At 34.3% G+C, this 72,089-nt stretch overlaps 1 protein-coding gene and 2 pseudogenes across 1 annotated transcript; 1 reads left to right on the top strand and 2 right to left on the bottom strand.

The window, feature by feature from the left end:
* Positions 1 to 26,410: 26,410 nt before the first annotated feature.
* LOC120120386 (cytochrome P450 78A9-like) lies at positions 26,411 to 28,489 on the bottom strand. Its single transcript, XM_039140048.1, has 2 exons — positions 27,442 to 28,489; positions 26,411 to 27,199 (listed from the first exon to the last, which is right to left on the bottom strand). Exons 1-2 carry the CDS (start codon positions 28,414 to 28,416, stop codon positions 26,576 to 26,578), a joined length of 1,599 nt encoding a protein of 532 aa, XP_038995979.1. The 5' UTR covers positions 28,417 to 28,489; the 3' UTR covers positions 26,411 to 26,575.
* Positions 28,490 to 55,318: 26,829 nt separating this feature from the next.
* On the top strand, positions 55,319 to 57,704 carry LOC120120398 (annotated as a pseudogene).
* A 343-nt stretch (positions 57,705 to 58,047) lies between these two features.
* On the bottom strand, positions 58,048 to 68,364 carry LOC120120377 (annotated as a pseudogene).
* Positions 68,365 to 72,089: the final 3,725 nt, after the last annotated feature.

Genomic DNA, 72,089 nt, shown 5'->3' on the forward strand with positions numbered 1-72,089 from the left:
AAGGCAATCATTTGACCATCGCAATGCGAAATGCAAATCGCAACGATAGAATCGCAATGCGAAATGAAAAAGGCAACGAGGATTAACATGCATAAACTTTTAACAATTATTATTGAATTCTAGGTACTTAACCAAACATTTTCAAACCAAAAGGAGTATATATGTTAACAAAACTTGCATTATGTGTATTTTATGTGTGCACTTTTAACATTTTCAGTTAGACATGTATTAGTAACTTGAGTTTGAACATTGCTATGATCTGTTCAGTTGTCATCACTTATTAGACATTCATTTGACTATCGCAACGCGAAAATGGCTATCGCAACGCGAAAATGGTTATCGCAACGAGAAAATCGCAATGCGAAATGAAAATCGCATTGCGATTTTCTCGTTGCGATTTTCATTTCGCATTGCGATTTTCTCGTTGCGATAGCCATTTCGCATTGCGATTTTCTCGTTGCGATAGCCATTTCGCGTTGCGATAGTCTGTTTTGCCTTCAACATAAAGCAGATTGAAAATCAACAAATCAACTATTACATTTCAACACAAATTATGTACACATCAATTAAACAAATCAGATTTACAAATCATCTTTTACAAATCAATTAAACAATCAAAAAATAATAATAATTCTTATTTCTTCATCAATTATTGAATCAATGAATCAACAACTTTGTGACCCCGTACATCCATTTCACGCAGCTCACTTAAGGATTAACCTGCAGAAACCAAACATTTGCTCAAACAAGACTTCCTACACATCTAAAACCTACAAACAGCAAATTATTGAATTCTAGGTACTAACCAAACATTTTCAAACCAAAAGGAGCATATATGTTAACAAAACTTGCATTTGACTTACCAATTAACAATGGACACTTTCATAACGCGGATGCAGGTAGGCAGCGTCTCGAATATATTGCTCTAGCCATATAATGCCGAAACCACAAGCCTACTGCAGCTCTATCTCTATCGGTGGGAGGTAAAAACTCTGTGCTTCCCGTCGTCAAACGCGCCAAGCAAAGGCATACGAGAGGACCACAATCCCCTCTGGCTCCCGGCGATTGCTGTGGCGCGGTCTCGTCTCTGACAACTGTGACATTGAACTTCTTTGGCTTCTTGTGTCCAGAATGACTCCAATACTTAATCCCATCCAAGAATTTAGCCAAATGAGAGCTCCATCCCTTGAAAATATCTCTCAAATCAGACAGTGATATGTAATTGATCATGCTGTCATACACTATTATCTTCAGGGATGGGAGCTGAAGTTGGACGAGAAGCCAGTGACGACGTTCCAAAATAGGGATAAACACCTGCGATCATAAGTAATAATTCATTTATTTGCGCACTTATTTATTAACACCTTTAAAAATTTAAAAAATTAACACTAACCTTATCGACCTCCCACCATGCAGGATAAAGTTTAGCTTGTCCATTGCCCAACAAAAATGATTCATCTCGTTGATTCTTCAAGTGAACTGCGTGAAAAGCCGTTGGCATTATTGTATATAGCGAATTTTTTTTATTTTTCCTAAGCTTCCTTATTATTAGTAGACGTGACACCCACGCATCGATATGCTGTTTTACAAAAAAATACATATATTAGTGAATTACATTAATTTTTAAACAAATTAATCAAAATCATATATAAGACAAATATAGTCTTACCTCCCCATCCAAATAGCCACTGTCTTCAACCCCTAATAGCACACCCCACCAAGACCGATCAAGCAACAAAAACATTTCATCGTTGAGTTTGCTGATGTCAGTGTAACACCCTTGGCTCCGCTCATGTAGATAAAAATCAACTGCGGTCTTAGCCCAAAGGGTATTATCCACAATTGTTTCCGGTAGTTGTCTCCTCTCCACTTCAGATACCGGAAGGGTACTAGCCGGTAACTCATACGAGAGCCAACTCTCATCCATCATGTCCGGAACCGGTGGGGGTTTCTCAATACTTCGATATATTACCCCATGTGAATCGGGCTCTGGAATGGTGGGAGGGACCTCTTCAACGATGACAGTGGCCTCTTGAACGGTGGGGGGGGAATCTTGAGGGAGAATAGGGGCCTCTTGAACGATTGGAGGGGACTCTTGAGGGATGACCGGTGAGTCGGGCTTCTTCTTGCGGAGTCTTCGTACCATTGGGGTGAACGAAGACGTAATAGCAAGTCCACGCCGTCTGATGCGTGAACTCTGTCGTGCAAGGAAAACCCGACGTAAAGCATCCACCTTATCGGGCCTCTAAAAAAAATTAATACATAAATCAGTAAATAAACAGACATGATATTAAACAAAGACAAATATGTTTCAAACTAGCATTGTATTCACCCAAATCATTATTCTATCATAGTTCACAAAATGCTCAGATAACATTCCAGAAGTAAGCACTTATATAAACATTTAAAAGGAAAACATATATAAAATTCCAGAAGAAGAATAGTTTACTTTCGCAACACGAAACTTAAAATCGCAAAGCGAAATGACTATCGCAACGCGGAAATGGCTATCGCAATGCGAAATGAAAATCGCAACGACAAAATCGCAACGCGAAATGAAATCGCAACGACAAAATCGCAACGCGAAACACAAATCGCATTGCGATTTTCATTTCGCGTTGCGATTTTGTCGTTGCGATTTCATTTCGCATTGCGATTTTGTCGTTGCGATTTTCATTTCGCATTGCGATAGCCATTTCCGCGTTGCGATAGTCATTTTCGTGTTGCGAAAGTAAACTATTATTCTTCTGCAAATTGAAACTTGAATGGATTGCATTACTTCAACCAAAAGACAAAAACAAAACCAAAAACAAATACTAACAAAAACAGATTGGCAGCAACCGAATGAATTACGAGTATGAAAAATCTTAAACTTACCTCGTTGCGTAGAGTATGAACCTCATTCTGCAACGATGCTACCATCTCACGTAGAGCGGCTACCTCACCGCGTAATGTAGACACCTCAACACGCCATGCACCATCGTCTTTGCGTAAAGTACCGACCTCCTCACGCAAGGCATTGACCTCATCACGTAACTCCCCTAACTCATCCCGTTGAGGTAGAAGTGGAGAACAGGGAGATAAACGTCGTGGCATCTTTGCCGGTCGCCTATCTTGCGGTGATGGTGGAGAAGAGGCTCGATGATGTGACAGAATAGGTGATGGCTGTCGTTGTGGAGGTGTATAGCCGGGTCGATCAGATGATGGCTCTGGGTGAGGTGATAGCTCTGGGCGAGGTGATGGCTCTCGAAGTGGAGGCTGCTCATCAACCGTTCCATCAAAAAAACGCTTACTAGCTTGCCACCAATCAGTGGCAAGCTCAGCTTCCGTGGGTGTCAGCCTCTGTAGAGGAGTGTTGGCCTCCTAACAATATAAAAGCTCAAACAAAGTTAAATGTGTACTAGTAATAACTTGTTTATAAACATATGGTAGTATTTATGTTAACTTACATTATTTATTGTCGTATACCGTAGTAAATCTTCCCATTGCAAGGTTCGTTTCCTCTTCCAGGAAATAGCCCTGGGAATATTATTTGAAGTTTTTATTGCATATGTCTTCATGGAGGGAAAGGCCTCAAATATCCAAATCTACAAACAATATAATAACAAACATTAGTAATTGTTAAATAATTACTTATAATTTTGGAAACATTATATAAAAATTTGTACCTTAAAGGCCCAAATAAAGCCTGTCAAAGTGTATTTGGAACCATCGCCATGCAAACTTTTTCGATCATCCAAGGCAGACGATAACTTATTCCATGTAGCTTTCCATAAATACGAGCCCCACGGAAACAGGTTCCACGCATTTAGGTCTTCTACCAATTTGATTAGATCATTTGGAATAGGTTGTCTGGCCTCTCTGCCTAAAAAGCCGGCATGCAAAAGAATTAGAAGGCATACTCGGACAACGTCGACGTCATCCATCCGAGTAAAACCATCTTTATTATTCAAAAATCTTGTCAGGTCTTCTACGTGTAGACTCGGCCTCTCCAGCTCAGGAAAAACCCGGGATAGCCATGATGGGCGGGTAATGTGTCTAGTGTACCGACCTACATCATCGTGTCCGAAGCGTAGACCGGTGATTAAGCAAAACTCCTCCCGCCCAAAACACGTATACGCCGGTGGAAAATCAAACCATATCTCTTCATCACGACGTTGTATAGTCTCTGGTAGATCTCTAGTCATGGTTTGAAGAAACAAGTGTGTCAACATCGCATCTCCACCGGGATGTTGTACTTTCAGCCATGGCCCGAATCATGTATCCTCAAACATTTTTCTTTGTGCAGGTGAAAGCTTCGACGCAATTGTTTTGGCCAGGCTGACTTTATTTCTCAAGGTCAATTGAGCCGAATAAAAGTTCTACAAAAACAATAAACATACTAAATTAGATATACCAAAAACTACACTGTGAAGATATACCAAAAACAATAATAAACATAAATAGTAGTAGTTTATTCTTCAAACTTAAATATGCAACACTGTGAATTTCGTATTTGTCTATGTTTTTTGGTTGAAGTAATGCAATTCATTCAAGTTTCAATTTGCAGAAGAAGAATAGTTTCTGAAAATGAAAATCGCAACACGAAAATAACTATCGCAACGAGAGAATCGCAACGCGAAACTAAAATCGCGTTGCGATTTGCATTTCGCGTTGCGATTCTTGGTTGATTTAATAAGCAATCTAAGTGAAATGGTTAATCTATTATTAAAATTACCAGTAAACTTATCATCAATTTCAATATGAAAAACCTAATAATAATGCAAAAATTTCAAAAAGAAAATAATTTAAAAAACTAACCCTCGTTGGTTGATTTGGTTGATTTTCCATTTCTGATTGTGAGGGTGGCTCTGAGAGATTTAGATAGACGGATTTCGCCGGAGATGGGGACGGATTTCGTCGGAGATTGGTGAGAGAGTGAGAGATGGAGATGGGACTGAGTTGTGATTTTAGGTTTTAGGTTATGAGTTGCGATTACGGGATATACTGTGGACATTTCAGTGTTCCAATATATTAATATTCATGTTTGGAATTTAAAAATAAAATACTTGGCCAGGATACTAATGGCGCTTTGAAAATCGCATTGCGATTATGTATTATCGCGTTGCGAAAGTCAGTATCGCGTTGCGAAAGTAAGTATCTCGTTGCGATTTTTTATTACCGCATTGCGATAGTCAGTATCGCATTGCGATTTCCCCAATTCGCGTTGCGATTTACTTATTCGCATTGCGATTTTCCCAATTCGCTTTGCGATTTACTTATTCGCATTGCGAATTGGGAAAATCGCAACGATACTGTAGACCATCGCAACGCGATTTTCAACTATCGCATTGCGAAAATGCAACGCGAATTTGCGATAATGGAGATCGCGTTGCGAATTAGCGATCGCATTGCGATTTTGTTGGTCATTTTGGCAAATCCGGAAAAAGTTGGTTAAAATCGTATATTATATGGGATTTTTGGTCACTGAGGTTATTTTCTCTATTTATAACTATGGCCATTAATTTTTTATATTCTATAATTTAATAATTAAATTTTATATAATTTTGACCATAAGTCTTATATATCTTATGATTTTATTCTATAATTGTAATTTCTTTTATATTTTAGTTATTTATCATTTTTTTATTATTACTTAATCATATATATATATATATAAATATTATTTTGTATAAATTTAATATAGAATACTTTTTATTATAAGCATGTTTTAATTTAATATTAAAGAAAATGACTGTCTTAAAGCACCTAGAAGTCCGTTTTCTGATTTTTTTACTCTATAAAATATATACTATTTTTTTATTAATATTTATTTAATATAGAAGAAAAGAGCTGTCTTAAGGCACCTAGAAGTCCTTTTCTGATATTTCTTAATAAATAAATATCTTATTTATAAATTAATAGATTTTATTAAAGATACTAATAAATTTGAAATAATAAGATTATAAATTAAATATATTTTTGAATTTTTAAAATTTCTAATAATAGAGACAATTTATAATTAATAAAGTACTAATTTTGGGCGTTATAGGGGTGCTAATCCTTCCCTAAACGTAATCGACCACGAATCCTGTTTTACTAAAATTTTTGGTTATACGCAGACCAATTTTATCTTTTAAATTATGTTTTACTCAAAACCATTTTAAAAGATTTTTTTAGGTATTTGACCTACCTAACCCCAAAAGGTCAATGGCGACTCCCAAAACATTTTTTAATCAAAATTATTTTTATCCCCGCCAAGTAAAAATTCGTGCCCGGACAAAAACCGGTTACGACAGCTTGGAGACTCCGCTGGGGACCTTGATCAAACTTTAAAATCAATTACAAATTGTCTCTATTAATTAGAAATTAAAAATTTATGTTTTTAATTTTTAATTATTTCTTTTCAAAAAAAATGAAAAAAATTTACTTATTATTTTCATAATATTTATATGTATTAATATTTCATTTTATTTTATTCCATTATTTATTTTTTCTGTCAGAGGTTTGAACATTTCTCCTCACACACAACACATGCATTGCAAAACATAAGCTTTTTAATTAAGCTTGTCCCTTTTAAGTGGGAGTGAAAGCGACGTCTTCGTGAGAATTTATTCTCCGTGTCAGACCTAGCAAGTAGCTTTTGGGGTTCATATGCTCTATGTCTTCGTGAGAATTTATTCTCCGTGTCAGGCATAAAGAAGTGTATCCCCTCGAATTGAACTCGATCCATTTTAGTCTGTGATGGACTAGGATTGAGGGTTAGCAACCCAAGGGGGTACTAACAAAGACAAAGGGGAGACAATCTGCAAGATGAATATGTATCTGAGTTAGCCAGTTATGCTCCAGTTTCTCTAAAAAGAAATGATATGCAAGATTTCCGAGGCATTTGGGAGAGTTGGGATTCAAACAAAAAATTGCAGTTTTATCAAACTTACGGGGACATTCCATATTTACTCTATGTAGAAGTTGATGATGACTTGCTTCGAGCCCTGATTCAATTCTGGAATCCTGGTTATAATTGTTTCACTTTCAATAAGGAGGACTTGGTTCCTACTATTGAAGAGTACATAACTTTGCTACATATAGAAGGGGCCTTGGAAAATCGAATTTATTCAAGGTCAGTTAAAACTCAACCTTTCCAAGTTAAATTAGCAAAGATTGTCGGAGTACGAGAGAAATGGGTGGTATCCAGTACAAAACAAAAGGGCGAAAGAGAAGGCATTGCTTGGACCAACATTAAAGAACTTATTCAGAGTCATCCAGATGATAAAGTACGATTCGATCTCTTTGCTCTGGGTATATATGGTATGGTCATCTTCCCAAAAGTATTGGGATATATTGAAGCTGCAGTAGTAGATTTGTTTGAGCACCTACTTCTGCAATTCTAGTAGAGACTTTCAGATCTTTAAATGCTTGCAGAAGGCTAGGAGGTGGACGATTCTCAGGATGTGCCCAATTATTATATGTCTGGATCCGTAGCCATTTTTGGAGGACAGAAAAGGTTTCATACCGGCGCTTTAGTACAGACTACTCACCATTGAAAGAATTTATGGAGCAAGAATGGCCGAAAGAAATTACGAAAGATATGTGGATCAATGCCTTTCGAAATCTGCAAAGCGATGACATTGTTTGGCGAGCCCCATGTCAAATCCAAAGAGAATTCTTTTACAAATGTGGTGATTACAACTGGGTGACGCTGCTCGGATTATGGGGAGGAATCGGATATGCACCACTTCTGGTCATAAGGCAGTATGAAGGTCGTCAATTTGTTCCCGTCACTACTGGATTATATTCGTCTGAGTTCGTATTCTGCAACAAAAATTATAAAAGAAGTATCATGGAGGCCTTTACAGCTTGGAAAACAACTTTTTGTATTCGAGCTAAAGCAGCAAAAGAAATGTTAACTCCCGATTATGAGGAATGGAGATCTATCAGGAAAAATGAAAATATCCCTCTACCAGACCAAAATGAGGATATCTCTATGGAAGATCGCATTAAGGTGGTTCCATCAGAGATTGAAATCCTGAGAGCTGAGTTTGAAGCAGAAAGAGAAGGTTGGTCGAGAGAATTAGAGCAAATGAGACGAGATAAAGCTATGTTGGGTGTTGACATTGACTTTCATTCATCACAATGTGCAATATTGAGAGAAAACAAAGAAAAAGTTTATGGTGAATTCAGAGCGTTAAAGAAAAATTACCAGGAGCTATACAAATCCCGGAGAGCATTAGGATCAAGCAAAGCAACATCACAGATGACCAAATAATTGAATATTGAGAAAGGCAGAGTTGAAGATTTGAAAGAAAAGAATAGATGTTTGCTTAAAAGCCTTGAGAAAGGAAAGCAGAAAATGGAAGATTTTGAAGTTGACAGAAGGGAGCGAATCATAAAGCACAAAGCTGAAAGCCGCAAGATCATGAATAAAATGCAGAAAGAAATGGATCGAGCCAAAGAACTAGAAGAGATGAAGAACGGCATGCTTAATAATTTTGAAGGTGAGAAAAATATCATGTTCAAGGGATTTGAATATGAAATGAACAATATGATCGCTGAACTTGAAGTTAGGGGCCAAAAGATTGAAGAGTTCGATATTGAAAAGGAAAAATGGGAGTTGGAGAAAAAGAATTTCAATACCAGACTCGAAATAGAACAAGAGGCAACCTACAATTGGGTGCAACGATGCAGAAACAAGAATATACAAATCCAGAAGCTTAATCAAAGGACACAAGAAGCACAAACAAAGCTTGAAGAGGATCTAGATCAGTCTAGAAACAAAAACTCAGAGTTTAATACTTATATCTTGCAACTTGAAGAATCATTATTCCAAGAGAAGGTTCGTCTAGGACCTAGTGATCTTAAAGAAAGTTATGAGGAGAACGCTTCACTACGAAGACGAATTCGAGATCTGGAAAAAACTCTACACAGTTGTCAAATCAGAATCACTGAATTAGACCAGACTCTCGAGGGAACTAATGAACAATGGAAAAAATCGACTGATTTCTATGTAAAAAGAAGTGAAGAAAGAAGCAATATGGTATTCGAGGCCATGGTAAAAAAGAGCGAAGTTGCCAGATATATTGGAGAGCTAGCTGTTGAAGCAAAGATTATTGAGCATCACATTGATCCAGTTTCCAAGTTTGGCAAGAAGATGACCTGGTTGATGAAAGAAATTATAGAGCTTAATAGGAAAGGTACGCCGTATATGTAGTTATGAACTATTATAAAGAAACTTTTGTATGCCGATGGAAGTTGTTCTATGACAGTTAACTTTTTGGGATCAATACATTTTGCATACATGCATTTTGCATACATTAATTATTCATTGCATTATTTTCTTTATGTATAATTTTTATTAAGATAACATTCATTAATTAAAATTTGAAAAAAAAAATATCAAAAGAATTTTCAATCGCAGTTATTCTGGCCAAACGAGAAATACAACATCACTACGGTACTAGACAAGCTACTAAGAAAATTATGGAGGATAAAATATAACGTATTGAGGAACAACATAACAAAGAACAAGCAGAGATGAGAATGAAGCTAGAAAAAATTGAAGCCAGTATTGCAAACTCACAAGACAGCATGATGTAGAAAATAGAAGACATGTTTAAAAAGCAGGCTACCATTGGGAAAATTCATGAAAATCCTGTATCTTTTGATCAAGAACCTATGTATCCTCTAGGTTTCCTATCGGAACCAATTTATCACTCTGGTACTACGCCTATACAAATCCATGCCCACACATCAGCACTTCAAGAGGCTAAACCATATGAAAATCAACAAGTGGATCCTGCATCTTCAAGCAAAAATCCACTTATATCAGATGTGAAAATAGGGGATTTTAATGCCGAGCATCTAATCCCAGATTTGAATGAGCTGAATGAGAAAGAAAAAGTAAATGAAGAATTGACCAAACAGATCAGGAGCTTAGAAGAACGAATGAAATCCGTAGAAATAACTGTGTCGTTCTATGGGTTTGACGCTAGTGAGTTGAGTTTGGTTCCAGACCTAATCCTCCCCATCAAGTTCAAAGTTCCTGAATTTGATAGATATGACGGTACCACATGCCCTTCATCCCACATTACTATGTTTTATCGTAGAATGGCAGGATATGTGAAAGACGAGAAATTGTTAATTCACTGCTTTCAAGATAGTTTGACAGGACCAGCCTTAAAATGGTATACTCAACTTACCAAAGCCAACATTAGATCTTGGAAGGATCTGGCAAAGGCATTCCTAGAGCAATACCGCCATGTGACAGATATGGTCCCTGATAGATGGACTCTTCAAAATTTGGAGAAAAAGAATAACGAAACATTCAGACAGTATGCTCAGAGATGGCATGACACAGCAACCCAAGTTTAGCCACCTCTATCATAAAAAGAGGCCACAGTAATGTTTGTCCATACGTTAAAAGCTCCTTATTTAAGTCATCTAATGGGGAATGCAATCATAATTTTTGCAGATTTGGTCATTTCTAGAGAACTCATTGAAAATATCTTGAAAAGTGGCAAAATTGAATCAAATGAGGGGTCTAGTTCCAAAAGACCTATGTACCAGAAAAAAGAGAACGAAGTCAACAATGCAAACTCTTCCAACAAGAATTCTTCGAAAAGTGTTACAATAACCCAGCCAAGGGTTAAGAAAGAAGAAACAAACACTAATCGAGTAGAGTCCAGAGGATCTCGAAGGGAAAGTGAAAGGTTGTCTTTTACACCTTTACCAGTACCCTATGCTGAAATCTATGATTCACTGTTAAAAGCAGATGTCATACGGCCCTATCCTTTGGTTCCAATGCAACCACCATTCCCTCCATGGTATGATATAAAAGCACAATGTGTTTACCATGAAGGAATTACGGGTCATTCTATCGAAAACTGTTTGGCATTCAAAGGGTGGTCCAAAATTTGATCAACACTGGAAAGTTAGAATTCAATTCACCAACTACATCAAATCATCCGCTGCCAAATCATGGAGATAAAAACATAAACGCAATCCAGGAAGAGAACAGAAAGAAAGCAAAAATTGACGTTTCTGAGATTAAATATCCTTTTGTTTGGATATTTCAACAACTCTCCTTATCCGGTATGATTCCACAAGAATTCAGGCCAAAGCATAATGAAGGCAAGAATTATTATGAATATCATCAAAAGAAAGGACATGAAATTCAACTATGTCCTGAATTTAGTGATTTGGTGCAAAAATTGATGAATAACAAAGAAATAGAATTCTTTGAAGAAGAACCAGGGAAAAGAGAAGATGATGTTTGCTCATCAGAAGATTCTAAACCTAATCAGAGAACAAGTGATCCCGTGATTATTAATGTGAAATCATTTATAGTGAATTCTGCACCAACAAAGCCGAAAGTGGTTATCACAACTCCTTTACCATTTCCATATAAGGATACCCGTAGGGTACCTTAGAATTATACTACCAATGTTTCAATGGTAGGATGATCTGTTTCTATGGAAAAAGCAGAAGAGAAAATACAGAGTGTGGATTCTACGTCTGAAGCAGTGAGTGAAGTCGGATTCTTTACAAGAAGTGGGAGATGTTACTCTCCCGAAACATCAAATGCATCAGAACAGGTGAAAGAAAAAAGAAAATCCATAGTAATACCCCAAAAGTTATTTGATGATGAATCCTCTCCAGCATTCAATGAGCCTATAACAGAAAAGCAAGCGCAAGAATTTTTGAAATTCCTGAAACATAGTGAATATAGTGTGGTTGAACAGCTACATAAACAGTAAGCGCGAATTTCTATTCTTGATCTATTGATGAATTCAGAAGCACACAGAAATGCCTTGATGAAAATTCTTAATCAAACCTTTATCCCTGAGGATATATCCCTCAACAAGCTTGACATAATTGTGGGACATATAGCCGCTGACAATTACATAACGTTCACGGATGATGAAATACCTGAAGGCAGAATGGGGTCAGTAAAAGCTTTGAATATTACCACGCATTGTCATGGTCATGTTTTGCCAGGAGTATTGATTGACAATGGATCCGCTCTTAACTTGATGCCTCTAGTCACACTTCAAAGAATGCCGGTGGATAAATCGCACATGAAAAGTTATCAGAATGTAGTGCGAGCTTTTGATGGCACTCAAAAAGAGGTGCTTGGGAAAATGGAAATACCGTTGTTGATCGGACCAGTCGTGTACAATATTGACTTTATGGTGATGGATATCCACCCTACATATAATTGTTTATTAGGGAGGCCATGGATTCATTCTGCAGGAGCTGTTCCTTCTTCATTACATCAGAAATTGAAATTCGTTGTTGATGGACAACTAATATGCGTAGCCGAGGAAGAAATCATTGCGTCTATAACAAGTGATGTTCCGTATATTGAAACCAATGATGATGCTCTCGAGTGCTCTTTCCGAGCTTTTGAATTTTTCAATGCAACCTTTATTGCAGAGGGAAGCAAAATTCCACATCCCAGATTGTCTGATTGCACCAAGATGACTGTACGACAGACTTTAGGCATCGGAGCTAAAATTGGGAAAGGTTTGGGAAAGAATCTTCAAGGGAGTTCAGTTCCTGTAAGTATGAATATGAAGAAAGATTGTTTTGGGTTGGGATTCAAACCCAATTTTCAGTAAAAGAACAAAGAGATGAAAAGAAGATGCGAAGATAGAAAGGCAAGGTTGAAATGAGAAGAAATCCCTTGGGAACACATGTTTTTCCCGCATTTAAAGACTACGTTCAGATCAGGAGGAACGGTTAATGTAGAACAACAACTTGTTGATGCCTTTAAAGAATAAAAATTGACAAAAGATCAAAGCATAGTTGAAGAAGCTATAGAAGGATTATTTATCAACATGATCATGAATGATAACAAGACTGGCAAATACTTGGCTAAAATTTGCCCTTGTTTTCCTGGAGAAACACTCAACAATTGGACTGCTGAAGACCTCCCTGTAGTTTTTAATATTAATACAGAGTAATATTCAGAACTAATCTTTATATTTAGCCCAATAATATGAAAACTTTTTGTTATCTTGTAAAGGAAATTATGTTAAGTTCACCTAATACAAATATAATAAATTTTCTTTAAAATTATCAAATGGCAATCATTCTTTATATTCTTTACATTTTTTACATTCATTATTTTTCATTTATTTCATAAATTTACTATATCCTTTCGGAAATATGTCCGACTTAAATTTGCAGGTGTCACAATGTTAATAGCATGCTTATTCCTAGATTTAATCGAGAGATAAATTTAGAGCAACCCATATGTCTGGAGGAAATCAATGAGTGTGAGGATGAACTAGAATGTGATGTTCCTACTGAATTATTAAGACTGGTAGAAAAAGAAGATAAACAAATTTTACCTCACAAAGAAGAGATCGAGACTGTAAATCTGGGAACAGATGAAGAAATGAAAGAGGTGAAAATTGGTACTACTTTGACAATCCAGATAAAACAAGAATTGATAAATCTCCTTCAAGAGTTCAAAGATATCTTCGCCTGGTCTTATCAAGATATGCCTGGTTTGAGTATAGATATAGTGATGCACAAACTTCCAATCAGTCCAGAATATAAATCGGTTCAACAAAAGCTCAGGCGAATGAGGCCAGAAATGTTGTTGCAGATCAAAGAGGAAGTGATGAAGAAGATTAATACAGGTTTCCTACAGACAGCCAAATACCCAGAATGGGTAGCTAACATTGTTCCAGTACCAAAGAAAAATGAGAAATTTTGAATGTGTGTGGATTACAGAGATCTCAACAAAGCTAGTCCGAAAGATAGCTTTTCTTTACCCCACATAGATACCTTGGTGGACAATACTGCAGGACATGCATGGTTTTCATTCATAGATGGCTTTTCAGGATATAATCAGATAAAAATGAACCCTGAAGACATGGAAAAAACAACATTTGTAACCATATGGGGCACATTCTGCTATAAAGTAATTCCATTTGGATTGAAAAATGCAGGAGCAACGTATCAAAGAGCCATGGTAACTCTGTTTCATGACATGATGCACAAAGAGATTGAAGTATATGTGGATGACATGATTGCCAAATCTCGAACCGAAGAAGAACATATTCAAAATTTGAGAAAGCTTTTCCAGAGATTGAGGAAGTATCAATTAAAGCTCAACCCTGCTAAATGCACTTTTGGGGTAACTTCCGGGAAGCTTTTGGGATTTGTGGTCAGCAAAAAAGGAATCGAGATTAATCCAGATAAAGTAAAAGCAATTCAAGATCTTCTACCACCCAATACAAAAAAAGAAGTTCGAGGCTTTTTGGGAAGATTAAATTATATATCTCGGTTCATTTCTCAATTAACTGACAAATGAGATCCAGTGTTCAAATTACTTCGAAAGAACAATCCTGAAGTTTGGAATGATGAATGTCAAGAAACTTTGGATATTATTAAGAAATATTTATCCAATGCCCCTATTTTAGTATCACCAATGCCTGATAGACCGTTAATTCTCTACTTGACAGTCTTTGAAAATTCGATGGGATGTGTACTGGGACAGCATGATGAATCTGGAAGAAAAGAAAAAACCATTTATTATCTGAGCAAGAAATTTACTGATTGTAAAATTCGATACCCATCAATACAAAAATTATGTTATGCATTGGTGTGGGCTACTCGAAGACTCAGACAATACATGTTATATCATACTACTTGGTTGATATCCAAACTTGATCCTTTGAAATTCCTAATGGAATCACCAGCTTTGACAGGCAGAATGACTAGATGGCAGATGTTATTATCCGAGTTTGATATTGTATATGTCAACCAAAAAGCGATAAAAGGAAGTGTCATAACTGATTTTCTACCCAGTTGTGTATCAGATGATTATCAGCCTTTGAGTTTTAATTTTCCAGATGAAAATTTGTTGTGCATATCCATGAATGAAGAAGTCAGAACAAATGATGAATCTTGGAAGCTTTACTTTGATGGAGCATCTAACGCCTTGGGACGAGGAATCGGGGAAGTGTTAATTTCTCCAGAAAATATTTATTATCCCTTTACAAGCAGACTGGAGTTCTTTTGCACCAATAACATGGCGGAATATGAAGCTTGTGTCATGGGATTGAAAGCAGCCATAGAAAGAAAAATTAAATATCTCAAGATATATGGAGATTCATCGTTAGTGGTGTATCAATTACCAGGTGAATGGGAAACAAAAGATCCCAAATTGTTGGAATGCCGAAATTTTACCCTCGAATTAGTGAAAGAATTTGAGAGAGTCATCTTCAATTATCTCCCTCGAGAGGAAAATCAAATGGCAGATGCTTTGGATACAATAGCTGCTATGTTTCAGGCAACTAAGAAAGTTGATATAATGCCAATCGAAATGCAAGTATATGAAATTCATGCACATTGCTACAGTGTGGAAGAAGAGGCAGATGACAAACCATGGTATTATGATATCTTGCAATATATCAAGTATCAAAGTTATCCACAAAATGCATCTGCAATTGATAACAGAACATTGAGAAGAATGGCTACTGGATACTTTCTTGATGGTGAGATTTTGTACAGAAGAAGCAATGATCAAATACTATTGAGATGTGTAAATAATAGCGAAGCCAGAAGTATCATTGAGGAAGTACACAGTGGAATATGTGGAACACATGCAAATGGTCTTTCCATGGCTAGGAAAATAATGAGATATAGATATTATTGGGCTACCATGCACACATATTGCATTGATTATGCAAGGAAATGTCATAAATGCCATATAAATGCAGATAAGATTCATGTACCCCCATCTCCTTTACATGTAATGACAGCACCCTGGCCATTTTCTATGTGGGGAATAGACGTCATTAGAACAATCACACCAAAAGCATCGAATGGACATTGTTTCATCCTTGTGGCAATTGACTATTTTACCAAGTGGGTTGAAGCTGCTTCATATGCCAAAATTAAGAGGTATACAGTATGCAAATTCATAAAGAAAGAAATAATTTGCAGGTATGGGCTACCAGAAAGGATCATTACAGATAATGCTCTGAACCTGAACAACAAAATGATGACCGAACTTTGTGCACAGTTTAAGATCAAACATGCAAACTCAGTGGCATATCGTCCAAAGATGAATGAGGCAGTTGAAGCGGCAAATAAGAACATCAAGAGAATCATTACAAAGACCACTGAAACTTACAAAGATTGGCACGAGAAGTTACCTTTTGCTTTATATGCATACCGAACTACTGTTCGAACATCTACTGGGGCAACGCCTTTTTCTTTAGTCTATGGGATGGAAGCAGTCTTACCGATTGAAGTTGAGATTCCATCACTTCGAATTTTGAGAGAAGTAAAATTGGATGAATCTAAATGGATCCAAGCTCAATTTGATCAATTGAACCTTATTGAGGAGAAAAGATTGAAATCTATTTGCCATGGACAGATGTATCAAAAACGGATGATGAAGTCTCATGACAAGAAAGTACATCCAAGAGAATTCCAAGAGGGTGATCTAGTACTAAAAAAGATCTTGCCTATACATAAAGATTTCCGTGGGAAATGGATGCCTAATTGGGAAGGGTCATACGTTGTAAAAAAGGCCTTTTCCGGAGGAGCGTTGATCTTGGCAGAAATGGATGGAAAAGTTCTGAGAAACCCAATAAACTCAGATTCTGTCAAGAAATATTATGCTTGAAAAAAATGAAATGAAAAAAGAAAGAAAAAAATAAAAAAAATAAAAAAGGAGGGTCAAGATGAAAACCCGCAAAGGGAGTCTTGCAACCAAAGGAATAATTTGAGCTGAAAACCTGGAAGGGCGGCTCAAATGCATGTTGATATTAGGCATCTGGCAATTGAACCCTCTTAAAAGTTGATATTTTGGGAGGAACTTTACATCTACAAGCATTCTGGCAACGTTTGAAATCTTACAGACATTAGCTTACATCAGTGCTCTAAATTGTATCAATTTGATTAATTTAGAAATAGTTATGTTAATAATTTGTTGAGTCATTTAAATTTTTATCATTCCTATGCTTGCCATAACTTTGAATATAATTCTATCTATTTATTAATAAATTCTAAGTTTATTTTCTCTAAATTCAATTTATTATTTTTGAAATTTAATTTATTTTTTTGAAATTCAATTTATTCTTTTGTAAATGGATTAACATTATTTTGAAATAAGCTAAAGATTTCTGAATATCACTTTATGTTAATACTTTTAGGTGCATAGAATTCAAAGTAAGTCTTACCAACGTTTGCAATCATTGTTGAAAAGCAAACAAATTATTACCATCATAGAGTTATTTGGAAGTGGAACAAGAGGAAATCTGTTCTCAATTGGCAGATTATGAATATAGCACCTTTTCCGTGCATCAGTACAAAAAGGCTTCGAATTTACAAATTCTGGCTCTACATCGTATAAGTACCATGACATTTCAGACCAAATATAACTGGAGCAAATACTATGTTATCATAGTAGAAATAAGGAGGCCCAATAGCATCTTCTAGAAATGTTCTTTGAGTTATCTGATATGTTTCAGTAGGAACTCCAAAACCAATCATTGGATTAGGAAGATGAACTGCATTATCGTCTTCATTAAGAAGTTTCTTTTCAAGCTACTTCTGCTTCTTCTTTTTCTAAACCATAGCCCAAGTTTTGCCTCTTCTTATAATTGAGATCATTGCATAATGGCTTCCTATCTTTTATCAGAATAAGTGCGTCAGCAGCCTTAACCATTTGAGTAGCACATATAAAATCTGTCAACTCTGCAATTGATGAATCAGGACCATATCTCTATGACTATTGAAGACTTAGCATTTGAGTATACCATTTTCATCAAGTATAACAGTTTACTCTCCTCATCAGAATCAGAATTCAGGATTTCCTCGGTATCAGAAGAACTATCAATATCTGTGAAATCATCTTGAAAGATCATTTCATAATCAGATAAGTAGTTATCAGAATCAACATGTTGCATGAGTGCGGGCTTTTCAAGAGCCTATACTATTGAGTTTTATTTTCAAGTGGTTTTGTGACATCATGCAAAAATTCAGGCATATCTACATCTACACTCTTCAAAGATGATAGATTCTCCATTCGAAGAGGAAAGATTTATTGGATTTCTACACAATTGAAGAAAGACCGAGTTCACCAATTTGAAATCAAATAAAAATGAACTTAATATTCATGCATCATATTTAGGCATTTGCAAAAATATGTGCATTTTCATTCATTTTATCCATGTTAAATGTTGATAGGAATTTCAAAGATTTTAGCAAAGATTCAAATCCATCACAATGGATCAACATTTCCAGAAAGAGTTCATAATGAGAAGAACTCATCTGAAGAAGGAAGAAGAAGTTCATATTGAGAAGAGCTTGTTCAACCTTTTGCTCAAATCCATCACTTGATGGACCAGCTTTTCCAGAGAAAGTTCATAATGAGAAGAACTCATCTGAAGAAGGAAGAATAAATTCATAATGAGAAGAATTTATTCAACTTTTTGTTTGAATTCATCATTTGATGGATCAGCATTACCAGAGAAAGTTCATAATGAGAAGAACTCATCTGAAGAGAAGAGTTTGTTCAACCTTCTGCATGACTCTATCACAGAAGAAGATAGATCAACATCAACATTTTCAGAAGGTTCATAATGAGAAGAACTTATCTGAAGAGGAAGAAGAAGTTCATAATGAGAAGAACTTGTTCAACTTTTTGTATGATTCTATCACAGAAAGAGATAGATCATCATCAACATTTCCAGAAGAAATTCATAATGAGAAGAACTCATCTGAAGAGAAAGAACTTGTTCAACCTTGCCTTGATTCATCTCCTATTGAGTTAAATGAAAGAAGAACCTTACTTGAGGATTAACATTTCCAGAAGTGTTCATAATGAGAAGAACTCATCTGAAGATGGAGAAGAAGATCGATCAATATCAGCATTTCCAGAAGAAGATCATAATAAGAAGAACTCATCTGAAGAAGGAGATAAATTATCATCCCCAGTGGAAAAGTTCATAATGAGAATAACTAATCCCAAAGAAAAACTTGTTCAACATTTCCGAATGAAGTCAAATAAAAATAAAAACTTATTGTCTTTTCGTCTTTGCTCTATTCTCGTTAACACAAGAATGAGCAAAGAGGGGCAGCTGAAGATACTAGTTTTTTTTCTTATTTGCTTATATTATTGTTGTTATTATTATTATTATGTTATATTATTATTATTAAATAATTAATTAATACATTACAGGCCCAGAGGCCCATTTACAGACCCAACAATAACCCGGCCCAGTTACAATAGCCCAATAGAAACCCTAAACCCAACTAGGGTTTCAATATCTTCATCCAGCCACCTCTCTCTTTCCACCGTTGGATCTGATTTGATCCAACGGCCCAGATGGCTCCAGACAAAACCCTAGGGTATCATCACCCTAGGGCCATGCGGCCGTCGTTGCTTTTGCCGCCACTTCACTCCGTTTCAGCTGCTGCCACGACACTTGAACGAAGGCTCCATAAACGTTGCCAGCCGCACAAGCATAGCCGTTCTTCAGTGAGTCACCACAAGTTCGGTGACTCACCAAACTACCACCATATTAACCGGTTCGAGGCCAGTACCAGAATGGCTATAAAGCCTCGGTTTACCTGCAAAAGAAAAAAAAAGGAGGAGACAGAGAGGAACGAACAACCCAGCAACCATAAAACACCAAAATAGCAAGGAAAATACGAGGGATACTTACCGACAAAGTCCCGCCGTCGCCGGAGTTCACACGAGCCTCCAAACATCACCGAAGGCCTTCGAAAACCCAAATGTATTTTCCTAGATTTGCTCCGATCGGGAGCTTTTTAAGAGAAACGTTCACCGGAACCGTCATTAGGACGGTCCGATCTATATTTTAGTGTAAAAAGTTTTTTTTCTGGCCACCGGGTGTGGTGGTCGGCGACAGGGACAACACCAGCAGACGGCTACCGGCCGGTGTCATGTCTCTCTGTTTTAGAGAGAAGCGAGAGATTTTTATAACTCTCTCAGTTAGAGAGAGAAGAAGAATGAGAGAAATGAGGATGATGGCCCTTCGGGCCAGCCGTTTGGGGAAATATATATCCCTTCCCAAACGACGTCGTTTTGGGAAGGGGTATATGCGTAATTTACACGCATGGACAAACCCTTTCCGCAGCCATCTTAGTTTTATAACATTCCATTTTAGTCACTGAAATCATTTTCTATATGTCGTGATTTAGTCCTTTAATTTTATTTTCTTATAATTTAGTCATGACCGAATATTTATATAAATAATTAAGGTAAAATATGTATTTAGTCCTTACTCTTTCAATAATATTTATTTTAATCCTGACTAGTAATTTAGGTACATATTATAATTAATCCCTTAAACTTTATTAAAATTTATTTTAGTCCCGTATTAATTTTTTAGGGTTAAATTACATTTTTAATGTATATACTACATAATATTTATAACTATGGCCATTATTTGTTTATATTCTATAATTTAATAATTAAATTTTATATAATTTTGACCATAAGTTTTATATATCTTGTGATTTAATTCTATAATTGTGATTTCTTTTATATTTTAGTTATTTATCATTTTTTTTATTATTACTTAATCATATAGATATACATATATATATAAATATTATTTATTCAAAATATTATTTATAAATTTAATATAGAATACTTTTTATTATAAGCATGTTTTAATTTAATATTAAAGAAAAAGACTGACTTAAAGCACCTAGAAGTCCGTTTTCTGATTTTTTTACTCTATAAAATATATACTAATTTTTTATTAATATTTATTTAATATAGAAGAAAATAGCTGTCTTAAGGCACCTAGAAGTCCTTTTCTGATATTTCTTAATAAATAAATATCTTATTTATAAATTAATAGATTTTATTAAAGATACTAATAAATTTGAAATAATAAGATTATAAATTAAATATATTTTTGAATTTTTAAAATTTCTAATAATAGAGACAATTTATAATTAATAAAGTACCAATTTTGGGCGTTATAGGGGTGCTAATTCTTACCTAAACGTAATCGACTACGAATCCTGTTTTACTAAAAAATTTTGTTATATGCAGACCAATTTTATCTTTTAAATTATGTTTTATTCAAAACTATTTTAAAAGATTTTTTTAGGTATTTGACCTACCTAACCCCAAAAGGTCAATGGCGACTCACAAAATATTTTTTTTAATCAAAATTATTTTTATCCCCGCCAAATAAAAATTCGTGCCCGGACAAAAACCGGTTACAACAACATTAATCACCGAAATGATTTACACACACATTTACATATTGAGGTTTCTCTAAAATACAAATAAGTGAACTTTATTCAATTAATCATACTTAGCATTCAAAGGAAGTAAAATCAATAGTCATGCTAAAATCAAACCTAAGATATGTTTAGTTTTTACTATAAATATTCACCACACCAAACATTCGTAAAAAAATGATAAAAATATAAATTTTCATAATCGATCTATTTAAAATCACATAAAATAGCACTATACAGAAGTTCGATTCAACCGGGATTCATAAACAACTTTGCAAAATAATGTGATTTTTATATTCCTACGTCATATGCCATAGTTAGGTTGTAATTATTCAACTTAATGGTTTTCAAGCTTGTAGTGATAATGGTATGTAACTTTAAATGAGTTATATATATTTTTTCGTTCGATAAATGTTTATATTAAGATAAAAAATTGAAAAGACCTATAAACTGATTAAACCAAAGCTTGGTTTATACTACGTTAATCCCTTTTCAAAGTTTGATGGTAATAAAGATTAAGTATTGAGAATGCGATCTAACAAAGTGAGGTAAGTCCAGCTGAACGATTGTTGAGTTTGATTAATTGGAGGGATGTATACCGAAGGAAATTTGTAAGCTGCATGATGTGTTATGATTTATGCTAATCTGCATGACTGGCTGACACATAGGATGTTAAGAAGTTTTGGAGATTTTTTTGCCCTCTTGATTTTTTAGAGTTTTGCTTTGATTAATCCGGACCGAACTGTATTCCACATTTGACTTTGATGGGTGAATCTCCCAACGAAAATTTTCTGCATATGATTTTCTAGTGAGGCATATGGTAATCTTATATAAACAATAAAAGTTAAATTTTGGTTAGCCAAAAAAAAAGTGTTAAACCAGTAAGAAAACATAGTGAAAGAACAAAAAAATGAATAACATCAAATACCAAAATGCCATAGAAGCGAAAATAAAATTCCTCTACAGAAATCTCTTAGAAGAAAGACAACCAGTTGCAGTAACGCTCACATAGCAATGATCCCAACATATCCTCCTTGGATAGAAAGAGTCAAGGAACGCACCAAACAAATGTTATACAATTCACAGCAAGACTTCAGAGCAATACATTACCGATTAAACAACAGGAATCAAATAAATCAATCGACTAAGGAAAATTCATGAAAATCCACCCCTTTTATATCCTACCATCGTCCAGCTCCAAAACAAAAGTTATTCTCTCAATCGACCAGAAAAATCCCACCCTTGAACAAAGCATCCGATAAATTAGAACATCACAAAAGCAAGCACAAAACACACTAGAAACACGATTCTATTTAATTCATTTGAGTAACTAAACAAGATAATCTCCTTGCACTGAAAAGGAACCTTTAGGAAAGATAACTGAATCTACGAAACTACTATCCCAGAAAACGCACAAATAAATGCAGCAAGCTTTTGATTTCTACTCGCACCCACCCTTCATTCGTAGCAGAATCCAAGAAATGGAACATCACCCTTCAACAGTTCAACCTCATCAATTCTCATCTACATACACCATAATCAAAGCATACATCATTATCAAGCCTTCTCTAATCCACCTAACTTAATCCTATGAGTTGTATATGTTTGGACTGAATTTCATGTTATGCTATTTTGTGCCATGACCAAGTAAATGGCATGGGAGATATTATGCATGATGTTTTAACTTGCAATGTGTATGGTGCGTTCAGGTAAGCTTTGCAAAAGATATAAAGTATGAATGCTTGCTTGAATTCAATGGAATAGTGAGAGAACCCCTTTTTTGCACCAAATATTCCTAGCATTCCAAAATTTGATCTAAAATGATTTGATATTGAAATTTTCTTTTACATGTGTAAATACTTGCATAAGATGGTCCCCAACTGTTTGGGGGCATGATGAGGAACAAGTTAGGCATATTTTGAATTAAGCTAAGTTGTTAAACTTTTGTATGCTGGTGCAGTCGTATCAATATCATAAAAAATGTATAGATACTATGTGTTAGATATTGATACTTACAATAAAGTATTGATATTAATATTCAAGTATAGATACTTAGTTTTATTTATTTTTTAAAAATTTTGAAGTTTAAAATAATAATGATATTAAGTTATGGGTATCAATACATCATGCCAGATATAGATATTTAATTATATTTTTTAAAAATTAGTTATTAAAATCCTAATGTCATGCCCTCAAAACCTTCCGCCCAAACTGTCACAATATCATAGTGAATGTCTGACGGGACGTGCGTCCTTAGATGCTTCTTGACACTTCTGGGTCTTCTCTCCGACTAAGTAAGTCTTACACAATCCTAATGAGCATGCAAACTCACTAAGGTTGGAACCAGTCCCTCAAGGCTTCTAGGATGCGGAAGCTTTAACACTAATATGGCAACTCCAAGCCACCAAGGTTGGACTATGATGTGGAAGTATAAACACAAGTGTGACTACTCCTAGCTACCAAGAGAGACAACAAGCGCAAAGAGAATAAAAAACAAAAAACACAAGAACTAGAGTAAATGCCTCAGAGTTTTATTCCTAGTTGAAGCTTGCTGTTGCCTTTTGTTTTTAGATAGGGAGGATGATGAGCTGATTGAGTCAAAGAGCATGGAAGGTGTTGTTGAACCAGGAGCAGGGTGGATGTTAAAGCTAGCTGAAGCAGTTGGAGTTAACTAAGACAGTTAGTGTGGTTATTTGGGTGTTGAGCTGTTATGGCAGCTGTTCTAACTGATTGGACACTGTCAATTTGGTTAGTTAGATGGTGGGCTATATAAAAAGGAGTATTGGCTGGCCCAGAAGTTAAGTTTTTTCTGATGGCCTACATTCTAAATATATACGCTTATATTTTTCTCACTTTCATCAGAGTTTTGTTGATTTTAGCTCTGCAGTGCTTTGTTCATTAACCACAAATATAACTTCTTATCTTATTAAAACTACCTTATCTTTTTTTTCACTAAGAGTGTAATATATCTTATTATTACATCCAATACTTGTTTATATTTATTTAATTACGACAAATAATTGATAAAATGTAAATTTAAACATATAGTTATATTTTATATTTTCTTTTATATTATATATAATAAATTATTTCTTTAGCATAAAAAATGAATGGATATGGTGATTTTAAATCAAACGGGGAGGACGAATGATAGGAGTTGTTAAGAAATACAAATACGTGTGAAAAAAGACAGCAAAATAGGAGCCATATATAGAACCATTAGTCAGCTCAATACTCTTCTATTTTCTTATAGGTACACTACCCCGCAAAAAGATCATGGTTTGGATACATGTGTACTTGGTTCTCATTTTGCAACCACAGCTAAGGGATAACAACAAATCAAATCAATATTCAAAAGATTCTCATGTAAGGGCATGACCCTAGAATTGAGACACGTTCATGTGTCAATTATATATATGAACATTAATATTTTGGAGATAAATGCTCGTGAAATTCACTTATTCAAGAAGAACTGTTTCACGAGCATATTTAAAGATATATTTTGGAGATCGTTTATTGTTATGCTGATCGAAATTAATCATAAAAGATGTATTATAGTTTTAACGACCCTTAGACGTGATTGAAATTGATTTTTTAAAGAGTTTTGTATTATGGAATTGTGTAGTGTTTGAGAGCTTTATTTTGTTGCACGGTTTTGTATTCATTTGAGTAACTTTTTTAGAGTTATCATCACTGCGTTGACCATCATTAGGTAAAAGCAACACTAATGAATGTGTTTTAATATATTAATTAGTTTAAATTTAAAGATATTAGAGGTGTTTTGGTTCATCAAATTTAAGATTTTTTTTACAAATTTTAAATCTAATCTTAATTCTATCTAAAGGAGAGGGAAAGAGTAGACCCAAGGGGAAGGAAGATGAGTATTTTTAGTGGATTTAGAACTCGTTACCTAAAGAAATATGAAAGAATAATGATAAGTAACTTGATCAACTGATCAAATATACTTGCTTCAAATTTATGATTATTAATAATATTCTTATATTTCAGAATCACATTTACAAGTTTGGGTGAAAAATATTATCTTAGGTAGGTAATTTGATATTATCAATAGTGCCAAATTTGGTAATTTAGTGGATTATCTCATATGTTGGATTGTCAAAAAAAAAATCTTCATATTCTTTTAAAAATTATATTTTAGAAGATTTTCCGTATAAAATAAATGCACTCTAGAACTCTCTACTGATATTCCAAAAGTTTCAATATAATGTTGCTCTTAAATTTATAAATCGATTTGACGCATGGAAGACAAGGAATAATTGTGTGGGCCTCAAAGATAAAGATGTTTGAATGTGAAGTACTATTGGGAAAGTACCATTTCACATGTTTAAATTGTTAAAGTAATTATTATTATTCTTAAAGGTTATGAATTTGAATATCAATGACTGTAAGGTGATTAAATGTTTATTGTCAAATAGTTGATAGTACTTAAAACATATATTATTTTATAATCACCTTTAACTTAGTAAAAAAATAACTTCATATAATCAAATAAGTAGTTCTATTAATCCTTTTATAGTAAATGATTAAAATAAAATTAAAATATAATATCAAGTATAATTTATAATAAAAATAATTGAATGATAAAATGAAATAAAAATAATAGTTGTATTACTAAACATGTGGTTTACCTATAATCTTCTATGGGTTTTATTACTCTTTCTATCATGAAATAAAACTCTAAAATTCATGGAATTATTCTGAAAATATTATGTGGAAATATTTTGGTAAAAGTTGATGGTTTATTTTGTTAGCGGAGAAGTCGTAAAAGTTTAGCCATAGTTTTGAGAAATAAATTCTACAATTTCTGGTCAAAATTAGATTTGTGGACGAGAATTATTGGATAACTTTTTAGCATTAAAGATTATTAATAATTTAATATTTTATTTTATAAATAAAAGAATACGGTTCATATCATCTCCCAACAATCCTTAAATGAAACTGTATATATATATATTGTCGCCATGCACGGTGGATATTCGATCCAGATATGTTTTGGTTGAATAATTCCATTTGTGGTTTTTGTCCCTGAAATTATATTTTTAAGCTCTTGGTTTTTTAGAATGAGAATGAAAGCCGGAAATATTTTTTTAATAAAAAAGCATACATATTTCAGTCAAATAGTTGCAATTTACACACTGCGCTAGCTGAGCTCTAGCTAGCTTATTTTCCTAGAATATTTATATACGGTCAAGATGAGATTTATAGAGACAAAATACCATAGCTAACAGATTCCTATATTAAGAAAAATACCATAGCTCATAATTTAAGGATAATGGCTTTTTTTTAGACTCATCTGATGCCATGTTCTGCTATTATCAGTTCTCTATCTGTGCCTGGGGTGCACTTTGACCTTCAGTGGGTTAGCCATTTCACAAGAGAGCCTGAGGACTTCACCCAGATCGACCGGATGGTTATCATTTGATGCCACCCACTTAAACTCGTGCAACAAGGTGCCCACCCAGAAGGTAACAGTGGCTAAGCCCAGTGTCTTTCCGGGACAACTCCTACGGCCGGAGCCAAACGGCGACAGCCTGAGGTCAGACCCCAACACGGAGAACTCCACGTCACCACTGTCCTTGGACACGAATCTCTCTGGCATAAACTTAACTGGGTCCACCCAAACATCGGGGTCCCTTGTGATGGCCCACATGTTCACCATGGCTGTGGTCCCCGCAGGCACGTGATATCCATCAACAGTTGTGTCTGAGATTGCTAAACGGGCCCATGATAGAAGTGGGCCAGGCGGGTGAAGCCTGAGAACCTCCTTCACCACCGCCGGTAGGTAAACCGTCGATAGAACGTCTGATTCCATCAACGTTCGTGATCCCCCAACAACTTCATCAAGCTCAGCCTGCACTCTTGATTGGATTTCAGGGTGAAGCACCATTCTCGCTAGTATCCACTCGATTAAAACCGCCACAGTATCGGTTCCTCTGAAGATCATCTCCTATATAATATGAATATAGCATGACTAGTTTAAAAAGTAATTTTTTTTAATAAAAGGGAATAATGGTACGTTTGGTTACTTAAAAGTCCTTGGACAAGCTAAGAGCTTGTATTATTATAGGAATCTAATCAACAAATTGTTCCCCCAAATCATTATCAAGATTCCAACATAGATAACTCCTGCAAGAAAAAAGGTAAATTTCCTTCTTTATGAAATATCATGGCAATAAGCTTGTTTCTTACCCAAAGAACGGCAATCATATCGTTGTCCGAGAGTCTGTCAGGTCCATTGAAAGACAGTAAAACGTCGACAAAATCATGGTTTTTTGTTCCAGTTTGGAGTTTATGCTCCTGGATGATTTTGTTCACAAATTTATTCACTCTGGGAACAAGTTTCGAGCACCGAAGTCGGATTTTTTGAATGTCTAAACCAGCAAGCCATGGAAGATGATCAGACCAATTGAGTTTCCCCAGTAGATTGTAACCTTCTTCAACGAGCTGGCTGAGTTCTTCAGTTTCAATAATTGATGATCCCAGTTGATAATTAGTGCCAAACACCGAGCACATCATGTTGTTAAGGGAAGCTTTCTTGAGTATATCGCGTACCGAAAATTCTCCACGATGACATGCAATTATAGACACCATTTGAGATGCGATGTCCAGCCTTTGTGCCTCAGTGGAGCTGATTTGTTTAGGGCAAAACAGATGTGTTGCAGCGATTCTTCTTAGTGTTCGCCAGTAAATACCACAAGGAGCGAATCCGATTGCTCTGTTGAACATTAAACTATAAGCTGACTCTTTCACCGGACGATCGGCGAAAACAGAACTGTTAAGAATCTCCTTGGCAACATCAGGATTGCATGTAACGATAACCCGTGTTTCACCCAAGCTAAAAGCCATGAGCCGCTTGGCACCAAAGGATTTAGCTGCAGCGGAGAGCTTGCGGTGAGCAAGGTTAACCATGAGATTCATGCTTCCAACAATGGGAAGCCCTCGTGGTCCGGGAATGGTGTTATATGGTTTTGTGGCAACAGCTCTGTTGGTCAGCCAATTACACTTACCCCAAGCAGGACCTCCAGGGTTGAACCAGAAGCACAAGGTCATAGCTAACCAAGCCATGCAAAGAAAAATAAGAAGCAAAATGGAGCTTTGGGAAGAAAAATATTTGCATTTGGATGCAAGAAATAAAACCCAGAAGCAATCTGAGTGTGTCTCCATGGAGAAGGAAAAGATTTGATGTTTGTTTCTATGAGTAAATGGTATCCTTTTTTGGGTTAAACTAAGAAATGGGATACTTGGTTTATATAGAATTTTTTTGTATTAAGAGATCTTATACGTAGATATGCATATATTTTGTTTTTTTTAATATGATAAAAAACATTTTATTCTTTAAATTGTTTCTAGAAGTAATTAAATAATTTAAAATGTACAAAGAATATAAAAATTATATATAACTCATTTGGGATTTATACAAAAATATAAATTAGTATAGACGAAATACAAGCATATTGAAAAAAACACATAGTATATAAGGAGCGATAATAAGAGGTTTTGAATTCGATTAGTATGTATGTAGGATGATATACATTTTTAATAATTTTTTAAAAAATAAATAAATATTATCTTATAATCATTTAGATTATTAGAAAAAATTACTATTTTTTAATGATTTGTTTTTAGTAAAACAGGAAGTTAAATAGTTAATCGTCACGCAAAAAACTGATAAGCAGCTAAATAATACAATAGAAGCTAATTTGATGAAAAAGTTAAATAAGTTGCTTAAGTCCACGTGGGACTTTCAAGTCCGAACGCCATGAGTTGAATTCATTCTCGATTTCCCTTTTTCTTTCTCCCTACTCACAAAGCTTCATTTAATGAGTCGACGCGTCTAAAGACTAAGGTCCCATGAAAGGGGTTAAAGGCTTTGGGAAAAAGGATTCTAATTGTGTTGTCTCAATCATGTGCCCTTAACAGCAAGGGACATTGTTGTCATATTCGAACATTAAAAACAATACATCCACTGAGTCATTTCTCCCGAGCCCTAATTTAAATGCACTCTCCGGCAATTTGTCCAACTTGGTCAAACTTCAAGCTGATTATTGGGAGTTTAATAGGCTCATTTAAAGTAACATTGTAATATATATTTTTAAAATACGTCTTTTATAGATTTCTTGATATTTGACGGGTTAATCGAACTTTTTATCTTTATTTTCTTATATTCTTTTAGATAACGAGTTCTAAATTCATTAAGAATACTATATTTCCTCCCCCTAGTTCCTCCTTCCTCCTTCCCTTCCCCTCTAGGCTATAGGTAAAATAAGGATTAGATTGTTAATTTATCAAAGATTTCTCAATATTTTTGAAGAGTTAATTGCATCACATGACCTCAAAGTATTATCTTAATTTCAAATTGGTCCCTAAACTTTTAAATATTTTAATTTTATCTCTAAACTATGAATATCGTTCTAAATTAGTCCTTAAACTTTTAAATATTTCAATTTCATCTCCAAACTATGGTCTTCATTCTAAGTTGGTCCCCAAACTTTTTGAACATTCCAATTTTATCCTAAATTATACATATATACTAATCACATCCTTAATAATAAAGTTGTTACGCCAAGTTATATTATTATATGTTCGAAAAAAATTAGGTTAATCTTTGGTTAAAACTAATTACATATTTGGATGAATTTGAGGATGAAATTTGAATATTTAAAAGTTTAGAGAATAATTTAGAAAAAGTGTCATAGTTTAAGGATGAAATTATAATATTCAAAAGTTTAAAGATTAAGTTAGAACGAGAGTTATAGTTTAGGGTAAAATTGAAATATTTAAAAATTTAAGGATCAATTTAAAATAAAGATTATAACTTAGAGACACATGATACAATTAATTCTATTTTTAAGCGCATAACTTTTTTTATTTTAATATTCATACATTCCGTACCCAATGATCTATAGAAAAAGTATAAATCAAATATAATGCTAAGATCTCGATGCGACGATGTCCATAGGTTCAAAATAGTTGGATGCATGGGGCAATAAATGTAAAATGAAAAGACATTGGTGAGACCTACAAACCCAAATATCAAAGCAATTGATTCAGTAATTTATTAGTCTCATCAGTGTTTAGTCTATATATACCCTAATCTCTCTATTTAAATTAAAAATTTAAGTGCCAATAGTAGATCCATACATATTTTTATATAGAATGAACATAAATAAAATTTCATAATTAATATTATAAATAAAATAAACTATTAACATATAAAATTTAATACCCATCATCGACAAACTTGCATTAGTTACTGGATCCTGCAAATATATATATATATATAATTTCCTCCCTACTTTCTTTATCTACGCAATAACTCTAAAGGTACGTTTGGTTCACGGAATGTAAGATTACCAGTGGAAATAAAAGATTACCAGGGAATAAAATTACTGGGAATGTTGTATTTTGTGTTTTGTTGGTTTAGCAAGAATGTAAGATTACCGTGTTTGGTTAAAGGAATAAAAGATTATTAGAATGTATATTTGACCAAATTGTCCTTATTATATATTTTTATAATATTACAAATTGTAAAATATTTATATATATTTTTTAAAAAATTAAATTCATAATATTTATATAATTTCTTTTACAAAATTAAAAATATAAAAAAGGTTTAATGAAAGGTTAAAAAAAATTTAACCCCTGAACTTCATATAAAATTTTAATTATAATTTTTTTGTAAATCTAAAATAATTTAAAGATAAATTTGTAATTTAACTTCGTAGAATTTTTATTATTCAATGACAGAAGAAGGATATTTTTGAAAAAAAATAAAAATTTAAGGGCATTTTAGTCTAAAACGCCGGTAATGTTACAATACATAAGGGAAGGGAGGTAATGACATTCCCGGTAATATACCCCCAAAAAATCTACTATTGGTAATAAAAAATTACCGGGAATGAGATTCCCGGCCAACCAAACATGAGAATGTGGGATTCTCATCCCATGAAAATCCCACAATCCTTAAACCAAACACCCCCAAAGGCCTAAACTCCCACTTTCCTCTGCTTCTACTTTGACCTACACTCTATTACTTTAATCCATTGGTAAGATATACTTATTGAGGTTGTAAGCATAGACAACAAATTTTTTTTAACCGATTACAACATGCCACGTGTCAATTACAAATTATCATGTATCATAATGATGACATCACATACTAATTATTTTGTTTTCAAACTCTCATTTACTAATTAATTTAAATTAAAAAAAAATCATTGCCAACTGTTGGAGCTCAAGTTTTCTAGAAATTTTATATTAAGAAAATATGAAATCTTTATTTAAAGCTTAAAAATTCATTTTAAAAGTTGAAATGAATTAGAAAATAGATAAAAAAAAGATTACCTTAGATTGAAACTCTAAATTGGAGGAATTGGATAAAATGTGATTTTCAAAGTTATAAATTATGAAAATTAAAATAACAATTAAAGGAAGATTGGATAAGTTTTGAGTTATTTTGTTTTCTTCATAAAACTACAAAGTTTCACACATTCTTCATTTTATTAATTTTTATGAATTTTTCATTTACATAATTTAACATTTAACAAGTTCATGACATTTATTTAAGATTTTCTTAAAATTACTATTTTACCCTCCTATAATTATCATTCAAAACATTTCTCCTTTCTCCTTTATAATTAATCTTATCTTCATTTAGTTTTCTCAAACTCTTTTGTTGAGTCATCTAATGGATGAAATAGTCAAGAGGGTGTGAATTGACAAATAAAATTTTTAGTGGAAGCTTGAAGAGAAAATATAAAAATTGAACACAAGAATTTAGAGTGGGTTCGACTTTATAAACCAAAGTCTACATCCATTACCTTAGCTATCCACACTAAGGATTTTCACAAATTCACTAATTTGTAGCTACCTTTGAGGATAAGGTGTAACCTTACAACTCCGTCAAGAATTATACCCCAAATTATTGAGATACTTTCTCAAAGAGAAAATTACAAATTGCAAACTTATAAAAATCCCACTAAGAATGTGTTTGCACAATTCAAGAACAAATAAGAAAACTTGAGAAATAAATACAAATGAGTACAAAAAGTGTTCTTTGAAAGCAAAAGGAATATTGAAGAATGTTGACTTGATTTTGGCTCAAATTTGTTGCTTTTGGTTTTCACTTTGATCTCTTATCTTCACATATGACTTGGAATATTGTTTTTATAATCCCTCTATTAATTCTAACTGTTTGGGTTATTGTGGGAGTAAATAGAGTCGTTGGGAGGTAGTTTCCCACAATAAATGCTATCTAGAAGCTTATAGTATCAGTACTCGGGCTTTGAGTATGGATACTCCCTGTATTAAATACAAAATATAGCCGTTGGGGAAAGGTAGTAACGATATTGATACAAGGAGTATTAGTACTACTATAATAAGTAGTATCGATACTTGGACTAGTATCGGTACCAAATGAGTATACTAGAATTTGACAATTTTAAAAACAAAAAGGGTAGTATCAGTACTACCATGAGGAGTATCGATACTACTATGAAAAATAGTATCTATACTATTATGAAAAATAGTATCTATACTATTATACTTAAAAATGAAGTTTGGACTCGATTAAAGTTTGAAACCCTTAGTCAAATTTATTTCAAATTTATTTTCAGTATAAGACTCAATTTTTCAATAGAGTGAGGAGTAAAATAGAATTTTTAACCTTAAAAACAATTTATATATTCGAATGACCGAATCAAATATAATCTTAAAAATTTGTTAAAAACTATTTAACATTTTTGGTATATCAAAATATCAAAGCGTGTTTAACAATCTTCCCCTTTTTGATATAACAAAACATTTAAGAAATTTTAAGATTTTCTTGAAAAATAATTCTCTTTACTCTAACATTTCTCCCTCTTTTGTTAAATCAAAAAGTTTAAAAAATAAACAAGATAAATAACAAGGTTGTGAAGATCAAAAGTGCCAAACAATTTAGTCAACATAATCAATATCCATAGGCAATAGGCATGGTCATAACAAAAGTAAGCATGTCTCAAAATATCCGAAATATTATAAAAATCGCAATAAACATCCAAAGAGCATAAAAATCCATCAAACCATCCAAAGCATAAAATAAATAAAAATCCAAAATATCAAAGTGTAATGAAAGCATCAATGATAAAAGTCAAAGAATGATAGTGCAAGACCAACTTAAATGCAACTAGCAAAGCAAAAACGATCAGGCATCCAACAAAAGAGGATGATCAGGATTCAAAGGGGGTGCGCGGAAAGAAGCAAAGTCTCAGGAGAAAACGTCGAGCCTATCTGTTACCATGTCGAATCGAATGAGGATGTCACATTGGGAATCCACATGCATCACTTGCAGTGACAACTGCTGAGAAGTTATCTCGGACACATGATTCCCTAAGGCAATAAAGTTGGAAGCAAACCTTAAGTTCAACGTCTCTATCATGGATTGAAGGTAAGGAGGTATCTCACTACCAGCACTAGGAGGTTTGTCGGGAACGCGATTCATAGGATCATCAACATCGTGCAACACGTCATCGTCTTGAGGTTGAGCTAGAGCCATTCTAGAGGAGCTCGCACCTTGTGGCCCTTTTTCTTCCTTTTCTACGTGTCTCCAACTTGTTCCCAACCTGACTTACGAAGAGATTTGAGATCAATGAAGGTGTCAGGGGATGACAGTATGAAGATCGACTCAAAAACTGACTTTGAAAAAGAGATGACTTAGAAGACAACCATAAACATGAAACTTGACCCTCTTAGAAGGAACATTGTTAACGATTTCAACTAATTCACCGAAGATAATTTGAGCAAAGTTAATCCTGTTGTTTTGTTGAAAGTAGTGAAGCCACCAAATGTCAACACTGTGAAAAGAAGAGTATTTACCTCCAGATGGTCGAAACCATCAAGAGATAATAAAATACAAGAAACTCTCATGAAAATCAAGGACACTAGAGCTTTTCCCTACTTCTAAGTTAGAAGGGAGATAGTCTTTCAGATTATCAATACTAGTGTTATCTAGGCAAAGGGCATGGGCGATGGTGTGAGAATCAATAATAATGTATTGCCCCAAAAGATGGGAGCAATACTTTTGGTATGAGTGTGAGCTTCATTTTGTATACAAACTGCATTGGAATAGAAAATACAGACGAGTTGGTGATAAACAATTGGTTTTACTTTGAAGGTATTATCAAGTTTTCATTCTTTGAGAAGGGGAAGTTATTTAAACTTAATGGCATTCATAGCCGGAATGGAAGAAAGATGCTCACCCCTAAGGACATAAGTCTCAAAATGACTACTATACCTTGAATAAAGGTTTTAACGATTGGGTTCATTAAAATGTCACATAGAATTTATAAATCAGTATTTTTTTCGAAAACCATTAAAATTTTGTTTCTTTCTAAATTCATTCAATTATTATCTAAGATCATAAAAATATTTCATTTCAATAGCATTAAAAATCATTTAACTAAAATATTAATTAGTTAAATATTTATTTATAAACAATAATAATAAATACTATCCATTAAAATCAAATTCAAACATAACTATTTTTAAGTATCACAACCATTTAGTATACATGCCAACTAGTATAATCATCATTCAAAAAAAATATCATACTGATTCTGGAGCAGATCTGATCTTCAAAAGTTGATGTTGGGCTTAGCTCTTTACTCCGATCGCTCTTCTTTTTCTATGTGTGAAAATCATCACACGCTAAGTATATACTTAGTGAGGCATTAAATTCTATTAATAAGAGTAAAATATTATAAATAAATTAATAACAATAATAAAACTTATTTATCAAAATTTCACATAAGTATAAAATATAAAATAATCATATAAAAGTAATCTATGAATAAAACATTCTTCATGAAATAATTCAAGTCAAGTCAAACATTTTAACTAAAACTTTACTTTCAATTCAAATATAACTGACTATCACATTTTCATAACATTTCAAATAAGACATTCACTTTGTTCACTTCATAATAAGTATAAATCATATTCATCTCATAGCATATTCTTTCACTTATTCAATTCATAACAGATATTATTTACTTTTTTATTTTATAACCCAATGTAACCATTGAGAATACAATGTATGCGAGTCAAACGAGCATTCACTTATTATGCACAAGTGCTATAGAACAAAACATTAATGTGCCACTTTAAGGAATACATCGCACCATCATTTAATACGTGCATACACCATTTTCGTATGCACGCCATAAAATGTATTCCCAGTACTTTAGTACCACCGTCACACAGACGTCAAGTTACATGCTAAATACCAACGCACCACCATCACAGACATCAAGTTATGTGCGCAATATCATATTATAGCACCACCATCACACAAACGTCATGTTACGTGCTATGAACATAATACAACTACTAGTAGCATACACATATAATGCAAAAGTACTGTAGAACACATTATCAATGTGCCAATTATAAGGAATACATCGCACTATCATCATATGTGTGAAGGCACCACTATCACTTAGATGTCAGACTCGTGCCATAAAATATATTCCCGATACATTAGCACCACCATCATTCAGACGTCAAATTACGTGCTAAGTACCAATTCACCACCGTCACACATAAGTCAAGTTACGTGCACAATATCATATAATAGCACCACCGTCACATGCGTGACATCAAGTAACGTGCTTGAAATATAATGCAGCTGCTAGTGGCACCATCGTCACTCACATGACGTCAAGTAACGTGCCAATTTTCATTTCATATAATGCTCTAACTCTATGGCATGTTGTTAGGATTTAAAGAGGCTCAATTGAAAAATTGAAAATGTGTAAAGGGGGTTAATTGGCAATAATTTGATTAGGGAGTAAGGAGAGTAAAAGATAGAGAAATTTAACACAAGGATTTATAGTGGTTCGACTTATCAACCAAGTCTACCTCCACTACCTTAGCTCCTCACTAAGGATTTTCTAACAAATTCACTAATTTATTATTTCTTTTTCAAGGATCAAGAATAACCTTTACAAACTTCCTAGTTTTTCACTTGGCTAAACTATAACCAAAACCCTTTACAAAAGGTCAAAAGAAGTAAATAAATAGACCTCTCAAACGTAGGTGTTTACAAAGAATTAAGCTCACGCAAACACAATATTTATATGAGAATGAAAATAAGAATGAAAAACTCTTCTCTTGTGTTTGATTGCTTGGATAGGTGTTCTAACCCTTCTTCAAGTGTCCTCAACTTGTATTTATATGTTGGAATATTGTTGTGGCCGTTTCTAGCCGTTGGGAGTGTTTTGGAGCCGTTGGGGGATCAATTTTGGTGCAAAATAAAGCTGCCTAGAATATAGGGTATCGATAATCCTAAAAGGAGTATCAGTACTACCTTTGTTATATTTAAATCAACTAGCCATTGGGGCCTGATGGTATCGATATTATGCCTATGGTATCGATACCCCTTTGGCTATCGATACCATTTTTCCATTTTAGAATTTGAGCAATACTGAGAGTATCGGTACTACCTAGTGAGTATCAATACTTCCCTTACCTTTGGTATCGATACCATATGAACAATATTGGTACTGTTCATTAGGTATCGATACTGTAAGAACAATATCGGTACTACTTGTCCAGAAAAACGTTTTGTACTCAATTCCAAGCTTTAAGGAATTTGAATTATTTTTGAAAACTTTGAAAAACTTTGAATAAATTCAATTCAATTACAAAAACATTTTGCCTTAATTGTTATATCAAAATATAGTTCAATAATCTCCCCCTTTTTGATATAACAAAAAATTTGAAATGACCATCTAACTCAGTTGGTAGAGCACAAGGCTCTTAACCTTGAGGTCGTGGGATCGAGTCCCACGGAGGGCATTTCATAATTCGGAGGTCTCCTATGGAAGCTGCTCTCAACCTGGAGTTGGGGCAGCCTACTATCGTACCTCCCCCTTACCCCATTACATATGGGAATAAGGGTCAGCTAAAAACATTTGAAAATTTGTTTTTGACAACTCCCCTTAATAAAATGTTTAATGGAAAAGATACCAATTGTTGGAAAATATGTGAAAATGTTCAGCTCCCCATTTTCATTAAGAAATTGAATTTTTCAAACCATACTTCTCCACATTTTTTTAGATAAAAAAGAATTCAACTTTAAAGTTCAAAAATAACATTGGAGAGTAAGTGGTGAATTTGACATAAAAAGCATTTGAAAAAAAAAATTAAATCTCTCCCTCAAAAGTTGCATTCCAAATTAAAAATTGACTTTAAAAGCTTGACACTTAAACAAAATTGAATTTCGACAAAGAGTAAAAAAATGTTAGTAACACATGAAATTAAATATATCCAAGTCTAAAATACTTCATGCAATATCAAATGTTGAAATTAAGTGCATATGCATAAAGCTTTTCAAAAATGTTATGCATTTGAAAAATTTGATATCAATTGTTAAACAGATATCATTTGAATTTTAAAACCAATTTTGACCAAATTAACTATGATGAACTAAAAATTATGAAAAATCATTAAAACTTTAAAATGTTCATCATAAAACCTTTTTAACATACACGAGATGAAAAACAAAACATAACCATTTAATATCAAAACTCATGCATACCAAAAATAAAATGAGCAACCAATTATACAAAAATAAAAAGCTTTTAAGCTTAGAGGTTACCCACTTCTTTTAGAGTGTGGCTAGAGCATCTTGATTTCTTCATTTTCATGACCATTGCTCCCACACATCTACAATATACATTTATTTGGATTTTGGTATCCAAATTATTTTGAATCATTGGACGTTAGTTATAATGCCCCTTGTTACTTTAGGAACTCATACTTGTCTAATTTTAAAAGATTTTCTTTTATTTATGGGACAAGTATGTTCCAAATGACCATAAAAATGACAATGAAATTAATTATTTTTCTTTTGTTAAGCTTTCAAGCTTAACTTTCAAATCAAAATTTTCTTTTTCTAAATCATTGATTTTGACTTTTGAAAGCTCTAAATCATATTTTTCAAATTTTTCATTTTGATTTTCAAAATCAAAATTTTCTTTCAAAACCAAATCATTTTCAACTTTGTGTTTTAAAAATAATTTCTTATATTTAGAATTCATGGTCTCAAATTCCAAATACAACTCATTATAAGCATTTTGTAACTCATCAAAAGAATGTGAATTTAATTCATTTGAGTTATAAGATACTTCGGGCTCTTCACGAGCCATTAAGGAACCACCTTTGTTGGTTCTTCTTTCTTGTTTCCATGAAGCTTTTCGAGCTTATTCCAAATCATTCGATTAATAAAAATAACATTTAGAAAATAACATAAAATATATAATAAAATGACTTGAAATCAACTTCTTTTCAAATCATTCGAGGTTGACTTATCGCAAGTCTTCCTTATATCATACTTATAATAAATAAATAAGGTGCACTCACTTGGAAATGACTCACTAGTAACCTTACTTAGCGATTCTAGCTTTCTTTGATCTCGATCTTCATGCTCATCATTTATACATCACATACATTCCAAAGCAAACATATTAGTATCTTACTAATATAGGCACAATCTAGTAATAAAATTCATAAAAATTCTATCGATATTTATTCGATACTAAATCCATTTCAAAACTTCAATGCTAACCATAATAAATAAATTCTTTTAGAATTTCTTCTCAACATTTCCAATATATTCGAAATGGTCCTTTGCCATTTAAATTCAATTCCAAGCATTCAAAAATATATTATAATTATACATTTAAACATTACTCTTCAACTTCTAATCCGTTTCCACTTAAATTCAAAAATTTTCATATTCTGGCAACTAGCACTATGTTTAAAGAATCATTATTTTGTATTAATTTAAATAATGGAATTTAATTTTGTTTCTTCCATTCAAAACTAGATTCGAATATGAATCTATCCATATAAATTGCTCCTTCTAATTCAACTTGTACAATTTATAGTGAATTTTCTAATCCAATTTTCAAAATCAGTTTTGAGCAGAATCTGCTGCCATACTTTCTAACCTATCATCTATAAAAAATTCATATATTTCATTATACAATTTGAAATCGATCCCTATTTGTTTTTAAAAAAACTAGATTGACATAAAAACACAACAATATAAAAATTATCTCCTAATCATTTTTATAGAATTTCTGGTATTTTTTAAACTTACTGCCAAATTAAAAAATCTAAACAATTTTCATTATTTTGCACCCTTAATTTATTCTACACTTCCTACAACTTGCATCTTGATCCCTCATAATTTTTATTTATTCAATTCAATCCTAAACATTCCATCATTGTAAAATATATTCAATTCAATACCTCCACATTTGCAAAATTACAATATATTCCCTTATTTCATAACCCATTCGAATTCAACCATCACACTTTACCAAAATTTGCAATTTGAACTTATATCAACATTCTCACTTAAATTTAGAACCCAAATATTAAATTTCAACATTGAATAATCATAATTGAAAAACTTTCACTTTAACTCATAATTCCCAAAAGTTAAAAAATAGTCCTTTTACTAACTCAAGATTCCAAATTGATCCAAACTAACTTCCAAAGCATATAGAATCATTCATACATAAATTTTAACCCCTGAGAATTTTTTACATATTTTCCCTCTAATTTTCCATTTAGGCTAAATATGCTAGGGTTTTACTAGCTTCGATTTCAACTTGATACAAGCATAATTCAACTTCTAAACATCAATTCCATGTAATTCCAACCAATTTCATATCAATTTCAATTCAAACAACCAATTTCATCATAAATACTATCTTGGATGAATTCTATATATACGATTTCTAGGTGGTTTAATCACCATACAAGCATGAAAATAATTTCTAACATCAACTACATCGTAATATATCCTTAAAACATAAAAACATAACATCCTTTTCATCCATCCAATTCAAGAACATAAGGTTTTAAGCATGAAATTCATGAACAAAAAGCACCAACTCATGTAGATCAATTTTGTATTTCATGCTTTCATCCAAATTCCTAATAAATTGGCTTGGAAAAAATTCTTACCTTTGGAGGAGCTCACGTCCAAGCTTGAAAGATGAAACAAGTCTCTTGATTTTCTTCATCTTTCTTTATTAAATAAATGAATTAAAAAATCATTAAATGCTAAATTACCAATTTACCCTTAAAATTAAATATCTTTACCAATTTACCCTTGAATTTCATGATAATTACTAAATTACCATGATTTCAACATCCCTTACATCATCATAGTCAAATATGAACAAACATTTTCTCATATTCCAATTTTGCCCTTGAAATTTTCCAAAAGTTACAATCTAGTCACTTAAATCAAACAGTTCATATTTAAAATGGAAAAATTATCCTAAATTTTGAAGGGTTTTCGGAGGGTTTTCGACTGCTGCTTTGAAGAGTAAGAGAAAAAATGAAAAATGGGATTTTTAGGGTATTATAAGTCAAAACCTTATCAGGAGTATCGGTACTCCAAAAGGAGTATCGATACTTCATAGCAAAAATTTTGATGGTATCGATACCCTATCGAGGTGGCAAGAATAATATCGGTACTTGAAGAACAATATTGATATTGAAAAAAGAAAAATATAAGTACAAAATGAACAATATCAGTACTAAATGCATATAATAGTCCAAAAATATAGCAAATAAGTCTAAAAATGTCATTTTTAATGTCAATTAAGCACATACAACATATATGACTATATGAGACATAAAATTATGACCAAGATACAAGCATTCATTTATTCATTCAAGTTTAAACAAAAAAAACACTTATGAATGCTAAAGTTGCATGAGAGTTCTAGATAAAGAGCACCAAAAGGTTCAAAAATCATAATGCATACTTTAGAAAATCAGTAGTAGTGTAGGCAACTCTAAATAGGCAAGAAAAATACGTTCAAGCAAACAAATACACATTTAAGCATCATTTGAACATTTTGTCAATTTTCATGAAAATACTAAGCTCCCCTTAACTAATTGAATAGAAGGCATCAAAGAGGTCATGGTAGGTTGGTTAGACCTAATTCTCTCCTAAGTGCCCAAATTTTTTTTTGTCTAAAGGTTTTGTAAAAATGTCGGCTACTTGATGCAAGGTATCTACATACTCTAGAATTATATTTTCTTTTGAGACATGATCTCTAGTGAAATGATGTTTAATTTCTATGTCTTAGTTCTAGAATGTTGGATGTGGTTTTTAGTGATACAAATAGCACTAGTATTGTCACACTTTATAGGAATGGTACGCATATCAATTCCATAGTCTAAAAGTTGTTGCTTTATCTTGTACACAACAACTACCGACCAAAATATATTCCACTTCGGTGGTAAATAAAGTGACACTATTTTGTTTCTTTGAAAACCATGAAATTAGCATATTTCCTAGGAATTAACATCCGAGAAAGCATCATATCTAATTTGTAACCTCTATAATTCGCATCCGAGAAAGCATGCAAGCTAAAGCTAGAGTCTTTAGGATACTAAAGTCCTATGCTGGGAGTATCATTATGGTATCTAAAGATTCTCTTAATGGCTTGTAAATGTGACTCCTTAAGACATGATTGAATCTAGCATATAAGCAAACACTAAACATAATGTCTGGTCCACTTGTGGTAAGATAAAGCAATGATCCAATCATAGACCTATAAAGTTTAACATCTACACGCTTACCTTATTCATCATTGTCAAGCTTTGTAGATGAGCTTATAGTAGTCGTTTGAGATTTCATGTTTTCCAATCCAAACTTCTTGAGCATATTCTTGATGAACTTTGCTTGATTGATGAAGATGTCATCTTTTCTTTCTTTGATTTGGAGCCCCAAGAAAAATGAAAGCTCCCCCATCATGCTCATGTCAAATTCACCTTGCATTAGCTTAACAAATTCTTGGCAAACAATATCATTAATAGAACCAAAAATAATATCATCAACATAAATTTGAACTACTAATAAATCTTTACATTTACTTTTTATAAATAAGGTAGTGTCAACATTGCCTTTTGGAAAACCATTTTTCAATAAGAAAATTTGACAATATTTCATACCAAGGTCTAAGAGCTTGTTTTAATCCATATAAATATTTTGTCAATTTAAAACATGATTTGGAAATTTTGAATCCTCAAAATCGAGGGGTTGTTCTAAATAGACTTCTTTTTTTATTAAACCATTTAAAAATACACTTTTAACATCCATTTGAAATAAAGTGAAGCCATGATAACATGAAAATGCCAATAACATTATAATAGCCTCCATCCTAGCCATGGGAGCATAAGTTTCATCAAAATCTATTCATTCTTCTTGAGTGTACCCTTGAGCAACAAGTCTAGCCTTGTTTCTCACTATATTACCACTTTCATCTAATTTATTCCTACATACCCATTTAGTACATGTAATAGACTTATTACTAGGCCTTTCAACTAATGTCCACACTTGACTTCTCTCAAATTGATTTAACTTTTCTTGCATAAACATAATCAAAAGTTCATCATTTAATGTTTCATTGATAGTTTTAGGCTCTAGGCATGAGATAAATGCAATATAATTACAAATATTTTGAAGAGAAGATCTAGTGGTTACCTCTTTGGATGGATCACCCAAAATTTTACCATCCTTGCAATAATTGTACTCCCTTGGGTATGCGACTTCCCTTTCCTATAGAGTTAGATTCTTGAAGATATCTTGAGTTTCCTCATTCTTTACTTTTTTCAATGATGATTCGCTAACTTTATTTGGATTTAAAATACCTGCATCATCACAATACAAGAATCCTTCTTTGGAATGAGATTATCATCAACAACAACATGTATTGACTATTCTACCACTAGAGTTCTTTTATTAAAGACTCGATAAGCTTTAGAATTTAAAAGTAACCAAGAAAAATCCCTTCATCACTTTTGCATCAAATTTGCTAAGATTGTCTTTTCCATTATTTAAAACAAAACACTTGCATCCAAAAGAATGAAAATAACTAATGTTAGGCTTTTTATTTTTGAAAAGTTCATATGGAGTCTTCTTTAAAATAGGCCTAATAATTACTCTATTAATCACATAACAAGCGGTATTTGTGGCTTCATTCCAAAACTATTTTGGTAAATTGTTTTAACAAAGTATGGTCCTAGTAATTTCTTCTAAAGTTCTATTTTTCTCTTAACAACTCCATTTTGTTGAGAGGTTCTAGGGGCTAAACAATTATTGCTAATTCAATTAGAGTTACAAAAATCAGCAAAACCAAGATTTTCAAGTTCAGTTCTATTGTCACTCCTAACACTTGAAATAGAATAGCTTTTTTCATGTTGAATTATAGAGAAAGTGGTGAAATTTTCTAAAGCTTCATCTTTTGTACTTAAAAAAAGAACCCAAGTAAACCTAGAGTAGTCATCTACCAATACTAATGCATATTGTTTTCCACCCAAGCTAGTAGTTATTATAGGTCTAAAAAGATCTATATGGATCATTTGTAATACTATACTATATGATACGTCATGAATAGACTTAAAGGAAGTTCTTTTGTGTTTGCCCTTAGCACATGTATCACAAATTTTATCAATATCAAATTTTATCTTAGGCAAGCCTTTTACTAGATTGCTTTGAACAAGTTTTTGTAAAACACTCATGCTAGCATGCCCAAGTTTCCTATGCCATAACCAATAATCATGCTCATATTTAACAACCAAACATATATTAGAAATACCAATATTATGGAAATATTTCCTATCCTATGACCAACGAGCATAATCATATTAGATGCAATGTCAATAATTTTGCAACCATTAGACTCAAATAAGACATTATATCCCTGATCACATAATTGACTAATACTAAGAAGATTATACTTTAACCAATTCACATATAAAACATTTTCAATAAGAATAGAAGAGTTGTTACCAATAGAACCAATTCCTTTAATATGACCCTTTGAGTTGTCAACAAAGGTTACTACTCCTCAACTTTTAGCTTTAAGCTTCAAGAATCGTTTCTTATCACCGATCATGTGTCTTGAGCATCCACTATCAAGGTACCATGAGTTTGAACTTTTGTTTTGTGCCTTGTAGCAATGCTTCTTTACCTACAAACATAGATCGAGTTTTGATTTTTGGTACTCAAATTCTTTTGGGTCCATAGGCATTAGTTCCCAATAATCTAGCCCCCTTAAATATCCATTTTTCTAAGATATCCTTGTTCTTAGTAGTAATGAGTCCTTTAGGGACCCATATGCTTCTAATAATTTTCCCATTTGAGGTTCTTTAAAGACCTCAATGATTGTACAGTCTAAAGCTATTTCTAACATAGTTGGATTTAGAAGTTTGTCTTTTTGCAAACTTTGTTAAAAGAAGCCTTAAGATCATTAAGTTTCTTTTGATGATCATCATAAACCTTTGAGAGTAGGTTGTGCAAGTCATGATTTTTCTTTTCAAACTCTTCAAGTTTGACTTGCATATCCATGACCTTACTTTCAAGTTAATTGTTGGTCTTGGATAAGAGATTATTTTCACTTTGAAATTTTGAAATTGTTTTCTTATGTTTTGAAAGCATGATCTCAATCCAAGGCCAACTCATCATAAGCGTCTTGCAACTCATCAAAAAAATATTCATCAAATATAGATGAGTTAAAGGTTACCTTAGATTCTCCCTTAAATGCCATGAGACACAAGTTGTCTACCTCTTTCTCCTCTTCATTGGATCTCATCATCGTTCCATGTAGCTAAATGTGCCCTATGTTTCTTCTTGGAGGATCCATTATTCTTTATTGTGGGCATTCAAATATGACATGCCCAAACTTTTTGCACTCATAGAAAATTATAGGATTATTCTCCTTGGATTCATTCTTAAAGCCCTATTTTCTTTGGAATCTTATTCCTTTGTTGGACTTCATGAATCTCTTGAATCTTTTGGCAAACATTGACATTTCTTCATCTTCATCTTTATCTTCATCATTTGAGTCACTCTCTTATTTGGTGAACTTGAGAACAACACTAATATTTTTCTTTTTTTCAATTTCCTTATTTTCTTCATCTTTGTTCTCTTATTCTTCTTCTTCCTTCACCATCATTTCATGAGTAAGTAAAGATCCAATGAACTCATCTAAGGTGAGGGTCTTTAGATTCTTTGCTTCAACTATAACGGTCTTCTTAGATTGGCATGACTTGGGAAGACTATAGATAACCTTTCTAACGAGATTCTCATTAAAAATAACTTCACCAAAATTGTAATACCCCAAAATATCAGCTCAGTGACTAAAGTGTAAGAATTCAAAATTTAGTTGTTTGTTTTTGATAAATTGAAAAGTTCAATGATTGATTTTGAATTTTTGGTTTAGGATATATTATCAAAGATTGAAAGATAGAAGGGAAAAAGGTCTTTTGGCATAAATGTAATTTAAAATTCATTTTTAATGTTATTTAATCATGTGAGGAAATCAAAAAAAAGGAAAAAGCAAAGTCTAGAACTCTATTAATCTTTTATTCTTCTCTTCCCTGTGAACCTCCATTATTAAGGTAAGTGATTTTGAAGTTGGTTATTTCTTTCATTTTTGAATTCATTGTGAATCATTGGGTGGTATAGAATCTTAAGAAAGCTTAAAGATGATTAGAAGCTATGAAATTAATGAGTTAATGATGATTTGGTAAAATGAGTTTTTTATAGAGTTGATGAAAATTGATTAATATTTGGATTTTAAAGATATATTTGACTTGTCAAAGGTTTGAATAAGGTGTTTGAGATATTAGAAAGGATTTGAAATATGTTTGAAAAATGGGTGTGATTTTTAGTTTTAAGTATTCTAGTGAGAATTTTGGATGTTAAAGGGAATTTAATTGATACAAACTGGTTGTGATAAGTGTTATTAAGATTAAGGGCTTGAATGGAGTTAGAATTATGAGATTTAGGTGAGTTTTGGGTAAAATTTGAAATGAAATAAGTGAATTCTGGGCAAGGGGTATCGGTACCAGAAAAACAATATCGATACCATATGAATTAGATGAACAGTGGTGATATTGAATGAGTAGTATAGATACTGGGGGTATCGATACCAATAGTAAGGTACCGATACTATAATTGAAGAAGAAATTCCATAATGCTAATTGGGTATCGATACTGAGGTAGGTATCAGTACTATAAAAAGGAAGTACCAGTACTGGGTGTAGAGTACCGATATTGTTCAGTCTGAAATTGTGAATTAGGTATTTCATTTAGTTTATGCAAATGTTGATTGGTTAATAATTAATTGAGCTCCGGTATTCATTTTGGTCATGTTAACGTGTAGATTTCGATCGAAAGCAAGTACCGAATGAATCGATATGATAAAGAGATTAAGCAAGAAAGAAAAGGATTTTTGCTTAGGACTTAAGTAAGGCAAATATGAGTGCAACTTACTTATTTTATACATGATTGGAGGATGGCTTGCGATGAGCCAACCTCAAATGTTTTTGAATAAAATGATTTGTATTATGTTATAGTTTTAGATAAATTGTATTTTAAAACATTGTTTTGATTCATTTTCTATGTAAAATGCTATGAGTAATTATTCTATGTGAATAAATAATAATTTGAGTAATGCTATGTGAAATACTATAAGTATTTGTTTTATGTCAACAAATGATAATTTGAATAATACTATGTGAAATAATTATATGGTTAAAGCCCAAAGTATGTGCTATGAGAATTATAATATAATTGGCATGCCAAGAGTCGAGGGTTCTTCGAGACAATTCTATGTGGTCCTTCGGGACAATTCTACACGGTCCTTCGGTGCATAATCTATGTGGCACTTTGGTGCATATTCTACGTAGCACTTTGGTGCATATTCTACGTGGCACTTCGGTGCAAATTTTACGTGACAATTTTAACTGCAATTATAGTACACAACCAAAGTACTTACATACCTTGAGTTCTCAGTGATATACGTTGGGCTAATTAAATAATGCATATGAATTTAACAGTGCTTAATATTATATCTTATATTTTATGAAATGTATTATGTTTATGTATTCAATGTTTCTTCTGAAATATTTTAAGTAAATGTTTTAATGTTTTATTATGTTTAATTATGCCTCACTAAGTCAAAGACTTAGCGTGTGAGTGTTTTCACATGTAGGTTCAGAGAAGTCAGAACAACATACTTTTGAAGAAACCAGATCAAATCAATTTGAAAAGTATGTGAATTTGTTATTTTGAAATTTTGTTGGCATGTACTAAAAATGTTTAAATTGCAAATGCTCTAATATGTTTTGTAACTATATTAATTAATATTTATGAAAATATATTAAATATTTGTTTTCAGTGTATATTATAAACTTTTGATTTTTAAACTCATGTTAATGAGGTCTTCGCCACTAAAATAAAGGTAAAAAGTTAAATTTTAATCGGATTTTCAAAGAGTCAAATCGTTTTAAAGTCAATGTTACACCTCAGATTCATATCCGGGTTGGTTACAGGTCAGGGTATGAAAAAAGCCTTTGAGACCATCAACAATAACCGAAAATTGATCGATCATGGTTTTAATGTCTTCATCCGATCTCATCTTGAAGTTTTCATAGTTATGATTGAGAAGACTAATTTTAGTTTCTCGTACTTCATTTGTTCCTTAATGAGTAACTTCAAGTTTTTCCCATATCTCTTAGGCATTGGAATAAGATGATACTCTCCCATATTCATCGGGGCCAAGTGCACAAAATAGAATGTGCATTGCTTTTGATTTGAGTTGGAATAATTTCTTTTTTTCTCTTCACTACACATCTTGATAACTCCGTAAAAAGACTACTTTTAAGATCATTTTCACTTAATTTATTGTTTGTTTAAGGGTTCATATAGGTCATTTTAGATTCAAATAGTTGAATGTAGTTGCATTTGTGGTGGTTGTATTATTTTTATTTTGTTAAGGTGTTATATGATGAGAAAGGTGTGGTTGGTTAGTGATGTGCATAAAATAAAGAGCATAGGGTGAGTTGAGAAAAATTTTACGGCATAATATGTTGGTGCAGCAGACTGAAATGCCATGGCATTTCTGGCGTAGAAAATGATAAAGAGATATTTTCACAAGAGGACAGTTATCAAAGCACGTGTCTGCTGCTTGTAACTGCCTGAAGGGGTCCAATGCCATCTGTAGAGATAAGCTTCATTCCTAAGGAATGAATTTGGGGGTATGATGGGTATTTTGAGTGCTAAATTCCCAAGAATACCCTTAGATATTTTTATTATAAAAGGACACCTCACATGAAAGAAGATAATCATCATCTTCTCTATTTTCTCCACATCCACAACAACTTCTTCTTTCATTTATTTTATTGGTGTTCCTCCATTAGCAAGCTCAAGGGAGTGGCTAGCTAGGCATCCGAGAGGAGCTAGCAAGTTAAGGTGGCTTGTGGTGGCTGAGGAGAGCTCCGACAGTGTGCATTAAAGGTTTTTCCTCCATCCCTTTGCCGTTCTTTCTCACTTATCATATTCGGGTTGTAAGGAACGAATGTATTTTATGATTTATTTCATGGATTATTCGAACCTCTCTATGAATGAGCTTTATTTGGTGAGATTTCACTATGGATGTTTAAGCTTTTTCTTTAATGGATGGTTGTTAATTTTCTATGTTTCTATTTATTTTGTTTATGATGCTTAATGACTTAAGGTTGTAGGAGCTATTAGAATAGCCATTCCTTAGGAAAATACTTAGTGTTCGAGAGAAACTAAGTAGCTCCTCTTTAGTGCTTGAGAGAAACTAAGGAGGATCAACACAAGCAATGAGTTTTAGATAGTAACTAGACCTAATACAACCTTAAACATAAGGTTAGGATTTCTTTCGACTAAAAGGAGTAGTGCTCGGTCTATAGGTTAGATGCAAGTGTTGATGCTAAGTGGTATTGCCATGACATATTCTGTTGAACTAATGTGATCCCTGCACCTGCTAACGCCAAGAGGTATTGCCATGTCATTTTCAAACTATTGAGTTCCTTGACTAGAGATAGAATAGGGCATTTTCATAAACTCTGCCGGGCAAGTAAAACATAGAAGTTAGACTTAAGTTTCCTAGTAACTTATATCATTCATTCTCATAATAGCTTGTTGTGTGAGGATTATCAAGTCACTTTATTCAAATCTAGTATCTACATTTTGTTTTACCTTTACATTCTCATTCGATTACACTACACACAATCTATTTTGCCACCATATCTCTATTTGCTGCCACATCACACTATCATTCAATCTCCACAAACATACATTTTACCTTGCCTCAGTATTTACATTAGTACATACCATCACTAACTATACTTAGATAAAGTAGTTCTTTGTTTTGATTAAACTGATAAAATTTCCTCCAATCCCTATGGATACGATACTCACTCATCACTATATTACTTGTTCGATTGTGTATACTTGCACATATTTTGCGTCCATATTTTGTACTCACAAAACGCGAACAAGTTTTTGGCGCCATTGCCGGGGATTGGCAACTGGAAGTTAATTAGTTTTTTCATAGCATTTTCATTTTACTTCTTCATTTTTTTTGTATATTATTACTTGTTATTTTCCTTTTATTTTTTAGATTTTTATTATTGTATGACTTAAGGACATATTAAAGGACCATTGCTTCCAATTGAACCTGAGATTGAATGACTCTTTAAACAATGGAGACGTACTCAACGTGCTCAAGCAAACATGTATCAAATTGGAAATCAAGGAATTGATCAAGAGGAAGATTAGAATGTCGAGGTAATTCCGAATGCTGGTAATGTAACTAAGCCTCGTACAATTTGAGATCATTTAAACCTTATCTTGGATGACCTAAATCCTCGAATTAAGGCACCCAAGATTCAAGCAGCCCACTTCGAGCTTAAACCGATTGTGTTCGACATGTTGGACTTGATTGGACAGTTTGGTCGTGCTCCTAATGAGGATGCAAGATAACATGTTCAGGCATTTTTAGAGGTATTTGAATCCTTTCAATGACAAGTGTCCATGAAGATGTGCTGAAATTGAAGTTAATTCCATATTCTTTGAAAGATCATGACAAGACATGGCTTAATGGAGAACTTTCCGGCTCGATAAGGTCCTGGGTAGACTTGTACAAAAAACGATTGTTATGGCATAATCCACTCAATATGAACAACCATCTTAGGAATTCCATAGCCTCTTTTCGCCAAGGCGATGAAGAGTTTATGTATGAGTGTTGGGACCGATACAAAAGTTTCCTTCGTAAGTGCATCAATCATAGATTCCACAAATGGACTCAAGTTGTGATGTTCTATAATAGAGTCAACGCACCCACTCACATGATGTCGGATGCCTCGATGAAGGGTACTGTTCTTGAAAAATCACCCGAGAAAGATTTGACATCCTAGATAGGATTGCCAACAATGATTATCAATTTCCATCATCAAGGCTTAGCGCCGGGCGAAAAGCGCCGGGTGAAAAGCGACTAGATCAATTTGGAATTATATGTAATTTGGAGATTGATTTGGATCAATTTGGAACCTTGAAAATGAAAAAGGGATAGTTTACAAGTTCTTGGAATTATGGGATATTGCTGTAAGAATGTAATATTTGAAGGGTTCAATGTTGATTTTTGATATTTGTAATGCTGGAAATTAAGTTGGAAAGTTGTTTGGAACCAAATTGCAAATTTGGTAAAAATTAGAATTGGAATACGAAAAGTCCCAAAACCTTGGGGACTTGTTTGCAAGTTATTAAATGTAGAGGTATTGTTTGATTGAATGCTGGAAAATTTATTAGTATGTTGAATTTTGAATTAAATATTGAGATGAGGTTGAATTACAAAGTTATAAAGTTAGGTGGTTGAAAATCGAAAGTTTAGGAAAGTTTGGGTTGAAATTATAATGTTTTGAATGTTGAAGTATTGATTTAGGTATTTTATTAAAGTTATGGAATTTTAGTAATTAATATGCAATGATCATAATGGTGAAGGACCATTATGAATTAAATGGAAAGGATAAGGTGAATTCTAAAAAGAATTCACAATTTATGGCTTATTTGTGTAATTTAGCAAAAGATGAAGGGTTAAGGATGAAAATAAATATTCATGGATTTGGATAAAGTATTTTGAGAAGTTGGAAATTACATGGAAATATGATCTAGTTTGATATCGATTTAATCTTGATTTTTACTTTATATTTTTTTGAATGTTAAAATCAGCTTATGTTAGTACGATACTAATACGTAGTTCAAATTTTTTTGTTATTATTTGGTATTGTGATACTACGATAAACCTAGCAATCCTAACGATCCGAAAGTAAAGGACAAAGATCGTGACAAGGATTATTGTATACGAGTTCTATAGTGAGGCAAAGATGAGTGCAATTTATTTATTTAATTATTTTGATCGAGGACGACTTACGATAAGTCAACCTCACCTTGTTTATTTTAAAGATATGAATTATGTTTTGATTATGGAATTATATCTGTAATATTTTAATAAGCTTCTTTATGAATGACTTTGGGTATGAACTACTCATGTCATGTTTTACGAATGTGATTTAAATATATTTCTGGTTCTGATATGATTTTTATCAAATGATTACTAATTGAACTAAAAGCCCACTTATGCTATATTGAGAGTCAAAGCTACATTTGGCATGCCACGAGGTGGAGTGATTATATTTCGGTTATGATATATTGTGGTGTACCAGAGTGTACACTAGTATATATATTCCGATGTGATTGCACTTTGTGTGCATATTGTGATTTCCGATGTGATAGCACTGTGTGTGCTTATATGTTCCGATTCTGATGATAGCACAGAGATATATATATTGTGCACACTCGTTTGACTCACGTACCTTATATTCTCTTAAATATACTTTGGGCTATAAAAATGAAACATGAAAGTTCTAAAAAGTGTCTGACTATAAAGAAAAGTTGACTAATTATTCTATCTGATATGATTTATTATGATTTTGAAAAATTCATAAGATGATTCTTTTTAGGTTTCTAATAAAGAAACAACTTGAGATATCTAGTTTGAACATTCTGAAAGTTTTGTATGTTTTACTTTAAATAATTTTGAATATTTCAATACTTTATTTATTTATTTTCACCTTTAGTATTATTGCCTTACTAAGTTGTACTTAGCGCGTGATGCTTTTCATGCATAGGGTCTGATTGAGATACGGACGTTTTGTGAGGAGCCTACCAAGCATCTTGCCCAAATCATCTATAATATCAATATCAATAAGACATCATTGATGTTTCTTTTGACTAGTAGTGGCATGTATATTTATGTTATCAGTCTGCTTTATCAGTTATGACTAAATGGTTTGTAATAGTAAATTAGGACTGTTTAATTTGACTAGTTTACTTTATCAGTATTTGATATATATATATATATATATTATGTTTTAAAAGAAACAAAATTTTAAGCAATTGTGAAAAATAAACATTGGTCAATTTGATGTGACATCTATGGCTAATATTTTTAGATGTTTACGGGTTATGGGTGTTACACAAAGGGACAACCTTATTCCATAAACCATGTACGATCACTGTGGGGGTCTCTGATCCCAAGCATATTCCTATAATGTAAACAATGATCAAGGTGATGTAGGATAAGCAAAGCTTTTAATGACCATTGTGTGCTACGGTGAGTCGAGCAACATAAGTCGCCTATGCGAGAGTGAAGTGGGGCCGCTTCAAGGAGACTATTAGGCATAGTTCTTTCAAACTCTTGCAGAACTAGGTGATGTCCATGGCTTTAAGGACGTACCCATGAGAACTAAATTCTTATCAGAGGGGCAGTTGTGTGAAGTATGTCATCGTTTACACAAATGAAAGAACAATTCAAGGACATCACATCTACTAGTTAGCCAGTAAAGTAAATATATTGTCACAAGGGAAGGTTCTAAGGAGGACACCTACCTATCATATGCAACTATCGATCGTAGAGTCTATCACCACATCGTGTCAAAATGTTTTAAATTAATTTCATTCATGTGGAAGATTGTTAAAAAAAGTGAATTTATTGATAGATTTAATATTTAAATTAAATTCATATTCCTTCTTTTATTTGAATATTGGTTTAAATATGTCAAATTAATATGTATTTATTATCTATTTAACTTTGAATATTAAAAAGATAATTATATAATTTGAATATTTTAAATTAAAATATCATCTATTTAAAAATGAATAGTAAAAGGAGTTTAAATCTTTTAAATATTTCAAATTAAAAGATAATATTATCTATTTAAATTTAAATATTAAAATATATTTAGTTGGAGTAAATCTCTCCTGAAAATCTCATATAAATAGAGAGTTAATCTTCCAGGTTTTATACATCTCAGAATTCAAGAACTTCATAAATCTTGAAAAAATTCTTTTCTCTCCTTAGTTTTTTAGTGATAGGCAAAGTCCAGAAGTAATTTGTGATCTCGAAAGTTTGTGCTATTGTTCGAAGATCATTTAGATGTTGTATCATGGGAGACAGACGACCAATGATGTAAAGCACCAAAGGAGTGGTTGAAAATATGTCTTAAGGAAACTATGTAACGATATGCCTCAACTGTTCCGATCGATTGATCTATCAAAAGAATATTTTTTTTCTTTCTATATTTTTTTTATTTATTATTTAAGAAATTTAACTTTTTATTTTATTTTATTTTATTTTCTCAGGAATGATTTCGTCTCGAATTGTTATTTTGGCTAACAATCAGATATGGTTCTTTCTCTTGATTTGGATTTGAAATTCCAAGAACTTTACCTGGGTAAATGGCTTTACCATGAATGCTGCTCCTACCTACAACTAAAATTAACCACGTAGTGGCCACAAAATAAACTCGCCTCTCTTCTTTTGCTTTAAGTGAGAGATGATATTTTTCCCTGCAAATGAAGGTCAGTCTGCCGTTCATGGAATCTAAAACCTAGCTCATTCTAGTCACTTTTATTTATTAATTTCTGATATTTTATGCATAGCATAAATCATCATCGTATTATTTGATGGTTCGATTCCTCCCAGCTTTATATGCTTTGCATAATATATTTGGGCAAAATCCATTTCCAGCCAATCCCACATCTTCTAAAATCTGAAGCAAACACAGCTGGTCCTTTCATCAAGATTTGTTTTATTTTTCAGCAGAATTATATATATACGCACGCATAAATCTTGCATCAAAAGCTGCCATTACTTTGCTTTATAGATATAATTTTTGGGTGTAGTATACTACAAGTTGATTAAGACTTTTGCAAGTGGGATAAAGGCTTTAGAATGAGATCAGCTAATAGAAATGGTTTTGAATAAATGAATCTAATGAAGTGGACGCGATGAGGCATATGTTCTTGAACGAAGCAGAATATTAGAACCCATTTCTCGGCTTTTCTTGTGGCCCAGATCATCAACCTGCCTCTTTTTTTTTCACCAAGGAACTAAACAGCTGGTAGAAGTAAAGGTGTTTTCATTCAGCACATAGTTTTAACAAGAAAATTTTTGTTTGGAAAATTGACATCTGAACAAATTGATGAGTAGGTTCGGTATGGTGTTTCACATCAGTACTTAGTTCTTTATATCAGTTCCAAAGGTTGGTTGGAAGTGTTGGAGCTTTTAAGATACACCATCGATGTAAACACTTAACATACGATTTTATATATGCAGTGAAATTATAAAATTTTAGAGGGGATGAATCTATCAAGTGACATTAGTGATTAAAGAGAGTGTTGTTTTCATTTGAGGTCCTGAGTTCGAGCATGAATGTCTATAGATTTCTGTGCGTTGTTAATGGTTAAGAAATATTATGAATAAATACTATTTTGTAATCACCTCATACTATTAAAAAAATTTAGAAGATATGAAACTAGATTATTAATAAAAAATATAACATATATAAATTATATGATAATTTGAAGTTTTTAGGAGAATTGGCTACTATTGTTCTTTTTGTCCATCATACTCGCTGTTTTTCACTTTACAAATTGGCAAGAGTTGGGCTTTCCAAAAACAGATTAGGCTAATTTCACTTTCTATGGATATTTCTCTGACACCAAACAATTGAAGCCCATTTTTATTATTTAATTAAAAACTTCTATATTGATGGGCCTTTGAACTTATTTTCAATCAAAGGGAGGCCCGTAAAATAAAACCGAAGACACACTAGAGTACCCTAGTCAATCATTTCAATTCTGAAGTTCCCAAATTCATTGGACTTCTTTTGATTGTAATTACAGTGAATCAATCGGAGGAGAGGAGGAAGAAATTACAAGTCTATAGAAATGGATTCGTCACAAGCTTCGACGTTAGGGACGGGTGGGAGCAGTGGCAACGGCTTAGTAAGCACTCAAAACAACGACACCCCAAACGCAACGCCTAATGATGATCCAAAGTAGAATCTGAGTCAAGTAATAAATTCCATCCAGAAAACCTTAGGTCTTCTCCAACAGCTATACCTCACCGTCTCTTCTTTCAATTCCGCTTTGCAGCTCCCTCTCCTTCAACGCCTGTAATTTCACCCCCTTCAATTTTTTTTGTTGTTGTAAATTTGCAAGATCTTTGCTACCTTTTTGCAGCATTGCTAATCTCATTAGGGGTTTCGTTTATTTATTCTGTTGTTTTTGTAGCAATTCGTTAGTTACGGAGCTCGATAATATGGAAAAATTATCTGAGAAGTGTAATATTCAAGTGCCCATGGAAGTTCTTAAGTCGGTTTGGTTTCCTTTATTTATTTATTTATTTTGACAAATTAGTTTTTTTTCTTTAGTTGCTAGTAGTAATTTGTCAATTTTTGTGTTAGTTTGATTGATGATGGGAAGAACCCCGATGAATTTACGAGGGATGTTTTAAACGACTGTATTGCTAAAAATCAGGTTACTAAAGGCAAAACCGATGCCTTCAAGGTAGTTCTTATTTCCTCTTATAGGGCAGTTTGTTCTTATTTTATATCATTAAGCACAATTTGATCTGTATTTACTCAACTATTGAATTTCATAGAGTTTACGGAAGCATCTTCTTGAAGATCTTGAGCAGACATTTCCCGATGAAGTTGAATCCTACAGGGGGATACGTGCAAGTGCTGCTGCTGTGAGTTATTTTGATGATCATGCTTTTGTAAATGTTATGAATGTCCTCTTTTTTGTGTTATCCATAAGTAGTAAATAGTTCTCCTTGGATGGACATTGTCTTGCATGCCTTTTGAAAATGTCCAGGCAATGTTGTCTAGGCATGCTCCTAGGCACGCCTCCGCCTTGCTCCTAGGCATGCCTCCACCTTGTGCCTAAGCATTATACTAAAAAAGTGTCTTGAACCTTTTCAGGCGCATGCCTAGTGAACAATATGCTCGCTTTTTTGCCAGGCGATAGGGATAAAAAATACCGTCCTATTGAATTTCTCTTAAATTATTTTATTTTTCACTTTTTTTATTGATATACCTTTACTAGTAAGAAAGGGAGAATATCAAACACTATACTTCGTAATATTTGAGCATTAACAACAAACATTGACCATAAGTAAATCATGCATATTGACTAATTAAAGAATTGCATGTTTTATAGATAAACTAGATCCCACTTTAGAGTTTGTTATTTTACTTAGGCTTTTATATATATGTATGTATTACAAAAACTCACATATAGCTATTGCACTTTACTTCACTCAAGCTTGTACTTTTTATGCACCTTGAGCCTGAGGCAATGTAAGGGTTTAAGCACCTAGAGTGCACCTCGTGCCCTTAACAACATTATGCACAGGCTTATTTTCTTCTTATCTGGTGTTTGTTTTCTTTGGCTTCTGCCTTCGTGTTTTTATAGTTAAGGAGTGAAATGAAGGCAATCTAAAGACATTATTTTTATCCAAAACTTTCTTGGCATCAATGTCTTATGTTATAATATTTTTTCCCCATTTTCTTACACAACTCTGCTCTCTGCTTGATAAAAGTGGAAACAAGCATATATTTTTTTTTATTGGATTAGGAAGAACTGAAGAAGAAATGTGTTTTTACAATATCTGAACTCGGTGCACATCTTATATTTGCAGTATATGTTTTAATTTCAAAAGCTTCTGAGAAATCCTGAGGTCGAGCCTCTCTCACCCCATAATCTTTTCCTATCAAAAAAAAAAATTGTGTTTTTCAAATGTGTGCATGTCTTAAGAAGCCATATAGTGAGTTAATATGAAACTAGATCATTGAAATTGATAGTTATGCATATTTTTCTGTTGTCCCCTTGAAAATTGAATACCATTTGTCATTCTGTATTCTCTGTTAAGTTTTTGTCACTGATTATGTTAAGTTAAAGCTCTTCATACAATGCAGGAATCTAAACGGCTTGCTCAATCACATAGTATTTTACAGAATGGGGATGTAAAAGTCAAAATCGAGCTTTAGATGCTTGTATTTGGAGTTCTTTTCCCTTTCTTTTTAATCTATATAGGTTTTGTATGTAATAGAATTGCTCACTACATTATGATGTAGCAACATTTCTGGCTTGTATCAAGAATTAGACTATCTGTAGTGTACTCTCTTTGATATTATTGGTGGGAACATTTGAGAATTCTCTGTTGACTAACACAGTGAAAATTGTACTGTTTCTCAATTTTTTCCTCAAAAATAAATCCAACTTGGTTAATCAATGCTGAATATAATTGACGTGCACATATACTGCAAATTTAACATTCTTGGATGCTTGTTTCAATTCTTACTATTCTTCCTGTGTATTTTTATTTCAGTTTTAGCTTTCAGAACCAGGAATGTACGACTAGATAATGGAATGAGAAACCTCAGTGCTTGCATAATTGATTTATAGTTGATACAATGATATATATATGTAGAGAGTAAAAAATTTTAGATGGAATTCGGTTGGTGGGCTTTTGACTCAAGGCGCTGCATATTTCAATTTACCATTCAACTTCACCAGTACTCCCACCAGTTTGAACTACAACTTGACTCATCAAGGAAATAATTGTTTTCCCGACAAAGTCTAGGAGCCATCAGTGTCTTCTTTCATGTTCAGAACCACCATATCTTCATCCCCTCTCTACATTTCTGTTATTGTCATCGCATGAAAGCAAATGGTCATTTCCTTCAAATACAAGGGTGGCCTTCTCGTTCTTGTTGAATATAGCACCACTGTTTTCATCTGCTATGTTTGGTCTACAGGGTTGGTTTCCATGTTCCATTTCAAACTGATTCTTCAGTTTTTGCAACTGTTGGGAAACCATCAGTATTAGAACTAGCAATATCAAGGTGTTTCGAATCCAATTCCACATGCATGGTGAATGATAAAGGGAATACCTGGATACACGGGGATTGATTTTCTCGTTTCAAGGACTCGTAGCTAGAAGAAAAAGCATCATAACTCCATTTCCGAACGTTGTAATCCCTTTCAATTTGTTTAGCTTTTGATCTAGCTCTTCTATTCTGGAACCATATAGCAATCTATTGAGGCTGTAGTCCAAGCTCATCAGCTAGTTGTTGTTTAATCACCGACTCCGGTCTCGAGTCCGACTCTGTTGCAGTCATGAAAAATAGAAAGATGATGTAGCACAGAGAAATTGGAAGGATGTTGCATCTATGAATAACAAGAATAACAAGAAAGATGAGTCATCTACGTTGCATGGATTAGGGGCATGTTGTTATTGATGAACAGTTAGTATTAATGAGCTGTCATGGTGAGCTGTAATTATTCTCGAATTATTATTGTATGTAGAGACTTATAAATAGCGTGATGTAGTATTGTTGTAATGCAGAGAAGGAAATACATTTCTGTTTTTACTATGTTATTAAGTTTGTTAACATGGTATAAGATGCTTGTGCCCGGGAATCTGTGGGAGTTTAGTTTTTTTTTTCTTCTATCTGATGGCCACTCTTTCTGCTGACTCCACCGGCGGGTCCTCTGAGTCTCTTAGTGGTAAGGTATTTAACAATAAAAAGATCAGCATAATCCTTGACGATTTTAACTTTTTACTCTGGAAGCAGCATGTCCTCTTAGCAGTAAGAAGTCATAGGCTTGAGAAGCTTCTCACCGGTGCTCTCCAGCTTCCACCTGCTACGGTTCTTGGGGATGATGGGCTGGAAGTTGACAATGAAGAATATGAGATGTTTATAGCTCAAGACAGTCCCCCGACGTCTTGGTTGCTTTCCACTATCAGCCATTCCTTACTTCCTCAGCTTGTTGGAGCTGAGACCGTCGCTGATGTTTGGAAAACTGTGAGTCGATTCTTTGCCAGCAAGTCTACCACCACGCTTATGAATCTCCATTACAAGCTTAAGACAATCAATAAAGGCGACCTGGGGATGCGAGCTTACATTTCTCAAGTTAAAGAAATCACTGATGGTTTGGCTGCTTATGAAAGCCCCATTTTTGATTTTGAAAAGATTGCCAATCTCCTTAACGGTCTTCCACCAGAATATCGCCCATTTATTGCAGTTATCACTGCAAGTCGAGAGCCGTTTACACTTGAATGAGTCATTTCTATTTTGATTGATGCTGAAACTCAACAATTTTTTTAATCATTATGATATTGTTCATATGAGTGCTAATTTAGCTCGTGTTTCCCTTCAGTCCACCGATGATAATCAGATGGATAATCATCGTGGTCAAGGTCACACTAAACTTCAGTGCCAGCTATGTGGAAAAATTGGTCATCTGGTTGACCATTGCTGGTATAGGTGTGATAAAACCTTCAATGGTGTCTCTTCTCAAAGCCACAAAGGTCGTTCGAACGATCAATCTCCATCAGCTAATATGTGTCAATACAAGGACAATCATGAATGTGGATATGTAAATCAGGTTGTTGTGCAGTCTCCTGGACTTGTTGGATAAGGTCGTGGAGCTCTTAGTATTAACACAGGCTCTTGGTTTGTTGACTCAGGTACTACTCACCATGTAACTACTGATGAGACTGTTGTTACTGATGGAACAAATTATGTTGGTCATGGTAAGTTAATGATTGAGGATGGTAAATTTCTTCAAATTTCAAAAACTAGTTATTCTTCATTACCAACCTCCTTTCGTTCTTTGACATTATTTGCTTCATGTTTCATCTATAACTAAAAATCTTGTATCGGTGTCAAAGCTTGCTAGAGACAATTATGTCTCCCTGGAATTTCATGCTCGAGATTGTGTGGTGCGTGATGAAGATTTTGGTGTTGTTTTGTTGCGAGGGAAGGATGTTAATGGTTTATATGAATTTCAGCCTAGTGCTTCATTGTTTGAAGGTTCTAGTCCTAAAGTGTTTGTTTCAATAGGAGTTGGTGTTGATTATAGTATATGACATAATCGTCTTGGTCATCCTTCTCATGCTGTTTTGTTAGACTTGAGCAATACATGTACTGATGTTAATATCCTTAGTTTAAATAAAAATCCTCATTCCTTATGTGTTGCTTGTCAAATGGGAAAAAGACATGCTCTATTATTTCCTAAATCTATAACAGTTTATGATCGCCCATTCCAATTGGTTTTTACTTATCTATAGGGTCATGTACCCACTCCATCTAATGGATTTAAGTATTATATTGCATTTGTTGATGCCTATTCCTGATATACTTGGCTGTATTTACTTCGAGATAAGGGTCAAGCACTGTACTGCTTTCAGTTGTTCAAACAACTTGTTCATACACAACTTGGAGCTAATATACTTGTTGTTCAAAGTGATTGGGGCGGGGAGTATTGCCCATTAATTAACATCGACTTACTTGTCCTCACATTTCCCAGTAAAATGGTGTTGTCGAAAGGAAACACCGTCATGTCATTGAAATGACACTTACTTTGTTAGCTCGCTGTCACGAAATTGGGCCTTTTCCCACACTTTGGGCTATTTTGGCTATGTTGGGCCATATTTGGTCTTGGAGGTTGATAGAATAGTGTAGATTATTCTAGAACACTCAAGACTTGTACATATTCTAGAAGCATTCTAGAGTCTTCCATGTTAGGTAAGAAATAATGGAGAATTCTAGAGAATCTCTCCCTACCGTAGGATCAAATCAATCTCCACCGTCCATTGAGGAGGTGGGATGCTATAAATAGGTGTAGAATCCTCATTTGTAAATCATCCAAGAGTTGTAAGCATTCAAGCATTCAACAAGCTTTCTCTCTAAGTTCTTTCCTTTCTTTTTTGTTTCCTTGCCAATCCTTTCACTAGCACGAGTTCGAGTGAGGCTGACTTAGCTATCGCGAGGGGCGAAAAGGAGCTAAGGCCGCACGAGGCTTATTGAGCGATTAAGTCCGTGACAGTTGGTATCAGAGCCGGTAAAGGCGTCAATATCGTGCACGTGTATTGTAGGAATAGTCTGAAACTCGAACGAGTCGACTATTGATGAGGAACGTGGAAGAGAAGCTGCACCCACCAATAAGAATAAGAAGAGGGACCAAAGTAAGGCCCGCGAGAGCGGTTTCTTAGAACCGATGGTGGCAGAGTTTGGCGAGAAGCTGGAAAGGGTCCAGCACGACTTCAAGACGTTGGAGGACCATGTCTTGGAGCAAGTTAACACACTCAAAGGAAATGTCGAAGAGACCAACAACGAGGTGGAAGCTCGGTTCATACAGCTAGAGGATATGATCCAAGCCGTCCGTGAAAGCATCGAAGGGATGCGGGAGGACTTGACGCTCTGCAAGAGAGCCGCCGTTAGCGGGAGTGCTAACCATGTCTCCACCCCGAGGGTCGAGTGCCCCAAGCCGAAAGGGTTCAACGGGGCAAGGGACGCCAAGGAAGTCGAAAACTACCTATGGTGGATGGAGCAATACTTCGAGGGAATCGGCCTTAATGACGAGGCCGCCAAGGTAAAGACCGCTGCCTTATATCTTTCCGATACTGCTATGTTATGGTGGCGTAGGAAACATGCCGACATTGAGCGAGGGGCTTATCGGTTAGACACGTGGGATGAGTTCAAGAAAGAACTCAAGAAGCACTTCTATCCTGAGAATGTGGTCTACGAGGCTCGTAAAAAATTACGGGAGTTGAAGCAACGGGGTATTATGCGGGACTATGTGAAAGAATTCATAACCCTTATGCTTCAAATTCCCAATATGTCCGAAGAAGATCTCTTGTTCTATTTCATTGACGGACTACAAGGATGGGCCAAGCAAGAGATGCACCGTCGGGACATTAAAACGGTTGATGAAGCCATTGCCATCGCCGAGTCACTCGTCGACTTCCAATCATACTCCCACACCAATGCGGTGAAAAACAAGGATAAATATCCAGCCAGAGGTGGGGGAGAACGGCGGGAGAATAACCAAGGCAACCGAGATCGAGATCACCGAAGGCCACAAGCTAAAGAGGGAGATCGAGATCGACGTCCGGGCCGAAGGGACTACGAAGAGAAGAAAAAGGCATTCGTTCCTAAAGGAGGATGCTTCTTGTGTAAAGGGCCGCATCCGATGAGTAGTTGTCCCAAACTTGGTTCTTTGTCCGCCATCGTTGATCGTCAAGACACAGAGTCTCAAGCCGGGATGGGATCACTCCAAGTTTTAAACGCCTTGAAGGCCAAGTCGTTGACTCCAACACCGAGTAATGGGCTCATGTATGTGGAAGCGGTGATCAACGAGAAGCTGACAAGAGCCATGGTGGATACGAGATCTACCCACAACTTTATGTCCAAAGATAAAGCCAACCGTTTGGGCCTGAAGTACACTAAGAGCACAGGATGGCTCATGACGGTAAATGCACAAGCGACACCATTCTATGGCGTGGCACGAGGGGTTGAGCTACGCTTAGGCACTTGGAAGGGCCGAGTGAACTTTTTCGTCGTTCCCATGGATGACTTCAAGGTTGTTTTGGGGTTGGACTTCCTTCGACAGGTAATCGCTTTCCCTATGCCTTCATTTAGTTTTGTTTGCATCTTGGAGAAAGGGTCTCCTTGCATGATCCCCATGGTCGAGGCACCGAAAGAGCAAGGTCGAGATGCCACACAACTCTCGGCCATACAACTTGGTAAAGGCATCAAGAAAGGGGACATTACTTACTTGGCCATGCTAAAGGAAGATGACGAGATCGAGAAAACGGATGACCTACCATTGATCATCCGTGAAGTCTTAGAGGAGAACAAGGACGTGATGCCACCCGAGTTACCAAATAAACTTCCACCAAAGCGTGAGGTGGATCACAAGATCGAGTTGGAACCCGGTCCCAAGTCGCCTTCCCTGGCACCCTACCGAATGGCCCCACCCGAACTTGAGGAACTTCAAAGGCAACTCAAGGAGCTAGTCGATATGGGAATGATTCGACCTTCAAAGGCACCGTATGGCGCACCGGTACTCTTCCAAAAGAAGCACGATGGGTCATTGCGCATGTGCGTCGATTATCGGGCACTTAACAAGGTAACCATTAAAAATCGCTACCCGATCCCTTTGATTACCGATTTATTTGACAGACTTGGAGGAGCCAAGGTGTACACGAAGATGGACTTGCAAAAAACCTACTACCAAGTTTGAATAGCAGAAGGCGACGAGCCAAAGACTGCATGCATCACCCGATACGGATCGTACGAGTGGTTGGTCATGCCCTTTGGTCTAACCAATGCACCGGCGATGTTTTGCACGCTCATGAACAAGCTCTTCCAACCGTACTTGGACCAGTTCATGGTGGTGTACTTGGACGATATCGTGGTATACAGTAACTCCATCGGAGAACATGTATACCACTTGAGGATTGTGTTCAAGATACTTCGAGAAAATGAGCTGTACGTCAAGAAGGAAAAGTGCACGTTTACCACCGAGGAAGTACACTTCCTTGGACATGTAATCGGCCACGGGAAGCTATTAATGGACAGGAACAAAATCAAGGCCATAACCGAGTGGGAGCCGACGACCAAGGTAAGTGAGATGAGGTCCTTCCTTGGTCTAGTAAATTATTATCGCCGGTTTATACAAGGCTACTCGGCGCAAGCATCACCATTGACGGACCTACTCAAGAAAGGGAAGGCATGGGAGTGGTCCGAACAATATCAGAAGGCCTTTGAGAACCTGAAGGCAGCAGTTAGCTAAGAACCTATCTTGGCCTTACCCGACTTTACCATGTCGTTCGAGGTGCATACCGATGCATCCGACTTCGCTATCGGGGGAGTATTAATGCAAGAGGGGCATCCGATAGCATTTGAGAGCCGCAAGCTGAATGACACCGAGAGGCGGTACACGGTGCAAGAGATGGAGATGACGAGCATCATCCATTGCTTGCGGGTATGGAGACATTACTTACTCGGTGCGCACTTCACCATCAAGACCGACAACGTGGCGACGAGTTACTTTCAGACCCAGAAGAAGCTATCACCAAAACAAGCTAGGTGGCAAGACTTCCTAGCTGAGTTCGACTACACGTTGAAATACAAGCCCGGCAAAGCCAACGTTGTAGCCGATGCCTTAAGTCGAAAGGCGGAGCTCGCCGCGATCTCTCTAGCCAAGGGAACCATGTTGGAGCGCATCAAGGAGGGCCTTGAGCAAGATCCAATGGCAAGAGAATTAGTAAGGCTGGCTAGCGATGGCAAAACCCAACGGTTTTGGGTAGAGGACGGTCTACTCTACACCAAGGGACGACGAATCTATGTTCCAAAGTGGGATAACTTAAGGCGAGATCTTGTCAAAGAGTGTCACGACACCAAGTGGGCTGGTCATCCGGGTCAAAAGCGTACTATGGCGTTGCTAGAGACAACATACTTTTGGCCCCATATGAAGGATAGCGTGGAGCTTTACGTAAAGACTTGTCTGGTGTGCCAACAAGATAAAGTAGAGAACCGACAGCCGACGGGATTACTCGAACCTTTTCCAGTTCCCCAAAGACCTTGGGATTCAATCACCTTGGATTTCATTAGTGCATTACCCAAGTCCGAAGGATACGGTTCGATCATGGTCGTCGTGGATCGATTTTCTAAGTATGGGACTTTCATACCATGCCCCAAGGATTGCACTGCGGAGGAGTCCGCGCGAGCGTTCTTTAAGAACGTTGTAAAGCATTGGGGCCTACCAAGGAGCATCATCAGTGATCGAGACCCTCGATTTACCGGACGCCTTTGGACGGAATTGTTCAAACTCCTTGGCACCGAGTTAAATTTCTCCACAAGCTTTCACCCTCAAACTGATGGGCAGACCGAACGGGTGAACGCCTTGTTGGAGTGTTATTTGCGGCACTTTGTGAGTACTAACCAGCGAGATTGGGCTAAATTGCTAGACGTCGCCCAATTCTCTTATAACTTGAAGCGAAGTGAAGCCACAGGCCGGAGTCCGTTCGAGCTTGCGACCGGACAACAACCGCTCACTCCGCACACACTGATAATGCCACTTGACGAGGGTAAGAGTCACGGGGCCGCCAAGATGGCTAAGTCATGGGAGGAGAACACCGACATCAACCGCGCATGTTTGGAGAAAGCACGAAAGAAGATGAAGAAATGGGCGGACGAGAAGAGGCAACATCGGGAGTTCTCTGTTGGAGACCTAGTCTTTGTGAAGCTTTTGCCACAACAATTCAAAGCCCTCCGAAGTGTTCACAAAGGACTAATACGGAGATACGAGGGACCATTCCAAGTACTTGCCAAGGTGGGAAAGTGCCTTATCGCTTAGACTTACCAAGTACACTTAAGATTCATCCGGTCTTCCATGTAAGTATGCTCAAGCCATATCATGCCGACAAAGAAGACCCAAGCCGAGGGTATTCGCATCGAGCACCTCCAGTTGTAACCAAGTCTTATGACAAAGAGGTAGAAACGGTGTTTACAAGCAGGACGGTCCGCAAGAGAGGAGTCCCACCGCGTACCGAGTATTTAATCAAGTGGAGAGGACTACCAAAGTCCGAGGCAACATGGGAACTAGCTGAAGACCTGTGGCAGTTCGAAGAACATCTCAAAGCGTACAAGGCGACGAGGACGACGCCAGAATAGGTGGGGGAGAATGTCACGAAATTGGGCATTTCCCCCACACTTTGGGCTATTTTGGCTATGTTGGGCCACATTTGGTCTTGGAGGTTGATAGAATAGTGTAGATTATTCTAGAACACTCAAGACTTGTACATATTCTAGAAGCATTCTAGAGTCTTCCATGTTAGGTAAGAAATAATAGAGAATTCTAGAGAATCTCTCCCTACCGTAGGATCAAATCAATCTCTACCGTCCATTGAGGAGGTGGGATGCTATAAATAGGTATAGAATCCTCATTTGTAAATCATCCAAGAGTTGTAAGTATTCAAGCATTCAACAAGCTTTCTCTCTAAGTTCTTTCATTTCTTCTTTGTTTCCTTGCCAATCCTTTCACTAACACGAGTTTGAGTGAGGCTGACTTAGCTATCGCGAGGGGCGAAAAGGAGTTAAGGCCGCACGAGGCTTATTGAGCGATTAAGTCCGTGACATCGCGCTTCTTTGCCAATGAAGTTTTGGTCCTATGCTATTGTCACTGTGGTTCACTTGATCAATCGACTTCCAACTAAAGTCCTTAATGGTGTATCTTCATTTGAACGTTTGTTTGGGAAGAAGCATGAATATGCTCACTTAAGAGTATTTGGCTATCGTTGTTTTCCATATACTCGACCATTTCACTCTACTAAACTTGCTTTCAGATTTGAACCATGCGTTTTTCTGGGCTATAGTCCTCAACATTGAGACTATCAATGTTTAGCAAAAGATGGTAGGGTGTATATTTCTCGACATGTACATTTTGATGAATGTGTGTTTCCATATGCGAATGTTGAAATGAGAAGTGTTGCATCTCAGAATCCTTTGAGATCGAGCAGGTCACTGTTTGTTCTTCCAGGTGCTGATGCTTCATTATTTGTATTGTACATGAATGGAAGTCGAGTGTTCATGCTTGTTTATGTTGATGACATTGTCATCACTGGGGATTCATCTACTGTTATTGAAACAATTGTTCAGCAACTAGGTAAGAAATTCTCGCATAAATATCTTAGTTCTCTAAGTTATTTTCTGGGCATTGAAGTTATAAGATATAGTAATAAGCTTGTTTTAAAATAACAAACATTTATCAAGGAGCTTTTTGAAATTTCAAACATGACAGGAGCTAAGGTTGTTCCTACTCCAATTATTTTGTCATCAAAACTTAAGAAGGATGCAGGCAAACCTCTTAGTGATGGTCAACAGTTTCAGAGTATTGTTGGTGGATTAATGTACCTCACTCACACCAGACCAGACATTGCATTCAGCGTACTTCGTGTAGCAAAGTATATGCATAATCCATGTGAAGAACATTGGATAGCTGTCAAACAAATACTTCGGTATTTGGCTGGTACAACTCACTATGGTATTGTATTCTATGCTAGTAGTTTAACAAGTGACATTGTTGCTTTTGCTGATGCTGATTGGGCAAGCAATTCAGATGACTGCAGATCGATATAAGGCCAGTTTGTATTTCTTGGTAAAAATCTAGTTTCGTGGAGCTCAAAGAAATAGAAAACTATGGCTCGTTCTACCACAGAAGCAAAATATCGAAGTATTGCAAACACAGTTGATGAAGTGGTTTGGATTCAATCATTGCTACGAGACATGGGTGAAAAGCAAGGATAAGTTCCTATTATATAGAGTGATAACACTAGTGTAGTGGCGATGAGTGTCAACCCTGTATTTCATGCTAAATCGAAGCATGTGGAACTAGATATGTGCTTTGTGCGAGAGAATGTAGCAAATAAAGAACTAAGTGTAAACTATGTTCTTGCATGTCATCAACTTGTTGATGGATTGACAAAACCATTATCAAATTCAGCGTTTTCTTTGTTTCGTGGAAAAGTTCAAGTTGTTGGTGCAGAAGCATAAAAAAAGTTGGGAGAATGTTGCAGCCATGAAAAACAGAAAGATGATGTAGCACAGAGAAGTTGGAAGGACGTTGGAGCTATGAATAACAAGAATAACAAGAAAGATGAGTCACCTACGTTGCATGGATTAGGGGCAAGTTGTTATTGATGAGCAGTTAGTATTAATGAGCTGTCATGGTGAGTCATTATTCTATAATTATGATTGTATGTATAAATAGCGTGATGTAGTATTGTTGTAATGCAGAGAAGGAAATACATTTATGTTTTTACTGTGTTATTAAGTTTGTTAATAGACTCGAACATGTCTTCTAGAGACCTAATTTGTTGGTGGTTGAATCTTCTCTTGATGGATTTAACATTTGTAATAGGGTGCATGTCCAGATGTAAACCTGATAAATCAAGCTCCATCTTAACGGTCGCCGGTTGGAGATGCTGTTTGTTTGCCAACATTGAGCAGAGAGTGTGAAGCAAAATAAAGATGGAGTGGTAAGGTGTATATAAACATGGTATGATTAAGAGGCGGGTGGTATAAGACGAGTATACGAGGGGTGGGGCTGAGCAGAGCTTTACCTGAAGTTGGGTTTTGATGGGGAAAATACCAACTCTACTGTTGTTGTTTTGGGATTGGGTCACCTATTTGATAATCTTGTAGATAGAGTCGTACATATGATTTTTTTTAAGAGTACGAATTTAAAAAATAAATAATAAAAATTTAAGAGATATAAAATTTTAAAATTTTAAAAGATATAAAATTATATAATCAATAAAAAATACTTAAAATATAAAAGAATTTAATTTTTTTAACGATACAGTCATACTTTCAAAACCTCCTTGGTTCATTCTGCTTGTGGGTGTCTCTCTCAAACGACCTGGAATTTGGCCATTTGTCTTGGAATCGTCCAAAAAGTGATACGTCCTAACGTGATCGGTCATGGGACTTGCATGGGGTCTCCATTTCGTGATTTGGAATTCGGATCTTGGTTCCTATGTTCAGGTATTAAATAAATATATAATTATTGTTTTTCAAAACCAGCAAAGGTTTATTCATGATTTTTGCAACAATCCAAGAAATTGTTAGCATTAGTCGACGGGTTTAATCTAATAATGTAACAATAGTTTAAAATAAAGTTATCATATTTTCAAATGATATATTTAATAATATATTATGTAATTCACCTCGAATTAAATTAATTGGGTAAATAGGTCATCATCTACGCAGAATACTTAAACAAATAAATTAATAAAAACTTAGCATCAAAAAAGAAGAAAAAAGTCATTTTATTTTCAAACCCAAAATTTGATTATGATAATGTTGAACACGTATTCTCAACCCATTAGAAACGAAATAAAATAATAAATTTGATATGAAATGAATCTTTTAGGAATGTATAAAATATGATGATGAATATGTAACCACTTGCCAAGTCATTTGGTTTGGGAAGCCAAGTTTGGAGTATTAAAGTATATGTCGGAGAATGGCTAACTTTGGACAGTTCTGTTGTGCGGATTCTATTTTAAGGGTAATTTAAAATGATCTTTATTTAAAAAGTTATCATATTTAATTTATTATTATATAAAATTATAATATTTTCAGTTATAATTAAAAAAATATATTACATCGATTTAAAGTCTACAACTAAAAATATTATAAAAAAGATAATAATTTTAGTTATAACTTGCCCAATCTAAAAAGTTGCTCTATTCAACCTCAATATTTATACTCTTAATTATATTCTTGATTATAATCTATTTCTATAACTTTTTTATATTAATAAATTGTGCAGGGCTTTACAGATACAACCAATGAGTTGAGGACACAGTTTATTAACAGTCAAAACAACTTTTAAGTCCCATAATCTAATTTGAATTGCGCATCTTAACGTATCCATTGTCTGCTGGACACGTGAAGTTAGATTTAAATGGCAATTTCGAAATGACAAGTGTAAGTAAACATTTTTTTTCTTTTAATATTTAAGAGAGCAAACATTGATCCTTGAAGATTCCATATTTCATACTACTCAGCAAGACTGTCACTCTCAGTTACTGTTTAAACATTGTCATTTAACCTTTTTCTTTTATTTTAATTTAATTATAATTGATAAAATGTATCTTTATTATCTAATATGTTTAATTTTTTATTTCATAAAAAGAGAAAATATAACTAACATAATATATCCTCAAATTAAATTTAGGTGTTCAATCTCCTATATGATGAGATAATATGAACATCTTTTACCATTCGATGAATGAATAAAACTCTTGTAATTTAACAATTGAGGTTTCATTTGTATTCTTATGGATATGTTAATAAATAAAAGGATAAAGTATATTAATGGTCACTGAACTTTTCTGAAACTTTTATTTAGGTCCTTCAACTTTTAAAACTTGTAATATAATCCCTCAATATTTAGTCTGTTTACAATATGGTCCCTTGTCGTTAGAAGATGTTGACGTGGCAGTGAGATCACCGTTTGAAGCTATGAAAATTAGGATAAATTATATAAATTGTCACTAAACTTTTTAGGTGCTTACCTTTAGGTCCCCCAACTTTTAAAACTTGCAAAACAGTCCTCAATTTCATTCTAAACCCCAAATTCCAAAATAATTCAATTACATTCTAAACCCCAAATTTCAAAATAATTCAATTACATTCTAAACCCCAAATTCCAAAATAATAAAAAATAATATTGAGTTAACCAAGATTTCATGTTAACCAAGATTTATATATATATATTTTTTATTTTTTGTTGTTGTTTTGATTGAGTTGTATTCAGTGAAAATTGATTGTTAATGTTCGATTTAGTTCATGTGCAATTGAATGGTGGGGTATGCATGTGTAAATTATGCTAAGTTCATGTGAAAATTGATTGTTACTATTAAGAAAATTTATAGATTTAAGTTCATGAAAAATGTTTCACATTTAAGTCCCAACACCAATATTTAAATAGCTTCAATGTTTACAATATTTTATTCAAACTCAGTACCCATACACATGCAACACAATCTGAAAAAGCAATAAGAAATTAGAACTCAATATCCAATACCATCAAACGTCATTTACACATGCATACCCCACCATTCAATTGCACATGAACTCAATCGAACAATAACAATCAATTTTCACTAAATACAACTCAATCAAAACATTAAATTTTTTTTTATATAAATCTTGGTTAACTCAATATTATTTTGAAGTATTTTAGTATTTGGGGTTTAGAATGTAATTGAATTATTTTGGATTTTGGAGTTTAGAATGAAATTGATGACTATTTTGCAAGTTTTAAAAGTTGGGGGACCTAAATGCAAGTTCCTAAAATGTTCAGTGACTGTTTTATAATTTAACCTAATTTTCATTGCTGCAAACAATGATCTCACCACCACGTCAGCATCTTCTAATGGCAGTGTAACGTTGGAGACCATATTGCAAACGGACTAAATATTGGGGACTGTATTCGAAGTTTTAAAAGTTAGGGGACCTAAATGAAAGCTTTAGAAAAATTCAGTGACTATTACTATAATTTTCCCTAAATAAAAAGAAATAAAAGAAAATACATCATTGAGATTCTCGATTTTGAAAGAGGCTTTTTATTGTATTTCGGACCAGCTGAGACAATAGAATGAACAACAGGGGTTCTGTACCGTGAACTTTGTATCGTGCATATTACTTAGATGAATTCTAGAGAGTCGCATAAAGAGAATGAAGAAATGGAATATGAAAGGGGATTACATTTGATCAGACTTAAATTTAAAAATTTTAATAGTGTTTGAGGTCCAAACTTTTTCAACGTAATGTATTTCTTTCCTAGTTGTCATTGTTTCGGTCTGCGATGGTCCCTTGGGTTATATGTTGGATGGTCGCGTGCCCTACCTTCTGTCTGGGCGGGCTTGTTTTGAGCCTTTGTGACTCGATTATTTTGCTCCTCCATTGGGTTGTTGTGGTTGGGTAAGGCCTTCCCGGAACTGATAGTATTCTCTCGTTTGCTTTGTGTTGTGTAAAATTAGTGTCATTAACGGTTTATAATTCAAAATCATTTTTGAGGATGAGTATATATGTTAACAACATAGTTTTTAATGGATAGACATCAATAAAATCTTAAGTGGGTATAATTAATAAAATGAATAACTAACAGAAAAATTAGATTTTAAAATAACACTTACCCGTATATAAGTATCGATTTCAACAAATTGAGC

The sequence above is a fragment of the Hibiscus syriacus genome, unplaced genomic scaffold (genome assembly GCF_006381635.1).
Source record: "Hibiscus syriacus cultivar Baekdansim isolate YM2019G1 unplaced genomic scaffold, ASM638163v2 tig00110338_pilon, whole genome shotgun sequence".
Lineage (NCBI taxonomy): Eukaryota > Viridiplantae > Streptophyta > Magnoliopsida > Malvales > Malvaceae > Hibiscus > Hibiscus syriacus.

Bases quoted from the DNA above. Each gene is read 5' to 3' on its own strand.
- LOC120120386 (XM_039140048.1), bottom strand. From the start codon at position 28,416: ATGGAGACACACTCAGATTGCTTCTGGGTTTTATTTCTTGCATCCAAA. The intron at 27,200-27,441 runs GTAAGAAACAAG...CATATTATATAG, and splicing joins ATATGATTGCCGTTCTTTGG to GAGATGATCTTCAGAGGAAC.